Here is a 72,089-nt window from a genome sequence, read left to right as displayed (position 1 = left end):
AGTTTTATCATTGACACTTATGTAACTAAGAGTGACATTGTCCTCCAACTGATATACATAAAGAGAAAAGTTGAATATGTCCCAGCGCTATCCCCTAAACCCACAAAACATACATTTACAATCACATAAAACAATATTAGTGCCAATTTTCCTTTCTTCACGTCCCAAAATTCATCCAGCTTAAATGGAGGCTCTCCAGAAAGTTTTGACTGTTTTTTGACCCACTTGTTCAAAAGTACTTCCCCAAATACTTTAAAACATACAGGATGGTTAAATGCAAATCTTCACAAAATAGGCTCATTCCCCAGTAATATATGAGGTCAGTTGTATCCACTGATGGCTCAGAAAAAAAATGAAAAACATCTCCATAGGGGTTATTTACTAAAGGAAAATCCACTTTGCACTGCAAGTGCACTTGAAAGTGCACTGAAAGTGCACTTGGAAGTAAAGTTGCTGTAGATCCGAGGGGACATGCAAGGAAAATAAAAAACAGCATTTTAGCTTGCACATGATTAAATGATAAAATCAGCAGAGCATCCACTAATTTCAGATCTACCCCTTAGATTTAGAGCAACTGCACTTCCAAGTGCACTTTCAGTGCACTTTCAAGTGCACTTGCAGTGCAAAGTGGATTTGCCTTTCGTAAATAACCCCCATAGTGTAGTATGTTAGAAATTACTGAATAGATCTCAAAATATTATACTCACAAGGCAAGATAATAACACATTCTTGTGAAAAATGTGCAGACTCTAATAATATGTTTGATATAAAGGATTTCCAGGAAATCAATGACCCACAAATTGAGTTATCACCACACTTTCTGCCCCAAAACGAAGATACTCTAGGATTTGTCACCAAGGATCCCAGCTTCTTGTGCCTTCTTTTAATTCAGTACAGCCCAGATCTCAAGCAAATGTGCTGCAAGTTTGACAATGACTTGCTAAGCTATTGCCAGACTTGCCTGGCTTCACAAGTTTATTGCACAATTGCAGCAAGTCGGCATTGCATAACTCCATATCAACATCCTTTGCAAACATTCTGCAAGTCTGCTGCAAGTTCTGGTTCAGTTAAGTTGTGCAATAATCATCCCACCACAGGGGTCACTGTGACTTGCAGAGCTCTTGCTGTAGACACAGAACTACAGCTTTGCTCTTGCTAGAGACTTGCCACACAAATTTAGTACAAATTGGAAAAGTGTCAACTAGAACTTGTGCTTCAACTGCTCTGCAAGTATGCAACTTGCCAGTAAAAATGTGCAGATTTGTGGCAAGTTATCCTTGCTATCTGGGAATTAATTTGAATGGCCATATTACTCAGTACCGGTGCTAAAATAAAAGAAACAATACCATAGCGTAATATGTTTATATGTATTTATTTATTTATTACATGCACTTATATAGCACCATCAACTTATGCAGCACTTTACATATATATTGTACAGTAGGGACGGGAGAACGATTGGGCCCGAGCATGAGTTCGGGCCAAGCGTTGGCTGTTCGCCTGTTTGCCAAATGATCACAATGCACTGCACCGCCGCACAGAGAATTGAAAGCCCTGACTGGCTGAAGAAATTAAAGCTTGCCTAATCAATGCACAGAGCACTGTCAGAGCCATGATTTTATGTTGTGATGACTGTATCCAATCATGGCTCATTGCTCTTAATTCCGCCCCACACTATGAAAGTATTCTTTCCATAGCAGCCATTTGTAGCATGATAGCGGTGTGGAGAGAGGAGAACAGGGCTCTGTTCAGTGCTATTAGACAGTTAGTGTGCTATAGTGTGCTATTCTGATTCTATTGTCAGTGTAGAATATCAGTTTAGTGTGCATCTAGGGATAGTTCAGTGTGAGTGTCGTGCGACCATTCATCTTTACATTAGTGTGAATGTAGGGATAGTTCAGTCAGTTTGAGGGTAGCGCGACCATCATTAATCTTTACATTAGTGTGAATGTAGGAATAGTTCAGTCAGTGTGAGTGTAGTGACCGTTAAACACAGTTTATTTATTGAATTACTGCACGCTTAACACAGTATATTTCAGTTGTGTTACTGCAAGTTTAATGCTGTACAGTTCAGTGCGTTACTGCAAGTTTTACGGCATATATTTCATTACATTACGCAAGTTTAACGCCTTATAGTTCTGTTCGTTACTGCAAATTTAACTCTGTATAGTTCTGTACATTTCTTTAAGTTTAACGCCGTATATTTCATTCTGTTAATACAAGTTTAAAGTCATATAGTTCTGTGCTTTACTGCAAGTTTAACACTGTATATTTCATTGCGTTACTACAAGTTTAACGCCATATATTTCATTGCGTTATTGCAAGTTTAACGCCATATAGTTCTGTGCATTACTGCAAGTTTAACGCCATACAGTCAGGTCCATAAATATTGGGACATTGACAATTCTAATCTTTTTGACTCTATACACCACCACAATGGATTTGAAATGAAACGAACAAGATGTGCTTTAACTGTGTAGGAATTACAACAGTATGTATATGTGCCGTAACTATAGTTCTGTGCGTTACTGCAAATTTAACACCATATATTTCATTGCATTACTGCAAGTTTAAAGCCATATATTTAATTGCATTACTGCAAGTTTAACGCCATATATTTAATTGCATTACTGAAAGATTAAAGTTGTATATTTCATTGCATTACTGCAAGTTTAACGCCATATCATTCTGTGCGTTACTGCAAATTTAAAGCGATATAGTTCTGTGCATTACTGCAAGTTTAATGCCATATATTTAATTGCGTTACTGTGGGTTTAATGCCATATAGTTCTGTGCATTACTGCAAGTTTAACGCTTTATATTTCATTGCGTTACTGCAAGTTTTATGCCATATAGTTCTGCGCGTTACTGCAAATTTTAAAGCCATATAGTTTTGTGCATTACTGCAAGTTTAATGCCATACATTTCATTGCATTACTGCAAGTTTAACGCCATATATTTCATTGCGTTATTGCAAGTTTAACGCCATATAGTTCTGTGCATTACTGCAAGTTTAACGCCATACAGTCAGGTCCATAAATATTGGGACATTGACAATTCTAATCTTTTTGACTCTATACACCACCACAATGGATTTGAAATGAAACGAACAAGATGTGCTTTAACTGTGTAGGAATTACAACAGTATGTATATGTGCCGTAACTATAGTTCTGTGCGTTACTGCAAGTTTAACACCATATATTTCATTGCATTACTGCAAGTTTAAAGCCATATATTTAATTGCATTACTGCAAGTTTAACGCCATATATTTAATTGCATTACTGAAAGATTAAAGTTGTATATTTCATTGCATTACTGCAAGTTTAACGCCATATCATTCTGTGCGTTACTGCAAATTTAAAGCGATATAGTTTTGTGCATTACTGAAAGTTTAACGCTGTATATTTCATTGCATTACTGCAAGTTTAACACCATATAGTTCTGTGCGTTACTGCAAGTTTAACGCTGTACAGTTTTGTGCATTACTGCAAGTTTAACGCCATATAGTTCTGTGCATTACTGCAAGTTTAATGCCATATATTTAATTGCGTTACTGTGGGTTTAATGCCATATAGTTCTGTGCATTACTGCAAGTTTAACGCTTTATATTTCATTGCGTTACTGCAAGTTTTATGCCATATAGTTCTGCGCGTTACTGCAAATTTTAAAGCCATATAGTTTTGTGCATTACTGCAAGTTTAATGCCATACATTTCATTGCATTACTGCAAGTTTAACGCCATATATTTAATTGGGTTACTGCAAATTTAAAACCATATATTTCTTGTCAAAAGAAGTTTATTGAGTATACAATGTTATAAAGATACATAAAGTAAGTTTACAAGGATCTATAAAGTAAGCTCGTTGTTTTACAGTAGGGTTTATATAGGTAAATATCATGAAATTTCAAATATTAAACATTGGGTTCACGTAAACCTAAATTAAAGATATATATCATTTCCTTAGTTACTTTTGTAGGTATTTAAATGATTTATACCTACTATACATATTGTTTACAAGTAGAGTGTATATAGGTCAAATAAATTCTGATAATGAGCTTTAATCGTAAGGTGGAGAAAAGGAAAGAGAAAGAAGAAAAAGGGTTGAAAGGTAGAGGTATGGTCCACAAGGTTGTCCCGCTTGTCAGTTTATTATTCTTTTTAGTTCTCTTTGAAGCCTTAGAATGGGTGTCTCTTAAGTCATTTAATCTGTTACCATGGCAACAGGACAGAGTCATTGAAGTTTGACAGGAACTATTGTTTTATCCAAGGATGCCAAAGTTTTTCAAATTTTGGAATTTGGTTTTGATCGATGGCTACCATCTTAGCATGGGACATTGTATTATTCATTCTGTGAATTGTTTCTGCTAGTACCAATGTAGGAGATTTCCATGCCTTGGCCACTGTTTGTTTTGCAGCCGTTATTAGTTGGATCATAAGTTTGAATTGAGAGAGTGTTAACCATTCCGGTTTTAGATTAGGTAAAGTTAAATATGGATCTGGTTGTATTATTTTTTTAAATATTTTAGATGCAATCACGAAGACTTCCTTCCAGAAGGTTTGGATTACTGGGCACGTCCACCATATGTGTAAATATGTGCCTATTTCTGGGCATCCTCGAAAACAAAGAGCTGAGGTATTAGGTGAATATTTTGCCACTCTAGCGGGTACAAGGTACCAGCGAGTTAGGACTTTATAATTTGTCTCCAGTGCTAAGATGTTGGGGGAAGATGACTTAGATGTGAGCCATATGTTAGACCAGTCCGTGTCTTCTAAAGTTCGTCCCAGGTCCTCCTCCCACCTCTGAACGTAAGAGGGTCTATTAAGATTTGCTACTCCATATAATTGATTATAAAGTGATGAAATTGTACCTTTAGCAAATGGATCTTTTGTACAGATTGATTCAAAAATGGATAATTGGGATAATGGTGTATCCCCCTTTAGGAATGGTGTATAGAAATTTTTGATTTGGAGTAGGGATGAGCTTCGTGTTCGAGTCGAACCCATGTTCGACTCGAACATCGGCTGTTCGATCGTTCGCCGAATTGCGAACGTTATGGGCCGTTCGCGCTAAATTCGTGTGGCGCGTCACGGCCCATAATTCACTGCGGCATCGCAGTGCATTGCTGGCTGATGATTGGCCAAGCATGCACTATGACCCGCATGCTTGGCCAATCACAGCGCTGTCAGTAGAGAGAGCTGTAATTGGCCAAAGCCAGGGTGGCTTTGGCCAATTATGGCTCAGGGGATTTAGTACACACCCCACACTATATAAGGCCGCCTGCACGGCGGCCCTGTGTAGTGTGTGTTCCGGTGTGCTGAGAGATAGAGAGAGAGAGAGACAGTGTCATTTGATTTGAGTTAGATAGATTAGGCAGAACAGTCAGTCAGTTAGCTGCACTTACAGTGTATTGTGTATATATATGCATCCCAGGTGTTGCATATATATATATACACTGTATTCAGTTTAGCTAGATCCGTTCCTGTTATCTTCTATCTAGACTATTTACATTTAATGCAGTGCGTCCTGCTCACAGTGTTCAGCTAGATCCGTTCCTGCTATTTACATTTAGTGCAGTGCGTCCTGCTCACAGTGTTCAGCTAGATCCGTTCCTGTTATCTTCTAGACTATTTACATTTAGTGCAGTGCGTCCTGCTCACAGTGTTCAGCTAGATCCGTTCCTGCAATTTACATTTAGTGCAGTGCGTCCTGCTCACAGTGTTCAGCTAGATCCGTTCCTGCTATTTACATTTAGTGCAGTGCGTCCTGCTCACAGTGTTCAGCTAGATCCGTTCCTGCTATTTACATTTAGTGCAGTGCGTCCTGCTCACAGTGTTCAGCTAGATCCGTTCCTGCTATTTACATTTAGTGCAGTGCGTCCTGCTCACAGTGTTCAGCTAGATCCGTTCCTGTTATCTTCTAGACTATTTACATTTAGTGCAGTGCGTCCTGCTCACAGTGTTCAGCTAGATCCGTTCCTGCAATTTACATTTAGTGCAGTGCGTCCTGCTCACAGTGTTCAGCTAGATCCGTTCCTGCTATTTACATTTAGTGCAGTGCGTCCTGCTCACAGTGTTCAGCTAGATCCGTTCCTGCTATTTACATTTAGTGCAGTGTGTCCTGCTCACAGTGTTCAGCTAGATCCGTTCCTGCTATTTACATTTAGTGCAGTGCGTCCTGCTCACAGTGTTCAGCTAGATCCGTTCCTGCTATTTACATTTAGTGCAGTGCGTCCTGCGCACAGTGTTCAGCTAGAGCCGTTCCTGCTATTTACATTTAGTGCAGTGCGTCCTGCTCACAGTGTTCAGCTAGATCCGTTCCTGTTATCTTCTAGACTATTTACATTTAGTGCAGTGCGTCCTGCTCACAGTGTTCAGCTAGATCCGTTCCTGTTATCTTCTAGACTATTTACATTTAGTGCAGTGCGTCCTGCTCACAGTGTTCAGCTAGATCCGTTCCTGCTATTTACATTTAGTGCAGTGCGTCCTGCTCACAGTGTTCAGCTAGATCCGTTCCTGTTAAATTCCTACTGACCGGCAGGCTTGTCTGGTTACAGTATATAAAGCTACCTGAAGAAAATTACAGGTGTTCTATTTGATCCTATTAGTACCACGGTCAGGCAGCTAGACTATTTACATTTAGTACAGTGCGTCCTGCTCACAGTGTTCAGCTAGATCCGTTCCTGTTATCTTCCTACTGACAGGCAGGCTTGTCTGGTTACAGTATATAAAGCTACCTGAAGAAAATTACAGGTGTTCTATTTGATCCTATTAGTACCACGGTCAGGCAGCTAGACTATTTACATTTAGTACAGTGCGTCCTGCTCACAGCGTACAGCTAGATCCGTTCCTGTTATCTTCCTACTGACAGGCAGGCTTGTCTGGTTACAGTATATAAAGCTACCTGAAGAAAATTACAGGTGTTCTATTTGATCCTATTAGTACCACGGTCAGGCAGCTAGACTATTTACATTTAGTACAGTGCGTCCTGCTCACAGTGTACAGCTAGATCCGTTCCTGTTATCTTCCTACTGACAGGCAGGCTTGTCTGGTTACAGTATATAAAGCTACCTGAAGAAAATTACAGGTGTTCTATTTGATCCTATTAGTACCACGGTCAGGAAGCTAGACTATTTACATTTAGTACAGTGCGTCCTGCTCACAGTGTACAGCTAGATCCGTTCCTGTTATCTTCCTACTGACAGGCAGGCTTGTCTGGTTACAGTATATAAAGCTACCTGAAGAAAATTACAGGTGTTCTATTTGATCCTATTAGTACCACGGTCAGGCAGCTAGACTATTTACATTTAGTACAGTGCGTCCTGCTCACAGTGTTCAGCTAGATCCGTTCCTGTTATCTTCCTACTGACAGGCAGGCTTGTCTGGTTACAGTATATAAAGCTACTTGAAGAAAATTACAGGTGTTCTATCCCAGCTTAGTGCAGCTACAGGCCATTAGTATGTCTGGAAGGCCAAGAAGGAGAGGCAGACAGTCACAAGCCAATAAGAGAGGGCAAGCAGGCTCTGTGTCTAGTGCTGGTCGTGGAGACGGTGCATCCTCATCAGCACGTGGCCATGGGACACGCTTGGCCTTTTTTTCGGCAGCTGGCCATGTTGAGCCGCAACATGCGGAAGACTTGGTCGAGTGGATGACCAAGCCGTCCTCATCCTCCTCATCCTCTCTCACCCATGCCCAGGGTGCTTTGTCTGGCAAAGCAGCGGCCTCTTCCCTCAGCTCAATGTCATCAGTGACTCCTTCCCTAGCTCCACCATGTCCTCATGAGGATTCCCTCGAACTGTTTGACCACAGTGTTGGGTACATGCTCCAGGAGGATGCCCAGCGTTTGGAAGGCTCTGATGACGATACTGAGCTCGATGAAGGCAGTAACATGAGCGCGGACAGAGGGGGTGCCCAAGAAGGACAGCAATCTGGCAGTCATGCTCCCCCTGCTGCAGCATACTGCCAGGTTTGCTCCAGTGATGAGGAGGGAGGGGATGATGAGGTCACTGACTCAACGTGGGTGCCTGATAGGAGAGAGGAGGAGGAGGAGGAGGAGGAGGAGGAGGAGGAGGAGGAGGAGGAGGCGGCAGCACATCACCAACGAGGCAGGATGCCCTCCAGGGGCCAGCCTAAGGGCAGCACATTGACTGCATCACACCCCAAAGCTCCACATGTGCAGGGCGCTGCAGTCTCTGCGCGTTATTCAAAAAGTTCTTTGGTGTGGGCCTTTTTTGAGACGAGTGCATCAGATCGCACCGCTGCTATTTGCAACATATGTCTCAAGCGTATCTCGCGTGGCCAAAATATCTCCCGCTTGGGTACCACATGCTTGACCAGACATATGTTGACCTGCCATGCAGTTCGTTGGCAAGCGTATCTAAAAGACCCACACCAAAGAACAAAGAGGATCTCTCCTTGCTCCTCATCAGCTGAGATTTCCAACCCCACTAGACCTTCAGTCCTCTCTGAGACCTGCAGTGAGAGGAATGAAGGTGTAGAATTAGGTGTGTCACAGCCAAGTACTTGTGGGCAATCTGCTTTTGGTACACCGACGTCAGATTGTACCAGGCAAATTTCCCTGCCCCAGCTGCTGCACCGCCGAAAGAAGTTTGCTCCCAGCCATCCACATGCCCAGCGGTTGAATGCTAGCTTGGCAAAATTGCTAGCACTTCAACTGCTGCCTTTTCAGTTGGTAGACTCTGCCCCCTTCCGTGAGTTTGTGGAATGTGCGGTTCCTCAGTGGCAGGTACCCAAACGCCACTTTTTCTCACGGAAGGCGATTCCGGCTCTCTACCGGCATGTGGAAGGCAATGTCCATGCCTCGCTGGACAGGGCGGTCAGCGGTAAGGTGCATATTACCGCTGACTCATGGTCCAGCAGGCATGGACAGGGACGTTACCTAAGTTTCACGGCGCATTGGGTGACTCTGCTGGCAGCTGGGAAGGATGCAGGACAAGGTGCAGTAGTGTTGGAGGTTGTTCCGCCACCACGCCTCCAAAATGCTGATTGTGACACACCTCTCTCCTCCACCCCCTCCTCTTCTTCTTCCTCCATGGCCTCTTCCTCGGAACCAGCGGTGCTCCGTAGGCGTTCAAGGGGCTACGCAAGTACGCAGGCCAAAAGATGCCATGCGGTGCTTGAGCTGGTGTGCTTGGGGGACAGGAGCCACACTGGGGCAGAGGTTCTGTCAGCTCTGCAGGGGCAGGTTCAGAGGTGGTTGACGCCACGCCAACTTAAGGCAGGAATGGTGGTTTGCGACAATGGCACCAACCTCCTCTCTGCCCTCCGACAGGGACAAATGACCCATGTGCCCTGTTTGGCTCACGTCCTTAACTTGGTGGTGCAGCGGTTCTTGGGCAGGTACCCGGGCTTACAGGATGTCCTGAGGCAGGCCAGGAAAGTCTGTGTGCATTTCCGCCGGTCATATAATGCCAGTGCTCGGCTGACGGACCTCCAAAAGGAGTTTAACCTGCCCAAGAACCGCCTAATCTGTGACATGCCCACCAGGTGGAACTCAACGTTGGCCATGCTGCAGCGGCTGCACACGCAGCAGAGGGCCATCAATGAGTACCTGTGCGACTATGGCACCAGGACAGGGTCAGGGGAGCTTGGTTTTTTTTCCCCACGCCAGTGGGCCATGATCAGGGATGCATGCACTGTCCTGTCACCATTCGAGGAGGCCACAAGGATGGTGAGCAGTGACAGTGCATGCATCAGTGACACTGTCCCCCTTGTCCACCTGTTGGAGCACACGCTGCGTGGAATAATGGACAGGGCACTTGAGGCAGAACAGAGGCAGGAAGAGGAGGACTTCCTTAGCTCTCAAGGCCCCCTTTATCCAGACAGTGTTCCTGCGTGCCCGCCGATCACACAGGAAGAGGACGAGGAGGAAGAGGAGGAGGAGGAAGATTGTGTCAGTATGGAGGTGGAGCCTGGAACTCAGCATCAGCAGCAGTCTTTAAGGGATCAGTCCCAAGAAACACATGGACTTGTACGTGGCTGGGAGGAGGTGGCTGCGGACCATGTCGTTCTTAGTGACCCAGAGGACTCCGGACCGAATGCCTCAGCAAACCTACGCTGCATGGCCTCCCTGATCCTGCAAAGCCTGCGTAAGGATCCTCGTATTCGTGGTATCAAGGAGAAGGACCAATACTGGCTGGCAACCCTCCTTGATCCACGTTACAAGGGTAAGGTTGCGGACCTTATCTTGCCATCGCAGAGGGAGCAGAGGATGAAACATCTTCGGGAGGCCTTGCAGAAAGGTCTGTGCAACGCGTTCCCAGAGACTGGGAGGTTACAAACTCCTGTTTCTGGACAACGTGTTGCTGAGGCTTCGGTCAGTCAAAGAAGGAGCGGTGGAGAAGGTGGCCGTCTGACCGATGCGTTCAGACAATTTTTTGGTCCGCAGCCCCAAGGTATGATCGGTTCCAGCAACCATCGCCAGCGTCTGTTTTACATGGTGCAGGAATACCTAGGGGCAAGATCAGACTTGGACACCTTTCCCACCGAAAATCCTCTGGGTTACTGGGTCTTGAGGATGGATCACTGGCCAGAGCTTGCACAGTATGCAATTGAGCTACTGGCCTGTCCTGCATCCAGCGTTCTTTCGGAACGCACATTCAGTGCTGCTGGAGGCGTGGTAACCGATCACAGGGTGCGTCTGTCCACCGACTCGGTCGATCGGCTGACCTTCATAAAAATGAATGAGTCTTGGATCACCACCAGCTACCAAGCACCTGATGCTGATGTAACCGAATAATTTTTTTTGAAATCTCAGATCCCTTCAAAGACTGCCTATGCTGATGCTGAGTGACTATCCCTGAGTAATTATCCTCTTCCTCCTCAATCATCACGCTGATAGCTTGTAAGAACATTTTTGGTTCTGGGCGCCACCACCAGTGCCTAAGGCACAATTTTTCAGCCCCTGTTTAACAGGGGCGTGTAATTACAATTTTTGATGTAATACTTTGCAGCAGGGCTCGTTCCTGCATTCCAACTAGAGTGTCTGTGAGGGGTTGCAGTGTTGTGGCACCAGCACCAGTGCCTAGGGCCCAATTTTTCTGCCCCTGTCTAACAGGGGCGTGTAATTACAATTTTTGATGCAATACTTTGCAGCAGGGCTCGTTCCTGCGTTCCAACTAGAGTGTCTGTGAGGGGTTGCAGTGTTGTGGCACCAGCACCAGTGCCTAAGGCCCAATTTTTCTGCCCCTGTCTAACAGGGGCGTGTAATTACAATTTTTGAAGCAATAATTTGCAGCAGGGCTCGTTCCTGCGTTCCAACTAGAGTGTCTGTGAGGGGTTGCAGTGTTGTGGCACCAGCACCAGTGCCTAAGGCCTAATTTTTCAGCTCCTGTTCAACAGGGGCATGTAATTACAATTCTTGATCTAATATTTCACAGCAGGGCCCTGTGAGGGCTTACAGTGTTGTGGCCACAGCAACACCTAAGGCCCAAATTTCTGCTGAGTATATAGGGCAGGACCCTACTTTCAAACATCTAACTTACAAACGACTCCTACTTGTAAACGGAAGGAGACAACAGGAAGTGAGATGAAATCTACCCCTAGGAAGGGAAATTCTCTCCTGTAAGAGTTAATATGGGAAAACAAGTTCTCCTTTCCACTGATGCTTTCCAATCCTTGTTCCACAAAAAAACCCAAATTTTCAAAAAACATTTTTCATTGGGACAAAAAAGTGAGGTGAAATCTTCTGAAGAGGAGGAAAGACAGCAAAACAAATGTCACAGGGGTGATAACCCTTCCCTATGTTTTCCAAAAAGCTTAGAAAAGATTTTTTGGCTGGAGCTAAACACGTTAAAAATGTTCAAAATTACAAACAGATTCTACTTAACAACAAACCTACAGTCCCTGTCTTGTTTGCACCGCCTGTATACTGCTGTTCAGAGTATATAGGGCCTGGTGGCCCCACACCTTTCCTTATTTTAATTTGGGTGCGGGGTTCCCCTTAATATCCATACAAGACCCAAAGGGACTGGTAATGGACTGGGGGGTACCCATGCCGTTTGTCTCACTGATTTTCATCCATATTGCCATGACCCGACATGACATTAAACCCGCAAGCAGTTTTAAATGAGATTTTTTCCTTTAAAAATGACATTTGGTGCAGGGACTGTTCTAAACATGGGAAACACGCGTCACTTTACAGGCATACTATAGACACCCCCCAGGTACGATATTTAAAGGAATATTTCACTTTTTTTTTTTTACTTTAAGCATCATTAAAATCACTGCTCCCGAAAAAACGGCCGTTTTTAAAAGTTTTTTTTGCATTGATACATGTCCCCTGGGGTAGGACCCGGGTCCCCAAACCCTTTTTAGGACAATACCATGCAAATTAGCCTTTAAAATGAGCACTTTTGATTTCGAACGTTCGAGTCCCATAGACGTCAATGGGGTTCTAACGTTCGTGCGAACTTTCGGTCCGTTCGCGGGTTCTGGTGCGAACCGAACCGGGGGGTGTTCGGCTCATCCCTAATTTGGAGATATCTAAATATCTCAGAGTTTGGTAGATCATATTTTTCTCTAAGCGATGGGAATGAAAGGAATGATTTAGATACTATGAAGTCATTTAGTGTCTGAATGCCTGATGTTGTCCAAGCTTTAAAAGAATTTGGGTAGATCCATGCCGGATAAAAGGTCGGATTTCTGATAAAAGAAAGGAGAGGATTGTGTGGAGATTGTAACTGATATTTGGTTTTTAGTTTATCCCAGAGAGATAAGAAGTGTTTAGTTATGGGATTATGAATTTTAAAGCGGTCTTTAGGATCAAGCCATAATAAATTTGATATTAATAGAGGGTCATTTTCTGAAGCCTCTATAAATACCCATAATGGGATTTCCTGTTTTGCATGGTATTTGGACAGACTGGCCAAATGTGCTGCTCTGTAGTAGTTAGTAAAATTAGGGTATCCCAGGCCTCCTTTATTTTTGGGAAGATGTAGTGTGTGTATAGGTATACGTGGTTTAGAAGAGCCCCACATAAACGAAGTTGCTCTTTTTTGTACTATTCTCAAAAAATAGGAAGGAATTGGAATAGGGAGGACTCTGAATAGATAAAGCAATTTGGGTAGAATAGTCATTTTGATTGCATTAATCTGCCCTATCCAGGATAAAGGAAGTTGCGACCATTGTTTTATTAGATTTGTGATCTGTCTTAATACAGAAGGATAATTGGTTGAGAATAAGTCAGAATGAGATGCTGTTAAATGAATTCCAAGATATGGGATTGATTTTTCTGCCCATGTGAATGGGAGTGCAGCCCTAGCCGGGATTAATTCCATGTTTGTGAGTGAAATATTAAGCACTAGGCATTTCTTAGGATTAATCATAAGGCCGGATAGGGCTGCAAATCCATCAAGAGCTGGTATTAAGTTAGGACCAGAGACCTGTGGTGATGATAGAAAAAGTAATATATCGTCTGCAAATATACATAATTTGTGTGTAATACCTCCTACTTCAATGCCAGTTATAGTTTGGTTTGTTCTGATGTATTGGGCCATGGGTTCGAGTATAAGGGCAAATAATAAGGGAGATAATGGGCAACCCTGTCGGGTACCTCTTTCGATATTAAAGGCTTCAGATTTGTATCCAGCATATTTTATATAGGCTTTGGGTTTATTATATAATGCTTTGATCCATGTTAAAAAGTGGGGTCCAAAACCCCATTTTTGTAATGAATATTGCATATATTGCCAGGATACTGTGTCAAATGCCCTCTTAATATCGAGAGATAGAAAACATAAAGGGATTTTCCGTTTTTTAGCAATATGTGCCAATAACACTGCCCTGCGTATATTATCGCCTGCCTGTCTATTTGGCATGAAGCCTACTTGATCTCTATGTATTAATTTTCCTATAATGCTATTGAGGCGTTTTGCTATTATTTTTGCTAATAATTTAATATCGAGGTTTAACAGAGAGATAGGCCAATAATTCACACAGGAAGTATCATCAGAAAGGGGTTTTGGGATCATACAAACAATTGCCATTAGTGTTTCTTGCCGAAAAGAATGTCCATCTAGAAGTTTATTAAAAGTTTTAGTGAGAATGGGAGAGAGTATTTCTGAGAATGTTTTATAGTATAAAGCCGAGTAGCCGTCTGGGCCTGGTCTTTTGTTAAGTTTTAGGTCTTTTATGGCGTGAGCAACTTCATCTATAGTTATCAAACTGCTTTTTTGATTCTGAGATAACTCAGGTAAGATTATTTTTGAGAAGAAGGATTCAGCCTCTGTAGGATTAAATTCATTGTTTGTCTTGTATAAAGTTGTGAGATGTGAGTGAAATTTATGGACTATTTTAACTGGATTACAAGTGTAAACATTTTTTGATAATTTCAAACATATTGGTTTGAAAGATTTGTTAGTTGAATTTAATGCCCGAGCCAAATATGTACCTGGTTTGTTTGTATTCATGTAGAAATTGTGTTTGGAGCGTTTGAGGGATTTATCAACTGACTCAGTGAGGAATAGATCGTATTCCAATCTAGATTTTTCCAGATGAGATTTTGTACTTTGAGATGGATTATCTTGAAATGATATGTAGGCTGCATTAAAATTGAGTTCTAGTTTTTTTGCTAGATTTTTGCGTTCCCGTTTAAATAGTGCCATTTGTCTTTGTATTGTACCACGCAAGACAGGCTTATGAGCTTCCCACAGTGTTATTGGGGAGATGTCTGTTGTATTATTAATTGATATGTATTCCTTTAAAGCTTGTTCAATGGCCATCTGATGTAGTGGGTGTTTGAGCATTATGTCCGGTAAGTACCACGTTGGGTCATGCGCTTTTGGTATGGCGGAGGCTATAGTAGTGTATACTGCATTATGGTCAGACCACGGAATCGGAATTATATCTGATGCAATAATTTCTGGTATCATTCCTATTGTTAGAAAAATATGATCTATTCTGGTGAAGGTTTGATGAGGGTGCGAGAAATAAGTGAATTTCTTTTTCATTGGGTTACTTTCTCTCCATGAATCTACCAGATTGTATTTGGAAAGAAGTTGAGAAAAAGGTAATCTAGAGGTTATTTTGGATGGTGTAAAAGGTGATTTATCTAGAAATGGGAGGAGGACCTGGTTCGAATCCCCACACATTATCACTGTTCCTATTTTGTGTGTATTAATCACTTGTAATATATGTGAGAGGAATGGTGTAGGTTGTTTGTTAGGAGCGTAGTAGGAAATCACCGTGATTGCTGTATCCATTATATAACCCATGAGTATCAGGTATCTACCTTCTGGGTCTTTAATTTCTGATGATAAGGTGAATGGTGTGGATCGGTGAAATGCAATTAGAGTTCCCCTTTGCTTGGTACAGGTAGAAGCCATGTAAATTTGTTGATAAAAAGGAGAAATATATTTTGGAGTAGAATCTTTGGTGAAGTGTGTTTCTTGGAGGCATACTATGTGAGCCTTCTTGTTATGGAAAGTACGGAAGGCTTTGGTCCTTTTTTGAGGGACATTTATTCCCTGAACATTCAGGGAAAGTATATTCAGTGGTGCCATGGCAATAGATCAAATAGTTTTGACTTACTTTTTGTTATGCAGAGCTGACTGCGCAGATCAACCTGTGTGGACTGAAGAGATGAATAGATAGAAAAGAAACCAGTGAATTCTGGAGTAAAGAGTAAACAAAAAACATATGAGATTAGATGATACATTGTATAAATTATTTTTTGCAAGTAATCACAATTTACCCGTGAAAGAGAATAAATATCTCTCTCAGGGGAATAAGTGCCTTCATCACACTCCCACATAATATGGTTGGGAGAATGAGGAGGGCTAATGGGGGTACACGGATCTTCCGCTTACAGGAGAGAAGTGCTATGTCAAAAGACATCAAAATGATGTTTCATTAATTGGAGTGCAGAATATAGTTTTTGTTGAAATTATTTATTCCAGGATGGTTGTATATGGTTAGTCTTGCCCTAGGCTAAATAATTCAGTTAGAAAGGTACTGTTAATAACTTTGGTATTGATGAAGATAGTTTGAATTATTTTGGGATTTTAACCCTTTTAGAGTAAAGAATTACATATTTTATTCATATGTAACTGTTTAGATATGTTAACTCATAAAATTGATGTTGTATTGCTTCAGATTAGAATAAACAAAAACATAATTCTAGGAACTAGTTAGGTAATAATATATTTGTTTTAAGAAAAGAAAGAAAAAGCTTCCATTACTTCTGGATTATTGAACATATTTGTCCTAAAAAGTAATAAATCTATTATTATTACCTGATAATATATAACTGAACAAGAATTTCCTTATTTCACTTATATATTCTAAGGCTATATGAATCAGAAGTAATAAGAAATATAACTGGAATGTAACATGATCCCACACAGTGTGTGACTATCAGAATGCAGTTACATTCAGTTATAAATACAGGTTTTTTATAGAGAACCATCTCTTAGTATAATAAATGAAGAGATATCAGGAATTAGGATGTCAGTCCATTGAATCTTCTTGGTCCATGGATGATGTGGCATAACGGCCTCTTTTGTGAGAATGATGATTCCCATTTTGTTCTGAAATTTTCTGGGTGCTGCCTGAAGGTGAAGATGATGCCATTCTTCTGCGTGTGGAAGTGTTGCTGCTTGTGGGTTCTGTCAGATTTCATTTTAAAAGGGTTTGTTGTAGTTCATCTGCTGAACTGCTTCTGTAAATTGTACCTTGGTAGTTAAATCTGACTGAAAAGGGGAAGCCCCATTGATACATAATGTTGTGGCATTGCAGTTCCATTAGTTGGGGTTTCATGGATCGTCTTTTAGTAATAGTAAGTTGGGATAGGTCAGCAAAAATTTGATAATTGTGTCCATGAAAATTAAGTTCCTTTTTTTCTCTTGCAGCAATTAGTATTTGTTCTTTCGTTCTGTAATAATGAAATTTTGTGATTATATCACGTTGGGGTCCATCTTTCTTTTTGACTGTGAGGGCTCTGTGTACTCTGTCCAGTTCTAAACGTTCAATAGGGATATCTGGCTTTAGTTCTTGTAATAGAGCAGTAATAGTAGATTGCAGGTCTGTCACAGTTTCAGGTATTCCCCTTATGCGCAAGTTTGAACGTCTGGCTCTATTTTCGTAATCTTCGAGCTTAGTTTGAAGTATTAAATTCTCTTTTTTTAATTGTTCCAATTCTGTTATATTTTCTTGGGTTGTAATTTCAATTTCATCCATTTTTATTTCTAAGGCTGCGGTGCGGTTTCCCAGCTCTCTTATTTCTTTGGTTAGGCTTTTTGTTATTTGGTCTGAGATTTGTTTTAAAGCCTTATGAAGCATCTTTTCAAATTGTAATAATATTACTGGGGATACTGAGGAGGCTTGTGGAGAAGTTTGTGAGAGGATTTGTTCTGTATCTGACTCAAATGGAGAGTCTTGCTGTGACATTTTCTGTCTGTGAGAGCGCCCTGATGCTGTATCTTGTGAGGTGACTGGAGCTGCTTCAGCTGCAGTGAGTGCCTGTGAGCTCTTTGTGAGGTGATTTTTATTTCTGCCACGGTTTCCTCCCAGTACCATATTTCCTGCCCAAACTTTCACAGTTTGTTCCCAGGGGCAAAAAGGTTCAAATGGATACCTTTTGAGTCTGCAGGCTCCACTTTGTCCTTCTCTTCTCTCCTCAGCGGTGTGGAGCTCTAACAATGCATGTCTGCTCCGCTAGGCTCCGCCTCCTGCCAATAGTGTAGTATTTCAATCAGAGGTTGTTTTTTATTAAAACAATAGTGATGGTACTCACTTCACTTACAAGAAAAAAACACACAGAAAACTTATCTCCTGTGAGCGGCGAGCTCGTTTGCATATATCAGTCTTGGATGCCTATTCCATCACGGTCACGTGACTTCATCAGCTCCCTTTTTTCCTTGTAAGTGAAGTGAGGCCGGATCTACTGTCTCAAAGCACGACGTTACACCCGTGTCCATCTTGCCTACACCTCAGGGTTTGGTTCTTGAAAGGGGAAGGCTCGAAGCTCTAGATTGCCCTGAAGAAGGTATTCCGACCCTTCTCAGTGCCAGAAGGAAAAGTACTAATAGGGTATATGAACGCATATGGTCCAGATTCACTGATTCCAGGTCTCTCCAGCAGTCCAAGACATACTGAGTTTTCCTCAATTAGGACTTGACCTGTCTCTGGCAGTCAGCTCACTGAGAGTGCAAGTATCAGCCATCTCAGCCTTCACAGGAGTTTCATGGGCAAATCATTCTCTGGTCCATCATTTCTTTAAAGGAGCCATCAGGCTTAGGCCTCAAAGAAGACCTAAGTTCCCCAAATGGGACCTCTCTCTTGTCTTGGATTTTCTCTCCAATCTCGGATCAGATCCTGACAAACCTCTTTCAACAAAAGAGCTGTGACTTCAGCCAAAAGAGTGTCCTTAAATTAGAAATTTAGGTTCAGAGGAGCCTTTTCTGACTTTTTTCCCAGACAGAGCAGTGTTGATTCCCATGTTAGGGTCAAACCCTAAAATGACCTAAGTCTTCCATGAAAATCAAGAGATTGTGCTTCCCACTTTTAAGTCAACAGACAATCAGGATGTTCATCCTCTTGATGTAGGCCACACTCTAAAACAACACCTAGAGGTTACGGCTCCTTTCAGACAATCAGAGTTTCTCTTTGTCCTTCTCTATGGTAAAAACAAAGGAATGCAGGCTTTGGTCAGATCAATTTCTTCCTGGATTGTGCAGACCATTCAGAGGGCATACAGGGCAAAGGGCTTGGCTCCTCCTGAGGCAGTGATGGCTAATTTGACCCGGAGTATCTCGACCTCCTGAACGCTTCTTGGCATGTCGTGCCTGAAATCATTTGTAGAGTGGCCTCTTGGTCTTCTATCAACACTTTTGCAGCGCAGTGCCAAATTGTAAAAAGTCTTCCAGTCATTGAGCTGCCAAATTCTCTGGGGCTGAAGTGCTTAAAGCATGAGTCAGGCTCTCCATTAGCTTAATGTCCTCAATCCTGTGGAACCAATGGGACAGGGAAGGTGTGGTAGAAGATTTCCATAATGCAAGAATGCAGGATTGAGAGGCATTGACTAAGTGGGGTTGATCTACCAAAATTGGAGAGTGCAAAATGTGGTACAGCTTTGCATAGAAACCAATCAGCTTCCATTGTAAAAGCTTGATTGAACAATCTGAAATTACTGTAGAAGCTGATCGGCTACCATGCACGGCTGCACCAGATTTCGCACTCTCCAGTTTGAGTAAATCAACCCCAGTGTCTCACTACTAATATTTATATGCCTTCAACTGAACTGCAGCATTGTGTAGGACAGGGGTAGGCAACCTTGGAGAGGTTAAGATCTACCTGAACAACATGGAAGAAATTAAAGCTCACCGGGCACAGGGATCTGCTGTTCAGTCCTTGTGCCCAAAAGCGCACCAAACTCATAGGATATAATAGAAATCTATGGCTAAGTACAGCTAGCCCACAGGAAAGCTGTGGCTGCATCAGGGTTCATTTACATTGCAGGGCAGTAAAACCCCAAAGTTGAGCCATATTTTTAACACCACTAACCCCTCCCCCCAACTGCGACCCCTTTAGCTGCAGTGGCCAGGGGTGTACAAAATTTGCAGCCGCAGCATGGGTTTTCAACAGGAAAGCTGCAGGTACACTGTGCTGCACTTGCATCAGTGTGAAAGCAAACTAATAGGTGCTTTTGTGTCCATACACATGCCATTGTGTCCATAAACACAAACCCATAATCATGGGTATGAAACAGCATTAATCTACTATCTGAATAGACTTAATCAAAATGATCAGAGAATGTTTTTCAAATGGTACAAAGCAAATACATTTTCTGGACCTAACTATTTCTGTGACAGAAGGAAAATTCAAAAACAAAAACCTTTTTCAAGATGGTTGATAGGAATGGTTATATACCTATGAAGAGTTGCCATTATGCCCCTTGGTTGCTAAATGTACCAAAAGGACAATTTTTGAGGTTAACGAGAAACTGTACCGATGATGGAGATTATAGAGAGCAAGCAGATCTTGTTAGTCAGAGATTCCTTGAAAAAGGCTATCAGGAAAAGCATATTAGACACCAAATAGAATTAGTAAATGCAATAGACAGACCAACATTAATAAATTATAAATCGAAACAGAATACCTACCAAGATTCTATGCCCGTTATCCTTAATTATGGAGTACAACATGAGAAGATCGAAAAAGCATTTAAAAAGCATTGGCCCATATTAGTTGTTGACAAACATCTTAAACAGGTACCACTGCCTTATCCTAAATTTACTTATAGACGAACTCCGACATTAAGGGATAAAAATGCTAAAAATATAGTAGACCCTCCAAAAAGACCAGATTTTTCATTTTTTTCAGGAAAAGGTTTTTTTCCATGTAGACAGTGCTATGATTGTACTAGGACTAAAAGAAAGAACACAAAAAAGGAAAAATTCTTGGCTACCTCAACAGGAAAAGAGTATCAAATAAAAGATTGCATTACATGTAAAACAGAGGGAGTCGTATATATGCCCTTCAGTGCCCCTGTCAAATCCAGTACATTGGTCGTACTAAACAACCAATGTGGAAAAGAATTAGAGAACATGTCCAAAACATTATTAATGGTTATCCCAAACATAGCATTTCTAAACACTATGCTACTCATCATAATAAAGACACTTCCACTTTGTTGTTTTGGGGAATAGAAAAATATCATCCCCATTGGAGGGGGACTAATAAGGTTAATATTTTGAGCCCTTCTGGATACATGAAATGCAGACCCTTCATCCGTCCGGACATAATATAGCGTTTGATATGAATTGCTTTATATATGATTTTTAGGGATTCCTATATGTTGTTATACTTATTTGTTTTTTTTAGATTCCCCTAGTACTCTCCTACTATTAATATTATTATATATATTTTTTTATTACATTTTTTATAGTTGAGATGCTTGTTGATCCTCATTATTTTTGAGGTTTATTTGCATAATTTCCACTCTTGTTGTGGATGAGAAAGTTCCGTTATATATCTCAGGATCGCTTGTTATTTATAATTAATGATGTGGAGATTTGCCATTATGTTGGCTTATGTCAATTATCTAGTTAAGATGCTTTTATATTCTTATGTACGATGTTTTATTTGATAATATAACATTCCCCTTATGGCCTCACCTCTGCCTTATAATAATTGCAGTGTCCGTCGGCCATTTTCTTGGAGCTCTTATGTTTACATTGGCCGTGACTGGAAGGTATTATTACATGCAAACTTCCGGTTTAACCCAGAAGTCCGTCATCTTCATATGCTATTATACATCCTTCTGGAAGTTCATCATCTTAAGGTGATGTTACAGCACACAAGTTCCGGTTGTTGCAATAGAACATCATTGCGCATGCGCAGGTGTCCTGGGAATACCGCAGATGACTGTATTAAACTGTAATAAAATAATTGTTTTTTATCGCTCAATTTACACTATATATTGACCCCGCCACTATCGCTAGGCTCATTCCTCCAGATGAAGCCACGTGTGAGGTGGTGAAAATAGTAGAGGTGGAGCCTGGCAGTGGAACCTTATCACAAACAAGTGAGATCTTTGATGTCTCATATATGCTTTTAACCTTTTTAATAAATGTGAGTTGTATACTGGCTGGGGTGGAGAGAATCATTTGTAATCCCTATGATATTGCACTATTGGAGGCACTTTTTTCTTTTTCCATGTACTGTTGAAACCATTGACAGCCACTGTGGATTGTATTTGGATCTGAGCTGGAACTAACACAGTGGGAGGAATCTTTATTAGCCCTGTATCATTCTCTGGGTTTGTGAAGATCTAACTAGAAGTCAGCAAGGAGTTTTGGAGTTTTGGAAGGATTATTTATTTAGTGCAAGGTATGTTTGACCCCCTCAGGGTCTTGCAAGGAGGTGAGCGACTATTGCATGTGATGGCGGGAGCACTATACACTTAGAGGTTGTTTAAAGCAAAGAAATACTTTGCATCTCTTTGTGTGATTACAGAGGAGATCATCACTTCATTATTGGACTTTGTCTTTTGCATATTAAGTTCTGCATAGTATTATTATAACCATTATCATTGGACATTTATTTTCAGCTTAATACGTTTTGCACAGCATCACTATTGTTATTTCCTGTATTTGATATCTATTGATGCAGCACTATCACATTTACATTTTAATACCCATAAACATGCCATTATGCCCATAAACATGCTATTGTGCCCAAACACATGGTATTGTGTCCTTAAACACATGGTCATAAACAAGTCAATGTGCCTATACACATGCCCATAAACATGCAATTGTGCCCATACACATGCCCATAAACATTCTAATGTGGCCATGCACATTGTATTGTGTCCATAAACATGCTATTGTGCCCATACACATGGTATTGTGTCCATAAACACATGCTATTGTGCCCATATACATGGTATTGTGTCCATCAACACATGCCCATACACATGCCATTGTGCCCATGCACATGGTATTGTGTCCATAAGCATGCTATTGTGCCCATACACATGGTATTGTGTCCATAAACACATGCAATTGTGCCCATACACATGGTTTTGGGTCAATAAACACTTGCCCATAAACATGCCATTGTGGTTATACACAAGCCTCTGTGCCCATACGCATACCCATACACAAGCCACTATGCTCACACACATGCCATTGTGCCCATACACATGCCCATAAACATGCCATTGTACCCATGAACATTCCCATACACAAGCCACTGTGCTCATACAGTACACATGCCCATAAACAAGACACTGTGTCCATACACATGCCCATAAACATGCCATTGTACCCATACACAAGCCAATGTGCCCATACACATGAACATAAACATGCCACTATGCCCATACACAAGCCACTGTGCCCATACACATGCCCATAAACAAGCCACTGTGCCCATACACAGGCCCATAAATATGATATTGTGTATTATGCTCAGTGACCCTGACTTTAAGCTGCTGTGGAACCTACTAAGAGAGTTAGAGGCAGAGTGTTATCGATAAAATTCTGCCTCTCACTGCAGTCGATGCTATAGGCTAGGCATTGGCTTATGCAGCCAGCTGTTGACTCGCAGACGGCTCCTGCGCTCCTTGTGGCTGAAGCCAGCTGGGCTGCAACTCTGCAACAAGATTATCAGCTTCGCCCTGCACAGTGGTGGATGCTCTGGGTCAGCAACCCCAGGCGCGATCCCCTAGTAACCTCCCCACGATCGACCAGTAGATCGTGGTCCATGGGTTGCCGACCACCGGTGTAGGAGAAAGAATGCAGGTGCAGCCTCAGTCTCTTGATATAACATAACAGATCCCTCTCTGCTAAGAGGAATGTAGACATACTCAGGAGCTGGGGGATGATGGGTATTGCTTTTATAAAAAAAAGCATTTTTACTTCAGTGAAGCTGTACTCATTTTAATCGAAGCTTTCAAGGGCATTGATCCAAAGCTTTCAAGGGCAGGGGAGAAATTGGGGTTCTAATAAACCAGATCTCTTGTTAAAGAGGACCTGTAACTGCCTATTGCTTTCAGGAGGAATATTTACATTCCTTGTGATAACAATAAAAAAAAAAAAAAAATGGGGATAAATAAAAAAATAAAAGGACAGTGTAAAAAAAAAAAAAAAAAAAAATATATATATATATATATATATATATATATATATATATATATATATATATATATATAATAATTTATATGTTTTTTAAAGTACCCTGTCCCCCCATGCTCAGGTGCACAGGTGAACGCATACGTACGTCACGCATGCATAAGTAAGTTATTATCTTATCACACGTGTGAGCTATCGCTGTGGACAATACAGCGAGAGCAGTAATTCCAGCACCAGACCTGTGCAACTCTAAACTGGTAACTTGTAAAGGTTTTATCCGCTTCAGCCCCAGAAGATTTTACCCCCTTCCTGACCAGAGCACTTTTTGCGATTCGCCACTGCGTCGCTTTAACTGACAATTGCGCAGTTGTGCAACGTTGCATCCAAACAAAATTGATGTCCTTTTTTTTCCCTCACAAATAGACCTTTCTTTTGGTGGTACTTGATCACCTCTGCGATTTTTATTTTTTTGCGCTATAAACAAAAAAAGCAACAATTTTGAAAAAATATTTTTTACTTTTTGCTATAATAAATGTCCCCCAAATATGTATAAAAACACTATTTTTTTCCTAAGTTTAGGCCGATATGTATTCTTCTACACATTTTTGGTAAAAAAAATTGCAATAAGCATATATTGATTGGTTTGCGCAAAAGTTATAGTGTCTACAAAATAGGGGATAGTTTTATGGCATTATTATTATTTTTTTTTTTATTAGTAATGGTGGCGATCTGTGATTTTTATCCTGACTGCGATTATTCCATTATGGCGGACACATCGGACACTTTTGACACTATTTTGGGAACATTGTCATTTACTGTATACAGCGATCAGTGCTATAAAAATGCACTGATTACTGTATAAATGACACTGGCAGGGAAGGGATTAACCACTAGGGGGGCGATGAAGGGGTTAAGTGTTTCCAAGGGAGTGATTCTAACTGTGGGGGGATGGGCTACAACTGACATGACAGCGATCACTGCTCCCGATGACAGGGAGCAATGATCTCTGTCATGTCACAAGGCAGAACGGGGAAATGCCTTGTTTACATAGACACTTCCCCATTCTGCGACTCCGTGACACAATCACCAGGAGACCGGCGGACATTGAGTCCGCGAGTCCCACGAGCACGGTCATGCTGTCGCCCGCTAACCCTGCCAATTAAAGGGGACCTATAGGTATGCCCATATGCCCACCGCCATTGTGCCGATGTATATTGGCGTGCAGTGGTCGGCAAGTGGTTAAAGCATTGCCTATGGAGATTTTTAAGTACCATCGTTTGTCGACATTGCACGAATGTGCGCAATTTAAATCATGACATGTTAGCTATCTATTTACTCGGTGTAACATCATCTTTTATTTTTTACCAAGCAAGTGGCTATTATATTGTGCTTTTGGGCATTATAATTCATTAAACTGTATTTTTTCCAAAAGAAAATTGCGTTTGAAAAACAGCTGCCCGAATACCGTGTGAGATAAAAAATTGCAACACCTACCATTTTATTCTTAAGGGCCTCTGCTTAAAAATGTATAACGTTTGGGGGTTCTCAGTCATTTTCTAGCAAAAAAATACAGATTTTAAGATGTAAATTATTAGTGTCAGAATTGTCTTACTCTTAAATGTAAGTCTGCACAGACAGAATATGTGAATTCTTGCAATTGTGATTGGTCAATGTGTTAAATGTGGACATTTTTTTTTTTTAACATTTAAAAACTTTTGTTTGTGCTGTGCAAAGCCCTTCCATATGCACCTTTTTTTTAAAGCTAGTTATAAATTGGGATGGTGCCATTTTTGTACAGCTTGCTGGAATTAGGGAGGGGACACACTGGATGCCCTCAGCTGCCATTGTGCTTTGCTGGGTTCTAGTGTGTCCTTGAACCTTTAACCACTTGCCGACCGCCTCACGCCGATGTACGTCGGCAGAATGGCACGGGCAGGCAGAATCACGTACCTGTACATGATCTGCCTCCCACGGGTGGGGGGTCCGATCCAGCCCCCCCCGATGCCCGAGGTGGTCGGCTTTGGTCTGGGAGCGATGAGAGGCGAGGGGGAGACCATCCATTCGTGGCCCCCCCCTCGCGATCGCTCCCAGCCAATCAGAATCATTCCTCTGCTGCTGTATGCTAAATAGCAGCAAAGGAAATGATGTAATCTCTCCTCGGCTCGGTATTTTCCATTCCGGCGCCGAGGAGAGAAGACTGCAATGTGAGTGCACAACACTACACACACAGTAGAACATGCCAGGCACACTTTACACCCCCCGATCCCCCCCCGATCACCCCCAGATCACCCCCCAATCACCCCTCCCCCGTCACACTGACACCAAGCAGTTTTTTTTTTTCTGATTACTGCATGGTGTGGGTTTGTGACAGTAACCCCCCCCCCCTAATAAAGTTTTAACCCCTTGATCACCCCCCGTCGCCAGTGTTGCTAAGCGATCATTTTTCTAATCGCTGTATTAGTGTCGCTGGTGACGCTAGTTGGGGAGGTAAATATTTAGGTTTGCCATCAGCGAACCTAATAAAGGTTTTAACCCCTTGATTTCCTCCTAGTTAACCCTTTCACCACTGATTACCGTATAACTGTTACGGGTGACGCTGGTTAGTTCGTTTATTTTTTATAGTGTCAGGGCACCCGCCGTTTATTAATGAATAAAGGTTTAGCCCCCTGATCGCCCGGCGGTGATATGCGTCGCCCCAGGCAGTGTCAGATTAGCGCCAGTAGCGCTAACACCCACGCACACAGCATACGTCTCCCTTAGTGATATAGTATCTGAACGGATCAATATCTGATCCGATCAGATCTATACTACCGTTCCCAGCAGTTTAGGGTTCCCAAAAACACAGTGTTAGTGGGATCAGCCCAGATACCTGCTAGCACCTGCGTTTTGCCCCTCTGCCCAGCCCAGCCCAGCCCAGCCCACCCAAGTGCAGTATTGATCGATCGATCACTGTCACTTACAAAACACTAAACGCATAACTGCAGCATTTGCAGAGTCAGGCCTGATTCCTGCGATCACTAACAGTTTTTTTGGTAGCATTTTGGTGAACTGGCAAGCACCAGCGGCCTAGTACACCCCGGTCGTAGTCAAACCAGCACTGCAGTAACACTTGGTGACATGGCGAGTCCCATAAGTGCAGTTCAAGCTGGTGAGGTGGCAAGCACAAGTAGTGTCCCTCTGCCACCAAGAAGAAGACAAACAGGCCCGTCGTGCCCATAATGCCCTTCCTGCTGCATTCGCCAATCCTAATAATTGGGAACCCACCGCTTCTGCAGCGCCTGTACTTCTCCCATTCACACCCCCAACTAAATGCAGTCAGCTGCATGAGAGGCATTTTTATGTCCTCCCGAGTACCCCTACCCAACGAAACCCCCAAAAAAACATGTCGTGTCTGCAGCAAGCGCTGATATAGGCGTGACGCCCGCTATTATTGTCCCTCCTGTCCTGATAATCCTGGTCTTTGCATTGGTGAATGTTTTGAACGCTACCATACACTAGTTGAGTATTAGCGTATGGTACTGCATTGCACAAACTAGGCACACTTTCACAGGGTCTCCCAAGATGCCATCGCATTTTGAGAGACCCGAACCTGGAACCGGTTATAGTTATAAAAGTTACAGTTACAAAAAAAAGTGTAAAAAAAAAAAAAACACAAAAAAAATATAAAATTAAAAAAACTGCTTTTACAAGCAGTGGGAGGGAATGCCCCTCCACCATCTTCCGTGTTTTTCTCTGGCTCTCCTGTCTCAATAGGGAACCTGAGAATGCAGCCGGTGATTCAGCCAGCTGACCATAGAGCTGATCAGAGACCAGAGTGGCTCCAAACATCTCTATGGCCTAAGAAACCGGAAGCTACGAGCATTTCATGACTTAGATTTCGCCGGATGTAAACAGCGCCATTGGGAAATTGGGAAAGCATTTTATCACACCGATCTTGGTGTGGTCAGATGCTTTGAGGGCAGGGGAGAGATCTAGGGTCTAACAGACCCCAATTTTTTCAAAAAAGAGTACCTGTCACTACCTATTGCTATCATAGGGGATATTTAGATTCCCTGGGATAACAATAAAAATGATTTAAAAAAAAAATGAAAGGAACAGTTTAAAAATAAGATAAAAAAGCAAAAAAAAAAAAGGAAAAAAAAAAAAGCACCCCTCCCCCCCCCCCTGCTCTCGCGCTAAGACGAACGCAAGCGTCGGTCTGGCGTCAAATGTAAACAGTAATTGCACCATGCATGTGCGGTATCACCGCGAAGGTCAGATCGAGGGTAATAATTTTAGCAGTAGACCTCCTCTGTAAATCTAAAGTGGTAACCTGTAAAGGCTTTTAAAGGCTTTTAAAATGTATTTATTTTGTTGCCACTGCACATTTGTGCGCAATTTTAAAGCATGTCATGTTTGGTATCCATGTACTCGGCCTAAGATCATCTTTTTTATTTCATCAAACATTTGGGCAATACAGTGTGTTTTAGTGCATTAAAATTTAAAAAAGTGTGTTTTTTCCCCAAAAAATGCGTTTGAAAAATCGCTGCGCAAATACTGTGTGAAAAAAAAAGAAACACCCACCATTTTCATCTGTAGGGCATTTGCTTTAAAAAAAATATATAATGTTTAGGGGTTCAAAGTAATTTTCTTGCAAAAAAAAATAATTTTTTCATGTAAACAAAAAGTGTCAGTAAGGGCTTTGTCTTCAAGTGGTTAGAAGAGTGGGTGATGTGTGACATAAGCTTCTAAATGTTGTGCATAAAATGCCAGGACAGTTCAAAACCCCCCCAAATGACCCCATTTTGGAAAGTAGACACCCCAAGCTATTTGCTGAGAGGCATTTTGAGTCCATGGAATATTTTATATTGTGACACAAGTTGCGGGAAAAAGACAAATTTTTTTTTTTTGCACAAAGTTGTCACTAAATGATATATTGCTCAAACATGCCATGGGAATATGTGAAATTACACCCCAAAATACATTCTGTTGCTTCTCCTGAGTACGGGGATACCACATGTGTGAGACTTTTTGGGAGCCTAGCCACGCACGGGACCCCGAAAAACAAGCACCGCCTTCAGGCTTTCTAAGGGCGTAAATTTTTGATTTCACTCTTCACTGCCTATTACAGTTTCGGAGGCCATGGAATGCCCAGGTGGCACAAAACCCCCCAAATGACCCTTTTTCGGAAAGAAGACACCTCAAGCTATTTGCTGAGAGGTATAGTGAGTATTTTGCAGACCTCACTTTTTGTCACAAAGTTTTGAAAATTGAAAAAAGAAAAAAAAATTTTTTTCTTGTCTGTCTTCATTTTCAAAAACAAATGAGAGCTGCAAAATACTCACTATGCCTCTCAGCAAATAGCTTGGGGTGTCTACTTTCCAAAATGGGGTCATTTGGGGGGGTTTTGTGCCATGGCCTCCGAAACTGTGATAGGCAGTGAAGAGTGAAATCAAAAATTTACACCCTTAGAAATCCTGAAGGCGGTGATTGGTTTTCGGGGCCCGGTACGCAGCTAGGCTCCCAAAAAGTCCCACACATGTGGTATCCCCATACTCAGGAAAAGCAGCTAAATGTATTTTGGGGTGCAATTCCACATATTCCCATGGCCTGTGTGAGCAATATATCATTTAGTGACAACTTTGTGCAAAAAAAAAAAGTGTCACTTTACCGCAACTTGTGTCCAAATGTAAAATATTCCATGGACTCAACATGCCTCTCAGCAAATAGCTTGGGGTGTCTACTTTCCAAAATGGAGTCATTTGGGGGGGTTGTGCCATCTGGGCATTTTATGGCCTTCAAAACTGTGATAGGTAGTGAGGAGTGAAATCAAAAATGTACGCCCTTAGAAATCCTGAAGGCGGTGATTGGTTTTCGGGGCCCGGTACGCGGCTAGGCTCCCAAAAAGTCCCACACATGTGGTATCCCCGTACTCAGGAGAAGCATCTGAATGTATTTTGGGGTGCAATTCCACACATGCCCATGGCCTGTGTGAGCAATATATCATTTAGTGACAACTTTTTATAATTTTTTTTTTTTTGTCATTATTCAATCACTTGGGACAAAAAAAATAATATTCAATGGGCTCAACATGCCTCTTAGCAATTTCCTTGGGGTGTCTACTGTCCAAAATGGGGTAATTTGGGGGGGGTTTGTACTGCCCTGCCATTTTAGCACCTCAAGAAATGACATAGGCAGTCATAAACTAAAAGCTGTGTAAATTACAGAAAATGTACCCTAGTTTGTAGATGCTATAACTTTTGTGCAAACCAATAAATATACGCTTATTGACATTTTTTTTACCAAAGACATGTGGCCGAATACATTTTGGCCTAAATGTATGACTAAAATTGAGTTTATTGGATTTTTTTTATAACAAAAAATAGAAAATTTTCGGTCTTTTTCAGTTTATAGCGCAAAAAATAGAAACCGCAGAGGTGATCAAATAACATCAAAAGAAAGCTCTATTTGTGGGAAGAAAAGGACGCAAATTTCGTTTGGGTACAGCATTGCATGACCGCGCAATTAGCAGTTAAAGCGACGCAGTGGCAAATTGTGAAAAGTGCTCTGATCAGGAAGGGGGTAAATCCTTCCGGGGCTGAAGTGGTTAAGGAGTAACGGGCTGCCTCCAGGCATACCTTTTCATATATGTTAAAATCGGCATTTTTTGCTAGAAAAGTACTTAGAAAACCCAAACATTATATATTTTCTGAAAGCAAAATCCATGGAGAATAAAATGGTAATTGTTAGGTAAGTTGCACATTATTTTTGCAGCCATTTATTAGATGCAAATTTTCAGGAAAAAATACACTTAGACCCCATACACACTATACAACATTTGTTGTCTGATTTCCTTTAGATATACCAAAACCATGTAGTGCAAGGGCCTGCCTGATTGCATACAAATTGAAACTCTAATGCCGTGTACACGCACTCTGAATTTCCGACAACAAATGTTCGATGTGAGCTTGTTGTTGGAAATTCCGACCATGTGTAGGCTCCAGTTTCTGTCAGAATTTCCGACAACAAAAATTTGAGAGCTGGATCTCAAATTTTCCTACAACAAAATCCGTTGTCGTAAATTCCGAGCGTGTGTACACAATTCCCATGCACAAAGTTCCATGCATACTCTGAATCAATTACGAGACAGAAGCGCTCGGTCTGTTAAAACAAGTGTTTGTAATGGAGATAGCACATTTGTCACGCTGCAAATCTAATCTTTTAATGCAGCGCATTCTCTTCTTCTTTATAATGCTAGAATAATGAAGTTGTTTTGCTGCTGATATTCACGCAGAGTTCTGACAAAGTGATTTATTTATTATTTCTCGTGATCTCATGAATAATCTTTTTTTTTGTCGCCAGATCTCCAGAAAAATGTTTATATTTTTTTTTCTAGTGATCTACTTTTTTTTTGGTCAAGCTCTCCTGATTTTTTTTTTCTAGTGATCTCCATAATATTTTTTCTCATTTTGTGTGTCAAGTTACCACAACACCATTATTATCTTGTATTTTTTAACCTCAAGGAGATAGGTTGGTGTTGGTGTCCTTTGTTAATTTGACATTGTCTTTTTGAAATATACCTTCCTACTCACAAACAAACTGTCCTTTTTTAATTATAACACATAGCCAAGTATTTGTGATTAAAAAATAGACATTTATTAGGGATCATAACAAAATAAAGAGGAAGGCAACGCTGTAGAAACTGGTGAAATTGGCAAAGCCTTTGTACCCCAGGGCACACATCAACTATTTGACAGGCAAAATTGGTAGCCTGAGGAGTCCATTTAATAGGGAGCACAATCCGGTCCAGGACGACAAGAGATTGAGAGCAGCAGCAGATGACATGTATATCCTGAGGCTGTGGTCTTACCACAGCCTGCATCTTTGGTCAGACCAGACAGAACCCAGGCCACCACTGTCTTGTCTTCCTTTCAAGCTTGCTTCCAGGCTGTGGCTCTGGTGGTGGAGTTGTGGCAGGTGGAGGAGGAGGAGGATGGTCCAACTCACACATGTGGGTTTTGCTTGTGAGTTTGCCCCACAATCCCTTATTTAGGGCCAGATAGATCACTTTCTCACAAATGAGGCATTGGCCCACCTCCATTTCCTGCATTTTGCTGGCTACCATGCAGGCATTGGCCTCTTGAATATTGGGGGTGGTTCTGAGGGCCGCAGTAGCCTCCAGAATCAAAGAAAGTACTGACTCCTCCACGTTCCTCTCCTTCCTGGTACTTTTTGTTGGAAGGTGGAGGGGAGAAACCTGCTATTCGGTCAGGCTACTGGGTACGGCCACCTCCTGGCTGCCACTTACCCCCGCCTCCTCCTGGCTGAGACTTTCCAAGGCCTCCTCCTGGCTGAGACGTTCCACAGCCTCCTCCCGGCTGAGACTTTCCTGTGTTTGAAAAAGAGACATAGTTTTAGTTTTTTGGTCATCAATCACACACAATTTTGAGCTCATGACTGTTGCAAATTGAATGTTAACAAATAGAAAAGACTATCATTCTGACCCCAGCATTTTTCATTCTTGTCCCACTCATTTTTGGCTACTACTGTCTATTGATATGTAAACCACTTTGTTAAATCCGAAATTAGTGATCAATACTAACATCTAGTTAACATCATTACATTTTTGGACAAGAAATATGTTGAACAATGCTATACCTGGCTCAAGCTGGGCTCCTCCACTTCTTCCTGGGTGGAAGGCCCAGGTTGTACATCAGAAGCCTCATCTGATGTGGAAGGAAGAGTGGAAGGAAGGGTTGAGAGTGATGGCCTGATTTCAGTCTGGTCTGACAAAAACCATAGTCTGTCTTTAAGTACCAGAGCCTGGGGACAAAAATGTCATCTGCTGCTGCTCCTGATCTCATGGAATCCTGGACCTTCTTGTGCTCCCTATTATATGTGCTCTTCAGGCCACCAATTTTGCACTTCAAATAGGGGATGGTTGCCGTGGTAATCACCGGCTTCACCAATTCCAGCAACTGATCCAGAGTGGCCTTCCTCTTTATTTTATTATTATAAAAAGGGTGTTTCACCTGCCACAGACAGGGCAGCTCCCTGTATTTATCAATGAAGCTAGGGAGGAAGTCATAATCATTGAATCTAGACATTTTCTCTGCAAGACACAACACAAGACAAACCCTAATGTCAGGCTAAACTCTCCTAATCTTGTCCTAATATAGGCCTCAATCTATAAGCAGTATAGGCCACTGATGCCCCAAGTTAAAATGTTACCTCGTTAGCACGATTGGCTCTTTGCTACTCCGTCCTACGCTCACAGATCGTACGTACGACACACTTTATATACATTGCGCATGCGTGAAACTCCGCCCGCCCCTGACCTTCTTTCTAGTATATTCCCCACCCCTTCTCTTTTGGCGCAGTGGGAGAACACATGGTGAAGAAAAAGCAAGTGGATGCAGAGGAGAGCAGCAACGAGGAGAATGACGAAAGCCTGGAGCCACAAATGTCCCGATCCCGGAGGAGATTTAAGGCCTCAAATATGTCCTTTGTAGAGATGGTGGAGATGGTGGACATCTTGAAGAGGGCGGACTATGATGGGAAGCATGGACCTTACCAAAACTCAAATGTGAGAAAGGCCACGATCATGACTACATTTGTGAAAAGTCTGCAGAAGGATTTTGGGGTACGGAGATCCAAGGATCAACTGAGGAAACGATGGTCAGACCTCAAATTGAGGGAGCAGGATCAGTATAGAAGAAACAAGAGAGTGCTGCAAAAAAGTATTTTGTCATGTGTTCCTATTATTATTATTATTATTACTTTAGTGCTGCTCCATGTGCTTTTCTTTACTGTTGTACAGTTTAAAATGGCCAGTTTCAGGTTTGTGGGCACAGTAATCATTTGTAGTAAACATTGTTTAAAGCGACGCTTTAATACACTGTTCGCCCACTAATTCACTGTTTTTGGCAGATGCAGGTTAACTACATTTGTTCATGTCTATTTGTTTTAAAATAAGTTTGTTGTGTAGATGAGTTTGTAACTAGAATGAAATGCAAACTTGATTCAGTGTAAGGAGAGGACACTCAGCAGCTGTTTACATATCTGGACGCAGTGTGGGACACCAGAACACCCTTTTTAGGGTGTCCCACACAGGTGCTCCAGTGGATACTAGGGGTGTTTTCATGTGTGAAACTTGCGCAAAACAGGTAAGTATTCTAGCTTTAGAAAGGGAAAAAAATAATGTCTTCTGCTTGGAACTCTGACAAAACAGACAATTGTACATCACTTCCAAGCAATGTTTCATATTCCTAATTCTGTCCTCAAATATCTGTGTGCTAAGTTGGGATGAGCTGAACACCCCCTGGTTCGGTTCGCACCAGAACCTGCGAACGGACCAAAAATTTGCACAAACGTTAGAACCCCATTGACGTCTATGGGACTCGAACGTTCTAAACCAAAAGTGCTAATTTTAAAGGCTAATTTGCATGGTATTGTCCTAAAATGGGTTTGGGGACCCGGGTCCTGCCCCAGGGGACATGTATCAATGCAAAAAAAACTTTTAAAAACGGCCGTTTTTTCGGGAGCAGTGATTTTAATGATGCTTAAAGTAAAACAAAAAAAGAAATATTCCTTTAAATATTGTACCTGGGGGGTGTCTATAGTATGCCTGTAAAGTGGCACGTGTTTCCCATGCTTAGAACAGTCCCTGCACAAAATGACATTGTAATGTAATGTCGGGTCCTGGCAATGGATGAAAATCAGTGAGACTGCATATTGGGGGTCCCCCATAGGGAGGTTGGGACTTTAAAGGCAACAAAATATCATAAAGGAACCAGTAAATTAAAAATTGATATATTTTATTTATTTAGTCAATGATTAAAAAGTCAGTGCATAAAATTGTTACAGCTGACTCATTGCTGACAACAATAACATAGAAAAAAGGGGATGTCAAAATACAAAATAACAACACTTATGGTCTCCTAAAAGCATACAAATGTCAATGTACAAATACAGATTGATCTCTCCTTGGAAAAGAGAAAAGAAGAAAAGAAAGCCCGACGCGTTTCAGGAATTAATCCTTTCTTCAGGGGCTTGTAGTATGTAGAAACAGGTGCACATCTATAAGAGAAACGAATCATCAGGGTTGAACAATGTAAGGACAGGGGATAAGAGGAGCATCGGTAAAGAAGACAAGTTGGCCATAGGAAAAAAAAAAGGGGAGAAAGGGGAAAAATGAAATAAATTGAAAAAAATAATAGGAATGAAAAATGATAAAAATTAAATTCAAATTCAAATTAAAATTGGACATATGGCCAGAATGTCTTCCTCTCCTCGAGGGATTATTCAGTTATAGACAAGATGACAGGGGGCGTCGCAGCCACAGCCAAATTCTGTAGAGAAACAAAAAAAAAAAGATTGCTTATGGCAATTCCTGCAAGATAATGCTGTCCAATTGTGGTGATGAAAAATAAATGGCATTTGATGGAAAACAAATAAACATCACTTTATACAAAGCATGGATACGTCCTACAAATATTTGTAGTATTCCTATAACATGTCTTTATTCAAAATACACATTATCATCCTGGATTGTATTTAAATACTGTAACAAAACGCAAAATTGTATAGAACATTATTGTTACATGAGAAGAAAATTACGATAGCTTCAATGTCAGGGAAGACATGGCAGCCTTATTGTTACATGTCTTTCTCACAAACCCCAGAACTAAACCCTTCAAGGAATGGTCTGAAGCTCAGTACGGTGTTAAGGCCAGGTGCTTTGGTAGCATTTAATTTCATAATCCAGCGGGATTCTTTTTGGAGGAGGAGCTTGTTCCAATCTCCTCCTCTCACATTAGGGTGAATTCTGTCAAGGATTATGAAGGAAACTTGTGGAGTCTTGCCATTATGCACATCCCTGACATGTCTCCCAAGGGGTAAGTCAGGGTTAGCCGTCCTAATACTTTTTATATGTCTGCCTGCTCTGTTGCGAAACTCAAGTTTCGTCTTACCAATGTAAAAGCTATGACATTGGCATTGCAGCATATCAATCACACCCGGGGTCTTACAGTTAGCGAAATGTTGGGGTTTAAATACTTTTCCATCGGGTAAGATAACATGGGATCTTGTATCCATGTATTGGCATATGGCGCATCCACCGCAGGTGAATGTGCCCAACAGTTTACACGGATATTTTCTGAATTCTCCCACGAACTCAGAGTGTACCAGTTTGTCCTTCAGAGAAGAACTGGCTTTGCGAAATGTGATGTTAGGATGTGGTGAAATGTGTTGACATAGAGTGGAATCGGTCTGCAAGATTTTCCAATGTTTTGAAAGAATATTTCTAATCTCCTGATGTTGATTGCTATATTTGGTTATTATTCTGGTATATTGTGGTTTGGCAGTAGTATCTTTTTGTTGTAGAGCCAATAGATCTCGTCTGGATCTATTGCAAGCTTGTCTAGATGCCTTTTTGAGGCAAGTGTGCGAATATCCTCGTAGAAGCAGTCGATCTCTCAGAAGGGCTGCTTCTACTTTAACCACTTACCAACCGGCCCATAGCCGAATGACGGCTGCAGGGCGGTTGGATAACTCTGGGAGGACGTACTATGAATTCAAATGACGGCGCAATCACATGTAAACAGACCGGCGTCATCTGATGACGCCGGTTCCTCTCCTCCCCTCCTGTGTACCGATCGGTACACTGTGAGCGGAGGGGGGGATGGATGGATGTCTGCAGCGCTGTGTGCTGGATGTGTAGTGCCCACAGCGCTGCACAGAGACATCCATCCATCCATCCCTCACTACTATGCAATGCTGTGCAGTACTCTGCAATACCCCCACAATACTCTGCAATGCTGTGCAATACTCTGCAATGCTGTGCAATACTCTGCAATACCCCCACATTACTCGGCAATGCTGTGCAATACTCTGCAATGCCGTGCAATACTCTGCAATACCCCCACAATACTCTGCAATGCTGTGCAATACTCTGCAATGCCCCCACAATACCCTGCAATGCTGTGCAATACTCTGCAATGCCCCCACAATAATCTGCAATGCTGTGCAATACTCTGCAATACCCCCACAATACTCTGCAATGCTGTGCAATACTCTGCAATGCCCCCACAATACTCTGCAATGCTGTGCAATACTCTGCAATGCCCCCACAATACTCTGCAATGCTGTGCAATACTCTGCAATGCCCCCACAATACTCTGCAATGCTGTGCAATACTCTGCAATGCCCCCACAATACTCTGCAATGCCCCCACAATACTCTGCAATGCTGTGCAATACTCTGCAATGCCCCCACAATACTCTGCAATGCCCCCGCCATACTCTGCCATGCCCCCGCCATACTCTGCCATGCCCCCGCCATACTCTGCCATACTCCGCAATACCCCGCCATACTCCGCCATACCCCGCCATACTCCGCCATACCCCGCCATACTCCGCCATACCCCACCATACTCCGCCATACCCCGCCATACCCCGCCATACTCTGCAATACCCTGCCATACCCCGCCATACTCCGCAATACCCCGCCATACTCCACAATACCCCGCCATACCCTGCCATGCTGAGCCATGCTCTGCTGTACTCGCCCTCTGTATGTGGCCAGGCTGTGGAAGTCTCACACATGTGGTATCGCCGTACTCAGGAGGAGCAGGAGAATCTATTTTGGGGTGTCATTTTTGGTATGTACATGTTATGTGGTAGAAATATTGTATAAATGGACAACTTTGTGTTAAAAAAAAATAGCGTTTTAACCACTTCCCGCCCACTGGCCGTCATACAACGTCCTTGACTTTGTGCGGAGATATCTGAATGATGGTTGCAGCTACAGGCATCATTCAGATATCAGCTTTTTCAGCCGGCGATTCCCTACACCATGAGAATGATCATAGCAGCTGTTCCACTGTTTGATCGTTCTTACGGGAGGCGAGAGGGGATGTACCCCCCCTCCCGCGCTTCTACCGACTCACCGCTACGATCGAAGCCAGGATCGTTTTTTTTTTTTTTATTTCAGGCTTCCCAGCCTAGAGGTGAGATGTGGGGTCTTATTGACCCCATATCTCACTGTAAAGAGGACCTGTCATGCCATATTCCTATTACAAGGGATGTTTACATTCCTTGTAATAGGAATAAAAGTGGTCAAAAATTTTTTTTTTTGGAAAAAAGCATCAAACTAAAATAAATAAAGTAAAATGAACAATAAAAAAAAAAATTTTTTTTAAAGCGCCCCTGTCCCTGTGTGCTCGCATGCAGAAGCGAACACATACATAAGTCCCGCCCACATATGAAAACGGTGTTCAAACCACACATGTGAGGTATCGCCGCGAACGTTAGAGCGAGAGCAATAATTTTGGCCCTAGACCTCCTCTGTAACTCAAAACATGTAACCAGTAAAAATTTTTAAAGTGTCGCCTATAGGGATTTTTGAGTAGCAAAGTTTGGCGCCATTCCACAAGCGCGTGCAATTTTGAAAGGTGACATGTTGGGTATCTATTTACTCGGCATAACTTCATCTTTCACATTACAGGCAGGCAGGCAGGCCAGTAGCTCAATTGCATACTGTGCAAGCTCTGGCCAGTGATCCATCCTCCATACCCAGTAACCCAGAGGATTTTCGGTGGGAAAGGTGTCCAAGTCAGATCTTGCCCCTAGTTATTCCTGTACCATGTAAAACAGATGCTGGCGATGGTTGCTGGAACCGATCATACCATGGGGCTGCAGACTAAAAAATTGTCTGAACGAATCGGTCAAATGGCCACCTTCTCCACCGCTCCTTCTTTGACTGACCAAAGCCTCAGCAACACGTTGTCCAGAAACAGGAGTTTGTAACCTCCCAGTCTCTGGGAACGCGTTGCACAGGCCTTTCTGCAAGGCCTCCCAAAGATGTTTCATTATCCTCTGCTCCCTCTGCGATGGCAAGATAAGGTCTGCAACCTTACCCTTGTAACGTGGATCAAGGAGGGTTGCCAGCCAGTATTGGTCCTTCTCCTTGATACCATGAATACGAGGATCCTTACGCAGGCATTGCAGGATCAGGAAGGCCAGGCAGCGTAGGTTTGCTGAGGCATTCGGTCCGGAGTCCTCTGGGTCACTGAGGATGACATGGTCCGCAGCCACCTCCTCCTAGCCACGTACAAGTTCATGTGTTTCTTGGGACTGATCACTTAAAGACTGCTGCTGATGCTGAGTAGACATGTGCATTCGTTTTCGTCCAAATGCATTTTCGTCCAAATTTCAGGTATTTTCGTTATCGTTTTTAACAAACGATAACTAAAGTGCAGAATCCGAAAAACGAAAGATCCGACATAAACAAATGCTTTATTTTCGTTTTTGTTGCTACAACAGTTCGATATAGATAGGAGATTCGACATGATGATGACAATAACAATCTGTGTCCATCAAACCTGTGGTCGAATGTGCCTAACCTTAACTCTATTAGTCCAAGATTATTCTACATAGAGAGAAAATATTCGACATAGAGAGAAAAGATTCGATATAGGGGAGAAAAGATTTGACGTAGGGGAGAAAAGATAAATAAAAATAATGATGATGATGAATGTTATTGGCTGATTGTAACCAAAGATGAGGAGCAGTAAAATAGCTAGAACTAAGTACACACGTACTTTGGCTTATGGTGTCTGTTGAAAGTTCTAAGAAGATTTGACGGAGCAGGTAAACTATACGGCATCATACAGTTTAGCTGCTCCGTCGAATCTTCTTTGAACATTCGACAGACACCATAAGCCTTCAATGACAGATTTGACCTTAATTTGGATTTTCGGACGAATGCAATTTTTAACAAAAAACAAAATAAATAAAAACGAATTTCGGGAGTAACTAAATACATTTATTTTTCAGACGAAAACAAAATTCTGAAACAAAATATTTCAGTGTGCACCTGTCTAATGCTGAGTGCCAGTCTCCACCGCCATACTGACACAATCCTCCTCCTCCTCCTCTTCCTGTGTGATCGGTGGGCACGCAGGAACACTGTCTGGATAAAGGGGGCCTTGAGAGCTAAGGAAGTCCTCCTCTTTCTGCCTCTGTTCTGCCTCAATTGCCCTGTCCATTATTCCACGCAGTGTGCTCCAACAGGTGGACAAGGGGGACAGTGTCACTGATGCATGCACTGTCACTGCTCATCATCCTCATGGCCTCCTCAAATGGTGACAGGACAGTGCATGCATCCCTGATCATGGCCCACTGGCGTGGGGAAAAAAACAAGCTCCCCTGACCCTGTCCTGGTGCCATAGTCGCACAGGTACTCATTGATGGCCCTCTGCTGCATGTGCAGCTGCTGCAGCATGGCCAACGTTGAGTTCCACCTGGTGGGCATGTCACAGATTAGGCGGTTCTTGGGCAGGTTGAACTCCTTTTGGAGGTCTGCCAGCCGAGCACTGGCATTATATGACCGGCGGAAATGCACACAGACTTTCCTGGCCTGCCTCAGGACATCCTGTAAGCCCGGGTACCTGCCCAAGAACTGCTGCACCACCAAGTTAAGGACATGAGCCAAACAGGGCACATAGGTTATTTGTCCCTGTTGGAGGACAGAGAGGAGGTTGGTGCCATTGTCGCAAACCACCATTCCTGCCTTAAGTTGGCATGGCGTCAACCACCTCTGAACCTGCCCCTGCAGAGCTGACAGAACCTCTGCCCCAGTGTGGCTCCTATCCCCCAAGCACACCAGCTCAAGCACCGCATGGCATCTTTTGGCCTGCATACTTGCATAGCCCCTTGAACGGCTACGGAGCACCGCTGGTTCCGAGGACAAAGCACAGGAAGAGGCCATGGAGGAAGAAGAAGAGGAGGGGGTGGAGGAAAGAGGTGTGTCAGAATCATTAGTAGTGGCATTTTGGAGGCGTGGTGGCGGAACAACCTCCAACACTACTGCACCTTGTCCTGCATCCTTCCCAGCTGCCAGCAGAGTCACCCAATGCGCGGTGAAACTTAGGTAACGTCCCTGTCCATGCCTGCTGGACCATGAGTCAGCGGTAATATGCACCTTACCGCTGACCACCCTGTCCAGCGAGGCATGGACATTGCCTTCCACATGCCGGTACAGAGCGGAATTGATAAAAAGTGGCGTTTGGGTACCTGCCACTGAGGAACCGCACATTCCACAAACTCACGGAAGGGGGCAGAGTCTACCAACTGAAAAGGCAGCAGTTGAAGTGCTAGCAATTTTGCCAAGCTAACATTCAACCGCTGGGCATGTGGATGGCTGGGAGCGAACTTCTTTCGGCGGTGCAGCAGCTGGGGCAGGGAAATTTGCCTGGTACAATCTGACGTCGGTGTACTGAAAGCAGATTGCCCAAAAGTACTTGGCTGTGACACACCTAATTCTACACCTTCATTCCTCTCAGTGCAGGTCTCAGAGAGGACAGAAGGTATAGTGGGGTTGGAGATCTCAGCTGATGGGGAGCAAGGAGAGGTCCTCTTTGTTCTTTGGTGTGGGTCTTTTAGATACGCTTGCCAACGAACTGCATGGCAAGTCAACATATGCCTGGTCAAGCATGTGGTGCCCAAGCGGGAGATGTTTTGGCCACGCGAGATACGCTTGAGACATATGTTGCAAATAGCAGCGATGTGATCTGATGCACTCGTCTTAAAAAAGGCCCACACCAAAGAACTTTTGGAATAACACGCAGAGACAGCAGCGCCCTGTACATGCGGAGCTTTGGGGTGTGATGCAGTCAGTGTGCTGCCCTTAGGCTGGCCCCTGGAGGGCATCCTGCCTTGTTGGTGATGTGCCTCCTCCTCCTCCTCTCTCCTATCAGGCACCCAGGTTGAGTCAGTGACCTCATCATCCCCTCCCTCCTCATCACTGGAGCAAACCTGGCAGTATGCTGCAGCAGGGGGAGCATGACTGCCAGATTGCTGTCCTTCTTGGGCACCCCCGTGCTCACGTTACTGCCTTCATCTAGCTTAGTATCATCATCAGAGCCTTCTAAACGCTGGGCATCCTCCTGGAGCATGTATCCAACACTGTGGTCAAACAGTTCAAGGGACTTCTCAGGAGGACATGGTGGGGCTAGGGAAGTCACTGATGCCAATGAGCTGAGGGAAGAGGCCGCGTTGGCAGCTGCTTTGACAGACAAAGTACCCTGAGCATGGGTGAGAGAGGATGAGGAGGATGAGGAGAGCTTGGTCATCCACTCGACCAAGTCTTCCGCATGTTACGGCTCAACACGGCCAGCTGCCGAAAAAGGCCAAGCATGTCCCACGGCCACGTGCTGATGAGGATGCACTGTCTCCACGACCAGCACTGTTGCCTCTAGACACAGAGCCTGCTTGTCCTCTTTTATTGGCTTGTGACTGTCTGCCTCACCTTGTTGGCCTTCCAGACATACTAATGGATTGTAGCTGCACTAAGCTGGGATATATATATATATATATATATATATATATATACTGATACTGCAGCTAGCAAAATCAACTATCTGCCTGTAGTATGAGAACACCACCAACCTTCTACATGTAGCTTTAGCTGAACACTGTGCAGAGCTCGCAAAAAACTAACTTGTAGCTTATTTAGCTGCCTGCGGTAGTGATAGGATCAGGAAAACACCACCAACTTTCTACGGGTAGCTTTAGCTGAACACTGTGCAGAGCTCGCAAAAAAAAAAACTTGTAGCTTATTTAGCTGCCTGCGGTAGTGATAGGATCAGGAAAACACCACCAACCTTCTACAGGTAGCTTTAGCTGAACACTGTGCAGAGCTCGCACTACACTAACTTGTAGTTTTAGGTGAACACTGTGCAGAGCTCGCAAAAAACTAACTTGTAGCTTATTTAGCTGCCTGCGGTAGTGATAGGATCAGGAAAACACCACCAACCTTCTACAGGAAGCTTTAGGTGAACACTGTGCAGAGCTCGCAAAAAAATAACTTTTAGTTTATTTAGCTGCCTGCGGTAGTGATAGGATCAGGAAAACACCACCAACCTTCTACAGGTAGCTTTAGCTGAACACTGTGCAGAGCTCACAAAAAACTAACTTGTAGTTTTAGCTGAACACTGTGAGGAGGACGCACTACACTAACTTGTAGCTTTAGCTGAACACTGTTCAGAGGACACACTACACTAACTTGTAGCTTTAGCTGAACACTGTGCAGAGGTCGCACTACACTAACTTGTAGTTTTAGGTGAACACTGTGAGGAGGATGCACTACACTAACTTGTAGCTTTAGCTGAACACTGTGAGGAGGACGCACTACACTAACTTGTAGCTTTAGCTGAACACTGTGCAGAGGTCACACTACACTAATTTGTAGCTTTAGCTGAACACTGTGCAGAACTCGCAAAAAAATAACTTGTAGCTTATTTAGCTGCCTGCGGTAGTGATAGGATCAGGAAAACACCACCAACCTTCTACAGGTAGCTTTAGCTGAACACTGTGCAGAGCTCGCAAAAAACTAACTTGTAGCTTATTTAGCTGCCTGCGGTAGTGATAGGATCAGGAAAACACCACCAACCTTCTACAGGTAGCTTTAGCTGAACACTGTGCAGAGCTCACAAAAAACTAACTTGTAGTTTTAGCTGAACACTGTGAGGAGGATGCACTACACTAACTTGTAGCTTTAGCTGAACACTGTGCAGAGGTTGCACTACACTAACTTGTAGTTTTAGCTGAACACTGTGAGGAGGATGCACTACACTAACTTGCAGCTTTAGCTGAACATTGTGCAGAGGCCACACTACACTAACTTGTAGCTTTAGCTGATCACTGTGAGGAGGACGCACTACACTAACTTGTAGTTTTAGCTGAACACTGTGCAGAGGTCGCACTACACTAACTTGTAGCTTTAGCTGAACACTTTGAGGAGGACGCACTGCCCTAACTTGTAGCTTTAGCTGAACACTGTGCAGAGGTCACACTAAACTAACTTGTAGCTTTCGCTGAACACTGTGAGGAGGACGCACTACACTAACTTGTAGTTTTAGCTGAACACTGTGCAGAAGTCACACTAAACTAACTTGTAGCTTTAACTGAACACTGTGAGGAGGACGCACTACACTAACTGTAAATAGTCTAGCTGCCTGACTGTGGTACTAATAGGATCAAAAGAACACCAGCAATTTTCTTCAGGTAGCTGTAAATACCGTAACAAGACAAGCCTGCCTGTCAGTAGGAAGATAACAGGAACGGATCTAGCTAAACTGAATACAGTGTGTATATATATATATATATATATATATATATATATACAACACCTGGGATGCATATATATACACAATACACTGTAAGTGCAGCTAACTCACTGGCTGTCCTGCCTAATCTATCTAACTCAAATGAAATGACACTGTCTCTCTCTCTCTCTAAGCACGCTGGAACACACTACACAGGGCCACCGTGCAGGCGGCCTTATATAGTGTGGGGCGTGCTCTAAACCCCCTGAGCCATAATTGGCCAAAGCCACCCTGGCTTTGGTCAATTACAGCTCTCTCTACTGATGCCACTGTGATTGGCCAAGCATGCGGGTCATAGTGCATGCTTGGCCAATCATCAGCCAGCAATACACTGCGATGCCGCAGTGAATTATGGGCCGTGATGCGCCACACGAATTTGGCGTGAACGGCCCATATCGTTCGTAATTCGACGATGTTCGAGTCGAACCCTAGTGCTCATCCCTAGTGCTAAGTATACCTATTTTTTAATTCACATAGGGGAGAAAAGACTCGGGACATCAAAGGACACCAGGGACCCCCAACCTCCTAAAGAAGGGGAAGTCACCACACCACAACCTCAGGATGTGGAGGAAGGAGAGGTTTATGAAGTGGGCGAAATAGTGACCACAACAGGTCTGAGACCACAGCTACAGGTAATAGATATATGCCTGCATATTTATAATACATGGTGTTTTTTTATGTTTAGGTGATGTGGATGTTGTTGAAGAAGAATCTCATTTCACCAGTGCAAGTGCACACATCCTCATCTTGGAGATCATGGTGTGCAATCGTGATTTGAGCTGGTACAGGAAAACATCAATGATGTTAAAAAAAAACGAAGAACATCATTGATGTTTAAGGCAGAATCTAAAACAAACAAAAATTGTACCGTTTTGTTGTGTAAATTTTTCATTTAAATCAAGTTTTAAAGTATTTTACAAGCCAAATTTTGAAGATGCACACAGTGTGTCAACACATGCTATCTGCCATCACGGGATATCAATGTACGCGTTTTGTGGGTGCAACCCCTTTCTCGCAACTAAAGTAGATGAGAGGAAGGGGTTGCACCCCCGAAACACGTCCATTGATCCCCCATGATGGGAGCTAGCACATGTTGACATTAGGAATGGGATCAGGAGGGAAATCCACATTTTGATTTGCAATTTGTGCACATCTTCAAAATTTGGCTTTTACAGGGGTAACATCACCCCATCTGATGAAGGCATTATCAACACAGTTTGGACATACCAATGTCTGATATTGCCTTAACTATGTCAAAGTTGAACTTTGTAAGTTCCTGAGTTGTGTATGTTTTATGGTTTTAAACATGCCTGTTTAATCCAAAAAGGATATTTGTACTGTTAAACCTAAAAATGTTATACAACAAATATGTTGGTTTGTTCAAAAACCCTTTTCTAACGCACATGTGAATGTCTGTAAAATGTTTTATACTCAAAGTGTGTGGCTTCTTATTTCAATGCTCAATACCAGTTTTTGGAGTTAGTTGGTGTTTACAGTGAGAATGGGGGTTATTTACTAAAGGCAAATCCACTTTGCACTACAAGTGCACTTTCAGTACAATTTTGGACTGGAGTTCTCCTTAAAATATATACCAGACCCAAAGGGCCAGGTATGGATTTTGGGGGGACGCCACAGCGTTTTTTTTTTCCTTAATTCTGTCATAGGGTTCCCCTTAACCACTTCAATACACTATATTATATACTTTGCACTGCACTATATACCATGCACTGTATTATATATACTACACTGACTGTACTATATACTCTGCAATGTATTAAATATATTACACTGATGGCACTATATACTCTTCACTGTAATGTATATACCACGGCGTGGTTAGGCCTGACACAGGCTCAGCCATGCCTTAGCAATTGCCCTTTACAGGCAGGGACCGTGGGCCCCTATAGTGCAGCAAGATAGAAAGTCTCCGGTGCTAGCTGTCCTACATGTGGCTACTGAGCCCAGTTAGCCCTCTTCAGGCCCTGCCAGCTCTCCTGGCTGCAGCTGCGCTTCTCCACTGCCCATGAAACCACAGTCCATTCCTCTGGCTCTGCACCCATCCCAGACTGCATCCTCTCTGTCCTCTCAGGCGAGCCTCCCCGGTTCTCTCAGGTCTGTGCATGTCACTCACCAGCCCTCCTGGCTGCGACCAGTTGTTCCTCTCCCTGGAGACCTGTCTGGCAGTGCTCTCTTCCGCTGTCCTCTATTGCTCCTTCTGTGCCTCCTGTCCAGGATACCCCTGTTGTTTGTACGAGGGTCCCGTCCACACCTGAGCCCAGGCACAAGGTCACCAAGAACACTGTAACCTCTCACAGTTACTCTTGTTGGGCCCAGGAACGGGCCCTGCTGTTAAAAATTAGTGAAACAATTTAAATTACATGCCCCTGTCAAACAGATGTAAAAAAATTAGGCCCTGGGTGTTGGCGGTGCCTAAACACTGTAACCCCTCACAGGTACTCTTTTTGGGTACAGGAACGGGCCCTGCTATTAAAAATTTGTGAAAAATTTTAAATTAGATGCACCTGTCAAACAGGTGCAGAGAAATTGGGCCTTGGGTGTTGGCGGTGCCTGAACACTGTAACCCCTCACAGTTACACTTATTGAGCACAGGAACGGGCCCTGCTGTTAAAAATTATAAAGAAAGAATTAAATTGAATGCACCTGTTAAACAGGTGCAGAAAAATTGGGCCTTAGGTGTTGGTGGTGCCCTAAACCAAAAATATTGTTGGAAGCTAGCATAATCAAGATTCAGGAATAGGATAGGTAGCATAGGCAGTCTTCAATCAGTTACATCAGCATCAGGGGCTTGATAGCTGCTGATCCGGGACTGAATAATTTTGATAAATGTAAGCCTATCAAGGGAGTCTGTGGACAGGCGCACTCTTTGATCCGTTAAAAACCCTCCAGCAGCACTGAATGTCTGTTCAGAAAGCACGCTGGATGCAGGACAGGCCAGTAGCTCAATTGCGTATTGAGCAAGTTCTGGCCAGTGATCCATCCTCAAGACCCAGTAACCCAGTGGATGCTCAGTTGGGTAGGTCTCCAAGTCTGCTCTTGCCCCCAGATATTCCTGCACCATATAATGCTAATTCTGCCAATGGTTACTTAAGCCTAACAGCCCTGGGCACTGAGGACTAAAGAATTGTTTAAAGGCATCGGTCAGCTGGCCACCTTCTCCACCGCTCTTCCTCTGACCGAACAAAGCCTCAGAAACACGTTGTCCAGGACCAGGAAATGGTAACTTCCCAGGGTCTAGAAAAGCCTTACACAAAGTTTTCTTCAGGCATCCTGAAGATTTTTCATCCTCTGTTCCCTCTGTGAAGGCATGGATACCTTTTGAGTCTGCAGGCTCCACTTTGTCCTTCTCTTCTCTCCTCAGCGGTGTGGAGCTCTAACAATGCATGTCTGCTCCGCTAGGCTCCGCCTCCTGCCAATAGTGTAGTATTTCAATCAGAGGTTGTTTTTTATTAAAACAATAGTGATGGTACTCACTTCACTTACAAGAAAAAAACACACAGAAAACTTATCTCCTGTGAGCGGCGAGCTCGTTTGCATATATCAGTCTTGGATGCCTATTCCATCACGGTCACGTGACTTCATCAGCTCCCTTTTTTCCTTGTAAGTGAAGTGAGGCCGGATCTACTGTCTCAAAGCACGACGTTACACCCGTGTCCATCTTGCCTACACCTCAGGGTTTGGTTCTTGAAAGGGGAAGGCTCGAAGCTCTAGATTGCCCTGAAGAAGGTATTCCGACCCTTCTCAGTGCCAGAAGGAAAAGTACTAATAGGGTATATGAACGCATATGGTCCAGATTCACTGATTCCAGGTCTCTCCAGCAGTCCAAGACATACTGAGTTTTCCTCAATTAGGACTTGACCTGTCTCTGGCAGTCAGCTCACTGAGAGTGCAAGTATCAGCCATCTCAGCCTTCACAGGAGTTTCATGGGCAAATCATTCTCTGGTCCATCATTTCTTTAAAGGAGCCATCAGGCTTAGGCCTCAAAGAAGACCTAAGTTCCCCAAATGGGACCTCTCTCTTGTCTTGGATTTTCTCTCCAATCTCGGATCAGATCCTGACAAACCTCTTTCAACAAAAGAGCTGTGACTTCAGCCAAAAGAGTGTCCTTAAATTAGAAATTTAGGTTCAGAGGAGCCTTTTCTGACTTTTTTCCCAGACAGAGCAGTGTTGATTCCCATGTTAGGGTCAAACCCTAAAATGACCTAAGTCTTCCATGAAAATCAAGAGATTGTGCTTCCCACTTTTAAGTCAACAGACAATCAGGATGTTCATCCTCTTGATGTAGGCCACACTCTAAAACAACACCTAGAGGTTACGGCTCCTTTCAGACAATCAGAGTTTCTCTTTGTCCTTCTCTATGGTAAAAACAAAGGAATGCAGGCTTTGGTCAGATCAATTTCTTCCTGGATTGTGCAGACCATTCAGAGGGCATACAGGGCAAAGGGCTTGGCTCCTCCTGAGGCAGTGATGGCTCATTTGACCCGGAGTATCTCGACCTCCTGAACGCTTCTTGGCATGTCGTGCCTGAAATCATTTGTAGAGTGGCCTCTTGGTCTTCTATCAACACTTTTGCAGCGCAGTGCCAAATTGTAAAAAGTCCTCCAGTCATTGAGCTGCCAAATTCTCTGGGGCTGAAGTGCTTAAAGCATGAGTCAGGCTCTCCATTAGCTTAATGTCCTCAATCCTGTGGAACCAATGGGACAGGGAAGGTGTGGTAGAAGATTTCCATAATGCAAGAATGCAGGATTGAGAGGCATTGACTAAGTGGGGTTGATCTACCAAAATTGGAGAGTGCAAAATGTGGTACAGCTTTGCATAGAAACCAATCAGCTTCCATTGTAAAAGCTTGATTGAACAATCTGAAATTACTGTAGAAGCTGATCGGCTACCATGCACGGCTGCACCAGATTTCGCACTCTCCAGTTTGAGTAAATCAACCCCAGTGTCTCACTACTAATATTTATATGCCTTCAACTGAACTGCAGCATTGTGTAGGACAGGGGTAGGCAACCTTGGAGAGGTTAAGATCTACCTGAACAACATGGAAGAAATTAAAGCTCACCGGGCACAGGGATCTGCTGTTCAGTCCTTGTGCCCAAAAGCGCACCAAACTCATAGGATATAATAGAAATCTATGGCTAAGTACAGCTAGCCCACAGGAAAGCTGTGGCTGCATCAGGGTTCATTTACATTGCAGGGCAGTAAAACCCCAAAGTTGAGCCATATTTTTAACACCACTAACCCCTCCCCCCAACTGCGACCCCTTTAGCTGCAGTGGCCAGGGGTGTACAAAATTTGCAGCCGCAGCATGGGTTTTCAACAGGAAAGCTGCAGGTACACTGTGCTGCACTTGCATCAGTGTGAAAGCAAACTAATAGGTGCTTTTGTGTCCATACACATGCCATTGTGTCCATAAACACAAACCCATAATCATGGGTATGAAACAGCATTAATCTACTATCTGAATAGACTTAATCAAAATGATCAGAGAATATTTTTCAAATGGTACAAAGCAAATACATTTTCTGGACCTAACTATTTCTGTGACAGAAGGAAAATTCAAAAACAAAAACCTTTTTCAAGATGGTTGATAGGAATGGTTATATACCTATGAAGAGTTGCCATTATGCCCCTTGGTTGCTAAATGTACCAAAAGGACAATTTTTGAGGTTAACGAGAAACTGTACCGATGATGGAGATTATAGAGAGCAAGCAGATCTTGTTAGTCAGAGATTCCTTGAAAAAGGCTATCAGGAAAAGCATATTAGACACCAAATAGAATTAGTAAATGCAATAGACAGACCAACATTAATAAATTATAAATCGAAACAGAATACCTACCAAGATTCTATGCCCGTTATCCTTAATTATGGAGTACAACATAAGAAGATCGAAAAAGCATTTAAAAAGCATTGGCCCATATTAGTTGTTGACAAACATCTTAAACAGGTACCACTGCCTTATCCTAAATTTACTTATAGACGAACTCCGACATTAAGGGATAAAAATGCTAAAAATATAGTAGACCCTCCAAAAAGACCAGATTTTTCATTTTTTTCAGGAAAAGGTTTTTTTCCATGTAGACAGTGCTATGATTGTACTAGGACTAAAAGAAAGAACACAAAAAAGGAAAAATTCTTGGCTACCTCAACAGGAAAAGAGTATCAAATAAAAGATTGCATTACATGTAAAACAGAGGGAGTCGTATATATGCCCTTCAGTGCCCCTGTCAAATCCAGTACATTGGTCGTACTAAACAACCAATGTGGAAAAGAATTAGAGAACATGTCCAAAACATTATTAATGGTTATCCCAAACATAGCATTTCTAAACACTATGCTACTCATCATAATAAAGACACTTCCACTTTGTTGTTTTGGGGAATAGAAAAATATCATCCCCATTGGAGGGGGACTAATAAGGTTAATATTTTGAGCCCTTCTGGATACATGAAATGCAGACCCTTCATCCGTCCGGACATAATATAGCGTTTGATATGAATTGCTTTATATATGATTTTTAGGGATTCCTATATGTTGTTATACTTATTTGTTTTTTTTAGATTCCCCTAGTACTCTCCTACTATTAATATTATTATATATATTTTTTTATTACATTTTTTATAGTTGAGATGCTTGTTGATCCTCATTATTTTTGAGGTTTATTTGCATAATTTCCACTCTTGTTGTGGATGAGAAAGTTCCGTTATATATCTCAGGATCGCTTGTTATTTATAATTAATGATGTGGAGATTTGCCATTATGTTGGCTTATGTCAATTATCTAGTTAAGATGCTTTTATATTCTTATGTACGATGTTTTATTTGATAATATAACATTCCCCTTATGGCCTCACCTCTGCCTTATAATAATTGCAGTGTCCGTCGGCCATTTTCTTGGAGCTCTTATGTTTACATTGGCCGTGACTGGAAGGTATTATTACATGCAAACTTCCGGTTTAACCCAGAAGTCCGTCATCTTCATATGCTATTATACATCCTTCTGGAAGTTCATCATCTTAAGGTGATGTTACAGCACACAAGTTCCGGTTGTTGCAATAGAACATCATTGCGCATGCGCAGGTGTCCTGGGAATACCGCAGATGACTGTATTAAACTGTAATAAAATAATTGTTTTTTATCGCTCAATTTACACTATATATTGACCCCGCCACTATCGCTAGGCTCATTCCTCCAGATGAAGCCACGTGTGAGGTGGTGAAAATAGTAGAGGTGGAGCCTGGCAGTGGAACCTTATCACAAACAAGTGAGATCTTTGATGTCTCATATATGCTTTTAACCTTTTTAATAAATGTGAGTTGTATACTGGCTGGGGTGGAGAGAATCATTTGTAATCCCTATGATATTGCACTATTGGAGGCACTTTTTTCTTTTTCCATGTACTGTTGAAACCATTGACAGCCACTGTGGATTGTATTTGGATCTGAGCTGGAACTAACACAGTGGGAGGAATCTTTATTAGCCCTGTATCATTCTCTGGGTTTGTGAAGATCTAACTAGAAGTCAGCAAGGAGTTTTGGAGTTTTGGAAGGATTATTTATTTAGTGCAAGGTATGTTTGACCCCCTCAGGGTCTTGCAAGGAGGTGAGCGACTATTGCATGTGATGGCGGGAGCACTATACACTTAGAGGTTGTTTAAAGCAAAGAAATACTTTGCATCTCTTTGTGTGATTACAGAGGAGATCATCACTTCATTATTGGACTTTGTCTTTTGCATATTAAGTTCTGCACAGTATTATTATAACCATTATCATTGGACATTTATTTTCAGCTTAATACGTTTTGCACAGCATCACTATTGTTATTTCCTGTATTTGATATCTATTGATGCAGCACTATCACATTTACATTTTAATACCCATAAACATGCCATTATGCCCATAAACATGCTATTGTGCCCAAACACATGGTATTGTGTCCTTAAACACATGGTCATAAACAAGTCAATGTGCCTATACACATGCCCATAAACATGCAATTGTGCCCATACACATGCCCATAAACATTCTAATGTGGCCATGCACATTGTATTGTGTCCATAAACATGCTATTGTGCCCATACACATGGTATTGTGTCCATAAACACATGCTATTGTGCCCATATACATGGTATTGTGTCCATCAACACATGCCCATACACATGCCATTGTGCCCATGCACATGGTATTGTGTCCATAAGCATGCTATTGTGCCCATACACATGGTATTGTGTCCATAAACACATGCAATTGTGCCCATACACATGGTTTTGGGTCAATAAACACTTGCCCATAAACATGCCATTGTGGTTATACACAAGCCTCTGTGCCCATACGCATACCCATACACAAGCCACTATGCTCACACACATGCCATTGTGCCCATACACATGCCCATAAACATGCCATTGTACCCATGAACATTCCCATACACAAGCCACTGTGCTCATACAGTACACATGCCCATAAACAAGACACTGTGTCCATACACATGCCCATAAACATGCCATTGTACCCATACACAAGCCAATGTGCCCATACACATGAACATAAACATGCCACTATGCCCATACACAAGCCACTGTGCCCATACACATGCCCATAAACAAGCCACTGTGCCCATACACAGGCCCATAAATATGATATTGTGTATTATGCTCAGTGACCCTGACTTTAAGCTGCTGTGGAACCTACTAAGAGAGTTAGAGGCAGAGTGTTATCGATAAAATTCTGCCTCTCACTGCAGTCGATGCTATAGGCTAGGCATTGGCTTATGCAGCCAGCTGTTGACTCGCAGACGGCTCCTGCGCTCCTTGTGGCTGAAGCCAGCTGGGCTGCAACTCTGCAACAAGATTATCAGCTTCGCCCTGCACAGTGGTGGATGCTCTGGGTCAGCAACCCCAGGCGCGATCCCCTAGTAACCTCCCCACGATCGACCAGTAGATCGTGGTCCATGGGTTGCCGACCACCGGTGTAGGAGAAAGAATGCAGGTGCAGCCTCAGTCTCTTGATATAACATAACAGATCCCTCTCTGCTAAGAGGAATGTAGACATACTCAGGAGCTGGGGGATGATGGGTATTGCTTTTATAAAAAAAAGCATTTTTACTTCAGTGAAGCTGTACTCATTTTAATCGAAGCTTTCAAGGGCATTGATCCAAAGCTTTCAAGGGCAGGGGAGAAATTGGGGTTCTAATAAACCAGATCTCTTGTTAAAGAGGACCTGTAACTGCCTATTGCTTTCAGGAGGAATATTTACATTCCTTGTGATAACAATAAAAAAAAAAAAAAAATGGGGATAAATAAAAAAATAAAAGGACAGTGTAAAAAAAAAAAAAAAAAAAAATATATATATATATATATATATATATATATATAATAATTTATATGTTTTTTAAAGTACCCTGTCCCCCCATGCTCAGGTGCACAGGTGAACGCATACGTACGTCACGCATGCATAAGTAAGTTATTATCTTATCACACGTGTGAGCTATCGCTGTGGACAATACAGCGAGAGCAGTAATTCCAGCACCAGACCTGTGCAACTCTAAACTGGTAACTTGTAAAGGTTTTATCCGCTTCAGCCCCAGAAGATTTTACCCCCTTCCTGACCAGAGCACTTTTTGCGATTCGCCACTGCGTCGCTTTAACTGACAATTGCGCAGTTGTGCAACGTTGCATCCAAACAAAATTGATGTCCTTTTTTTTCCCTCACAAATAGACCTTTCTTTTGGTGGTACTTGATCACCTCTGCGATTTTTATTTTTTTGCGCTATAAACAAAAAAAGCAACAATTTTGAAAAAATATTTTTTACTTTTTGCTATAATAAATGTCCCCCAAATATGTATAAAAACACTATTTTTTTCCTAAGTTTAGGCCGATATGTATTCTTCTACACATTTTTGGTAAAAAAAATTGCAATAAGCATATATTGATTGGTTTGCGCAAAAGTTATAGTGTCTACAAAATAGGGGATAGTTTTATGGCATTATTATTATTTTTTTTTTTTATTAGTAATGGTGGCGATCTGTGATTTTTATCCTGACTGCGATTATTCCATTATGGCGGACACATCGGACACTTTTGACACTATTTTGGGAACATTGTCATTTACTGTATACAGCGATCAGTGCTATAAAAATGCACTGATTACTGTATAAATGACACTGGCAGGGAAGGGATTAACCACTAGGGGGGCGATGAAGGGGTTAAGTGTTTCCAAGGGAGTGATTCTAACTGTGGGGGGATGGGCTACAACTGACATGACAGCGATCACTGCTCCCGATGACAGGGAGCAATGATCTCTGTCATGTCACAAGGCAGAACGGGGAAATGCCTTGTTTACATAGACACTTCCCCATTCTGCGACTCCGTGACACAATCACCAGGAGACCGGCGGACATTGAGTCCGCGAGTCCCACGAGCACGGTCATGCTGTCGCCCGCTAACCCTGCCAATTAAAGGGGACCTATAGGTATGCCCATATGCCCACCGCCATTGTGCCGATGTATATTGGCGTGCAGTGGTCGGCAAGTGGTTAAAGCATTGCCTATGGAGATTTTTAAGTACCATCGTTTGTCGACATTGCACGAATGTGCGCAATTTAAATCATGACATGTTAGCTATCTATTTACTCGGTGTAACATCATCTTTTATTTTTTACCAAGCAAGTGGCTATTATATTGTGCTTTTGGGCATTATAATTCATTAAACTGTATTTTTTCCAAAAGAAAATTGCGTTTGAAAAACAGCTGCCCGAATACCGTGTGAGATAAAAAATTGCAACACCTACCATTTTATTCTTAAGGGCCTCTGCTTAAAAATGTATAACGTTTGGGGGTTCTCAGTCATTTTCTAGCAAAAAAATACAGATTTTAAGATGTAAATTATTAGTGTCAGAATTGTCTTACTCTTAAATGTAAGTCTGCACAGACAGAATATGTGAATTCTTGCAATTGTGATTGGTCAATGTGTTAAATGTGGACATTTTTTTTTTTTAACATTTAAAAACTTTTGTTTGTGCTGTGCAAAGCCCTTCCATATGCACCTTTTTTTTAAAGCTAGTTATAAATTGGGATGGTTGCCATTTTTGTACAGCTTGCTGGAATTAGGGAGGGGACACACTGGATGCCCTCAGCTGCCATTGTGCTTTGCTGGGTTCTAGTGTGTCCTTGAACCTTTAACCACTTGCCGACCGCCTCATGCCGATGTACGTCGGCAGAATGGCACGGGCAGGCAGAATCACGTACCTGTACATGATCTGCCTCCCACGGGTGGGGGGTCCGATCCAGCCCCCCCCGATGCCCGAGGTGGTCGGCTTTGGTCTGGGAGCGATGAGAGGCGAGGGGGAGACCATCCATTCGTGGCCCCCCCCTCGTGATCGCTCCCAGCCAATCAGAATCATTCCTCTGCTGCTGTATGCTAAATAGCAGCAAAGGAAATGATGTAATCTCTCCTCGGCTCGGTATTTTCCATTCCGGCGCCGAGGAGAGAAGACTGCAATGTGAGTGCACAACACTACACACACAGTAGAACATGCCAGGCACACTTTACACCCCCCGATCCCCCCCCGATCACCCCCAGATCACCCCCCAATCACCCCTCCCCCGTCACACTGACACCAAGCAGTTTTTTTTTTTCTGATTACTGCATGGTGTGGGTTTGTGACAGTAACCCCCCCCCCTAATAAAGTTTTAACCCCTTGATCACCCCCCGTCGCCAGTGTTGCTAAGCGATCATTTTTCTAATCGCTGTATTAGTGTCGCTGGTGACGCTAGTTGGGGAGGTAAATATTTAGGTTTGCCATCAGCGAACCTAATAAAGGTTTTAACCCCTTGATTTCCTCCTAGTTAACCCTTTCACCACTGATTACCGTATAACTGTTACGGGTGACGCTGGTTAGTTCGTTTATTTTTTATAGTGTCAGGGCACCCGCCGTTTATTAATGAATAAAGGTTTAGCCCCCTGATCGCCCGGCGGTGATATGCGTCGCCCCAGGCAGTGTCAGATTAGCGCCAGTAGCGCTAACACCCACGCACACAGCATACGTCTCCCTTAGTGATATAGTATCTGAACGGATCAATATCTGATCCGATCAGATCTATACTACCGTTCCCAGCAGTTTAGGGTTCCCAAAAACACAGTGTTAGTGGGATCAGCCCAGATACCTGCTAGCACCTGCGTTTTGCCCCTCTGCCCAGCCCAGCCCAGCCCAGCCCACCCAAGTGCAGTATTGATCGATCGATCACTGTCACTTACAAAACACTAAACGCATAACTGCAGCATTTGCAGAGTCAGGCCTGATTCCTGCGATCACTAACAGTTTTTTTGGTAGCATTTTGGTGAACTGGCAAGCACCAGCGGCCTAGTACACCCCGGTCGTAGTCAAACCAGCACTGCAGTAACACTTGGTGACATGGCGAGTCCCATAAGTGCAGTTCAAGCTGGTGAGGTGGCAAGCACAAGTAGTGTCCCTCTGCCACCAAGAAGAAGACAAACAGGCCCGTCGTGCCCATAATGCCCTTCCTGCTGCATTCGCCAATCCTAATAATTGGGAACCCACCGCTTCTGCAGCGCCTGTACTTCTCCCATTCACACCCCCAACTAAATGCAGTCAGCTGCATGAGAGGCATTTTTATGTCCTCCCGAGTACCCCTACCCAACGAAACCCCCAAAAAAACATGTCGTGTCTGCAGCAAGCGCTGATATAGGCGTGACGCCCGCTATTATTGTCCCTCCTGTCCTGATAATCCTGGTCTTTGCATTGGTGAATGTTTTGAACGCTACCATACACTAGTTGAGTATTAGCGTATGGTACTGCATTGCACAAACTAGGCACACTTTCACAGGGTCTCCCAAGATGCCATCGCATTTTGAGAGACCCGAACCTGGAACCGGTTATAGTTATAAAAGTTACAGTTACAAAAAAAAGTGTAAAAAAAAAAAAAACACAAAAAAAATATAAAATTAAAAAAACTGCTTTTACAAGCAGTGGGAGGGAATGCCCCTCCACCATCTTCCGTGTTTTTCTCTGGCTCTCCTGTCTCAATAGGGAACCTGAGAATGCAGCCGGTGATTCAGCCAGCTGACCATAGAGCTGATCAGAGACCAGAGTGGCTCCAAACATCTCTATGGCCTAAGAAACCGGAAGCTACGAGCATTTCATGACTTAGATTTCGCCGGATGTAAACAGCGCCATTGGGAAATTGGGAAAGCATTTTATCACACCGATCTTGGTGTGGTCAGATGCTTTGAGGGCAGGGGAGAGATCTAGGGTCTAACAGACCCCAATTTTTTCAAAAAAGAGTACCTGTCACTACCTATTGCTATCATAGGGGATATTTAGATTCCCTGGGATAACAATAAAAATGATTTAAAAAAAAAATGAAAGGAACAGTTTAAAAATAAGATAAAAAAGCAAAAAAAAAAAAGGAAAAAAAAAAAAGCACCCCTCCCCCCCCCCCTGCTCTCGCGCTAAGACGAACGCAAGCGTCGGTCTGGCGTCAAATGTAAACAGTAATTGCACCATGCATGTGCGGTATCACCGCGAAGGTCAGATCGAGGGTAATAATTTTAGCAGTAGACCTCCTCTGTAAATCTAAAGTGGTAACCTGTAAAGGCTTTTAAAGGCTTTTAAAATGTATTTATTTTGTTGCCACTGCACATTTGTGCGCAATTTTAAAGCATGTCATGTTTGGTATCCATGTACTCGGCCTAAGATCATCTTTTTTATTTCATCAAACATTTGGGCAATACAGTGTGTTTTAGTGCATTAAAATTTAAAAAAGTGTGTTTTTTCCCCAAAAAATGCGTTTGAAAAATCGCTGCGCAAATACTGTGTGAAAAAAAAAGAAACACCCACCATTTTCATCTGTAGGGCATTTGCTTTAAAAAAAATATATAATGTTTAGGGGTTCAAAGTAATTTTCTTGCAAAAAAAAATAATTTTTTCATGTAAACAAAAAGTGTCAGTAAGGGCTTTGTCTTCAAGTGGTTAGAAGAGTGGGTGATGTGTGACATAAGCTTCTAAATGTTGTGCATAAAATGCCAGGACAGTTCAAAACCCCCCCAAATGACCCCATTTTGGAAAGTAGACACCCCAAGCTATTTGCTGAGAGGCATTTTGAGTCCATGGAATATTTTATATTGTGACACAAGTTGCGGGAAAAAGACAAATTTTTTTTTTTTGCACAAAGTTGTCACTAAATGATATATTGCTCAAACATGCCATGGGAATATGTGAAATTACACCCCAAAATACATTCTGTTGCTTCTCCTGAGTACGGGGATACCACATGTGTGAGACTTTTTGGGAGCCTAGCCACGCACGGGACCCCGAAAAACAAGCACCGCCTTCAGGCTTTCTAAGGGCGTAAATTTTTGATTTCACTCTTCACTGCCTATTACAGTTTCGGAGGCCATGGAATGCCCAGGTGGCACAAAACCCCCCAAATGACCCTTTTTCGGAAAGAAGACACCTCAAGCTATTTGCTGAGAGGTATAGTGAGTATTTTGCAGACCTCACTTTTTGTCACAAAGTTTTGAAAATTGAAAAAAGAAAAAAAAATTTTTTTCTTGTCTGTCTTCATTTTCAAAAACAAATGAGAGCTGCAAAATACTCACTATGCCTCTCAGCAAATAGCTTGGGGTGTCTACTTTCCAAAATGGGGTCATTTGGGGGGGTTTTGTGCCATGGCCTCCGAAACTGTGATAGGCAGTGAAGAGTGAAATCAAAAATTTACACCCTTAGAAATCCTGAAGGCGGTGATTGGTTTTCGGGGCCCGGTACGCAGCTAGGCTCCCAAAAAGTCCCACACATGTGGTATCCCCATACTCAGGAAAAGCAGCTAAATGTATTTTGGGGTGCAATTCCACATATTCCCATGGCCTGTGTGAGCAATATATCATTTAGTGACAACTTTGTGCAAAAAAAAAAAAAAAAAAGTGTCACTTTACCGCAACTTGTGTCCAAACGTAAAATATTCCATGGACTCAACATGCCTCTCAGCAAATAGCTTGGGGTGTCTACTTTCCAAAATGGAGTCATTTGGGGGGGTTGTGCCATCTGGGCATTTTATGGCCTTCAAAACTGTGATAGGTAGTGAGGAGTGAAATCAAAAATGTACGCCCTTAGAAATCCTGAAGGCGGTGATTGGTTTTCGGGGCCCGGTACGCGGCTAGGCTCCCAAAAAGTCCCACACATGTGGTATCCCCGTACTCAGGAGAAGCATCTGAATGTATTTTGGGGTGCAATTCCACACATGCCCATGGCCTGTGTGAGCAATATATCATTTAGTGACAACTTTTTATAATTTTTTTTTTTTTGTCATTATTCAATCACTTGGGACAAAAAAAATAATATTCAATGGGCTCAACATGCCTCTTAGCAATTTCCTTGGGGTGTCTACTGTCCAAAATGGGGTAATTTGGGGGGGGTTTGTACTGCCCTGCCATTTTAGCACCTCAAGAAATGACATAGGCAGTCATAAACTAAAAGCTGTGTAAATTACAGAAAATGTACCCTAGTTTGTAGATGCTATAACTTTTGTGCAAACCAATAAATATACGCTTATTGACATTTTTTTTACCAAAGACATGTGGCCGAATACATTTTGGTCTAAATGTATGACTAAAATTGAGTTTATTGGATTTTTTTTATAACAAAAAATAGAAAATTTTCGGTCTTTTTCAGTTTATAGCGCAAAAAATAGAAACCGCAGAGGTGATCAAATAACATCAAAAGAAAGCTCTATTTGTGGGAAGAAAAGGACGCAAATTTCGTTTGGGTACAGCATTGCATGACCGCGCAATTAGCAGTTAAAGCGACGCAGTGGCAAATTGTGAAAAGTGCTCTGATCAGGAAGGGGGTAAATCCTTCCGGGGCTGAAGTGGTTAAGGAGTAACGGGCTGCCTCCAGGCATACCTTTTCATATATGTTAAAATCGGCATTTTTTGCTAGAAAAGTACTTAGAAAACCCAAACATTATATATTTTCTGAAAGCAAAATCCATGGAGAATAAAATGGTAATTGTTAGGTAAGTTGCACATTATTTTTGCAGCCATTTATTAGATGCAAATTTTCAGGAAAAAATACACTTAGACCCCATACACACTATACAACATTTGTTGTCTGATTTCCTTTAGATATACCAAAACCATGTAGTGCAAGGGCCTGCCTGATTGCATACAAATTGAAACTCTAATGCCGTGTACACGCACTCTGAATTTCCGACAACAAATGTTCGATGTGAGCTTGTTGTTGGAAATTCCGACCATGTGTAGGCTCCAGTTTCTGTCAGAATTTCCGACAACAAAAATTTGAGAGCTGGATCTCAAATTTTCCTACAACAAAATCCGTTGTCGTAAATTCCGAGCGTGTGTACACAATTCCCATGCACAAAGTTCCATGCATACTCTGAATCAATTACGAGACAGAAGCGCTCGGTCTGTTAAAACAAGTGTTTGTAATGGAGATAGCACATTTGTCACGCTGCAAATCTAATCTTTTAATGCAGCGCATTCTCTTCTTCTTTATAATGCTAGAATAATGAAGTTGTTTTGCTGCTGATATTCACGCAGAGTTCTGACAAAGTGATTTATTTATTATTTCTCGTGATCTCATGAATAATCTTTTTTTTTGTCGCCAGATCTCCAGAAAAATGTTTATATTTTTTTTTCTAGTGATCTACTTTTTTTTTGGTCAAGCTCTCCTGATTTTTTTTTTCTAGTGATCTCCATAATATTTTTTCTCATTTTGTGTGTCAAGTTACCACAACACCATTATTATCTTGTATTTTTTAACCTCAAGGAGATAGGTTGGTGTTGGTGTCCTTTGTTAATTTGACATTGTCTTTTTGAAATATACCTTCCTACTCACAAACAAACTGTCCTTTTTTAATTATAACACATAGCTAAGTATTTGTGATTAAAAAATAGACATTTATTAGGGATCATAACAAAATAAAGAGGAAGGCAACGCTGTAGAAACTGGTGAAATTGGCAAAGCCTTTGTACCCCAGGGCACACATCAACTATTTGACAGGCAAAATTGGTAGCCTGAGGAGTCCATTTAATAGGGAGCACAATCCGGTCCAGGACGACAAGAGATTGAGAGCAGCAGCAGATGACATGTATATCCTGAGGCTGTGGTCTTACCACAGCCTGCATCTTTGGTCAGACCAGACAGAACCCAGGCCACCACTGTCTTGTCTTCCTTTCAAGCTTGCTTCCAGGCTGTGGCTCTGGTGGTGGAGTTGTGGCAGGTGGAGGAGGAGGAGGATGGTCCAACTCACACATGTGGGTTTTGCTTGTGAGTTTGCCCCACAATCCCTTATTTAGGGCCAGATAGATCACTTTCTCACAAATGAGGCATTGGCCCACCTCCATTTCCTGCATTTTGCTGGCTACCATGCAGGCATTGGCCTCTTGAATATTGGGGGTGGTTCTGAGGGCCGCAGTAGCCTCCAGAATCAAAGAAAGTACTGACTCCTCCACGTTCCTCTCCTTCCTGGTACTTTTTGTTGGAAGGTGGAGGGGAGAAACCTGCTATTCGGTCAGGCTACTGGGTACGGCCACCTCCTGGCTGCCACTTACCCCCGCCTCCTCCTGGCTGAGACTTTCCAAGGCCTCCTCCTGGCTGAGACGTTCCACAGCCTCCTCCCGGCTGAGACTTTCCTGTGTTTGAAAAAGAGACATAGTTTTAGTTTTTTGGTCATCAATCACACACAATTTTGAGCTCATGACTGTTGCAAATTGAATGTTAACAAATAGAAAAGACTATCATTCTGACCCCAGCATTTTTCATTCTTGTCCCACTCATTTTTGGCTACTACTGTCTATTGATATGTAAACCACTTTGTTAAATCCGAAATTAGTGATCAATACTAACATCTAGTTAACATCATTACATTTTTGGACAAGAAATATGTTGAACAATGCTATACCTGGCTCAAGCTGGGCTCCTCCACTTCTTCCTGGGTGGAAGGCCCAGGTTGTACATCAGAAGCCTCATCTGATGTGGAAGGAAGAGTGGAAGGAAGGGTTGAGAGTGATGGCCTGATTTCAGTCTGGTCTGACAAAAACCATAGTCTGTCTTTAAGTACCAGAGCCTGGGGACAAAAATGTCATCTGCTGCTGCTCCTGATCTCATGGAATCCTGGACCTTCTTGTGCTCCCTATTATATGTGCTCTTCAGGCCACCAATTTTGCACTTCAAATAGGGGATGGTTGCCGTGGTAATCACCGGCTTCACCAATTCCAGCAACTGATCCAGAGTGGCCTTCCTCTTTATTTTATTATTATAAAAAGGGTGTTTCACCTGCCACAGACAGGGCAGCTCCCTGTATTTATCAATGAAGCTAGGGAGGAAGTCATAATCATTGAATCTAGACATTTTCTCTGCAAGACACAACACAAGACAAACCCTAATGTCAGGCTAAACTCTCCTAATCTTGTCCTAATATAGGCCTCAATCTATAAGCAGTATAGGCCACTGATGCCCCAAGTTAAAATGTTACCTCGTTAGCACGATTGGCTCTTTGCTACTCCGTCCTACGCTCACAGATCGTACGTACGACACACTTTATATACATTGCGCATGCGTGAAACTCCGCCCGCCCCTGACCTTCTTTCTAGTATATTCCCCACCCCTTCTCTTTTGGCGCAGTGGGAGAACACATGGTGAAGAAAAAGCAAGTGGATGCAGAGGAGAGCAGCAACGAGGAGAATGACGAAAGCCTGGAGCCACAAATGTCCCGATCCCGGAGGAGATTTAAGGCCTCAAATATGTCCTTTGTAGAGATGGTGGAGATGGTGGACATCTTGAAGAGGGCGGACTATGATGGGAAGCATGGACCTTACCAAAACTCAAATGTGAGAAAGGCCACGATCATGACTACATTTGTGAAAAGTCTGCAGAAGGATTTTGGGGTACGGAGATCCAAGGATCAACTGAGGAAACGATGGTCAGACCTCAAATTGAGGGAGCAGGATCAGTATAGAAGAAACAAGAGAGTGCTGCAAAAAAGTATTTTGTCATGTGTTCCTATTATTATTATTATTATTACTTTAGTGCTGCTCCATGTGCTTTTCTTTACTGTTGTACAGTTTAAAATGGCCAGTTTCAGGTTTGTGGGCACAGTAATCATTTGTAGTAAACATTGTTTAAAGCGACGCTTTAATACACTGTTCGCCCACTAATTCACTGTTTTTGGCAGATGCAGGTTAACTACATTTGTTCATGTCTATTTGTTTTAAAATAAGTTTGTTGTGTAGATGAGTTTGTAACTAGAATGAAATGCAAACTTGATTCAGTGTAAGGAGAGGACACTCAGCAGCTGTTTACATATCTGGACGCAGTGTGGGACACCAGAACACCCTTTTTAGGGTGTCCCACACAGGTGCTCCAGTGGATACTAGGGGTGTTTTCATGTGTGAAACTTGCGCAAAACAGGTAAGTATTCTAGCTTTAGAAAGGGAAAAAAATAATGTCTTCTGCTTGGAACTCTGACAAAACAGACAATTGTACATCACTTCCAAGCAATGTTTCATATTCCTAATTCTGTCCTCAAATATCTGTGTGCTAAGTTGGGATGAGCTGAACACCCCCTGGTTCGGTTCGCACCAGAACCTGCGAACGGACCAAAAATTTGCACAAACGTTAGAACCCCATTGACGTCTATGGGACTCGAACGTTCTAAACCAAAAGTGCTAATTTTAAAGGCTAATTTGCATGGTATTGTCCTAAAATGGGTTTGGGGACCCGGGTCCTGCCCCAGGGGACATGTATCAATGCAAAAAAAAACTTTTAAAAACGGCCGTTTTTTCGGGAGCAGTGATTTTAATGATGCTTAAAGTAAAACAAAAAAAGAAATATTCCTTTAAATATTGTACCTGGGGGGTGTCTATAGTATGCCTGTAAAGTGGCACGTGTTTCCCATGCTTAGAACAGTCCCTGCACAAAATGACATTGTAATGTAATGTCGGGTCCTGGCAATGGATGAAAATCAGTGAGACTGCATATTGGGGGTCCCCCATAGGGAGGTTGGGACTTTAAAGGCAACAAAATATCATAAAGGAACCAGTAAATTAAAAATTGATATATTTTATTTATTTAGTCAATGATTAAAAAGTCAGTGCATAAAATTGTTACAGCTGACTCATTGCTGACAACAATAACATAGAAAAAAGGGGATGTCAAAATACAAAATAACAACACTTATGGTCTCCTAAAAGCATACAAATGTCAATGTACAAATACAGATTGATCTCTCCTTGGAAAAGAGAAAAGAAGAAAAGAAAGCCCGACGCGTTTCAGGAATTAATCCTTTCTTCAGGGGCTTGTAGTATGTAGAAACAGGTGCACATCTATAAGAGAAACGAATCATCAGGGTTGAACAATGTAAGGACAGGGGATAAGAGGAGCATCGGTAAAGAAGACAAGTTGGCCATAGGAAAAAAAAAAGGGGAGAAAGGGGAAAAATGAAATAAATTGAAAAAAATAATAGGAATGAAAAATGATAAAAATTAAATTCAAATTCAAATTAAAATTGGACATATGGCCAGAATGTCTTCCTCTCCTCGAGGGATTATTCAGTTATAGACAAGATGACAGGGGGCGTCGCAGCCACAGCCAAATTCTGTAGAGAAACAAAAAAAAAAAGATTGCTTATGGCAATTCCTGCAAGATAATGCTGTCCAATTGTGGTGATGAAAAATAAATGGCATTTGATGGAAAACAAATAAACATCACTTTATACAAAGCATGGATACGTCCTACAAATATTTGTAGTATTCCTATAACATGTCTTTATTCAAAATACACATTATCATCCTGGATTGTATTTAAATACTGTAACAAAACGCAAAATTGTATAGAACATTATTGTTACATGAGAAGAAAATTACGATAGCTTCAATGTCAGGGAAGACATGGCAGCCTTATTGTTACATGTCTTTCTCACAAACCCCAGAACTAAACCCTTCAAGGAATGGTCTGAAGCTCAGTACGGTGTTAAGGCCAGGTGCTTTGGTAGCATTTAATTTCATAATCCAGCGGGATTCTTTTTGGAGGAGGAGCTTGTTCCAATCTCCTCCTCTCACATTAGGGTGAATTCTGTCAAGGATTATGAAGGAAACTTGTGGAGTCTTGCCATTATGCACATCCCTGACATGTCTCCCAAGGGGTAAGTCAGGGTTAGCCGTCCTAATACTTTTTATATGTCTGCCTGCTCTGTTGCGAAACTCAAGTTTCGTCTTACCAATGTAAAAGCTATGACATTGGCATTGCAGCATATCAATCACACCCGGGGTCTTACAGTTAGCGAAATGTTGGGGTTTAAATACTTTTCCATCGGGTAAGATAACATGGGATCTTGTATCCATGTATTGGCATATGGCGCATCCACCGCAGGTGAATGTGCCCAACAGTTTACACGGATCTTTTCTGAATTCTCCCACGAACTCAGAGTGTACCAGTTTGTCCTTCAGAGAAGAACTGGCTTTGCGAAATGTGATGTTAGGATGTGGTGAAATGTGTTGACATAGAGTGGGATCGGTCTGCAAGATTTTCCAATGTTTTGAAAGAATATTTCTAATCTCCTGATGTTGATTGCTATATTTGGTTATTATTCTGGTATATTGTGGTTTGGCAGTAGTATCTTTTTGTTGTAGAGCCAATAGATCTCGTCTGGATCTATTGCAAGCTTGTCTATATGCCTTTTTGAGGCAAGTGTGCGAATATCCTCGTAGAAGCAGTCGATCTCTCAGAAGGGCTGCTTCTACTTTAACCACTTACCAACCGGCCCATAGCCGAATGACGGCTGCAGGGCGGTTGGATAACTCTGGGAGGACGTACTATGAATTCAAATGACGGCGCAATCACATGTAAACAGACCGGCGTCATCTGATGACGCCGGTTCCTCTCCTCCCCTCCTGTGTACCGATCGGTACACTGTGAGCGGAGGGGGGGATGGATGGATGTCTGCAGCGCTGTGTGCTGGATGTGTAGTGCCCACAGCGCTGCACAGAGACATCCATCCATCCATCCATCCCTCACTACTATGCAATGCTGTGCAGTACTCTGCAATACCCCCACAATACTCTGCAATGCTGTGCAATACTCTGCAATGCTGTGCAATACTCTGCAATGCTGTGCAATACTCTGCAATACCCCCACATTACTCGGCAATGCTGTGCAATACTCTGCAATGCCGTGCAATACTCTGCAATACCCCCACAATACTCTGCAATGCTGTGCAATACTCTGCAATGCCCCCACAATACCCTGCAATGCTGTGCAATACTCTGCAATGCCCCCACAATAATCTGCAATGCTGTGCAATACTCTGCAATACCCCCACAATACTCTGCAATGCTGTGCAATACTCTGCAATGCCCCCACAATACTCTGCAATGCTGTGCAATACTCTGCAATGCCCCCACAATACTCTGCAATGCTGTGCAATACTCTGCAATGCCCCCACAATACTCTGCAATGCTGTGCAATACTCTGCAATGCCCCCACAATACTCTGCAATGCCCCCACAATACTCTGCAATGCTGTGCAATACTCTGCAATGCCCCCACAATACTCTGCAATGCCCCCGCCATACTCTGCCATGCCCCCGCCATACTCTGCCATGCCCCCGCCATACTCTGCCATACTCCGCAATACCCCGCCATACTCCGCCATACCCCGCCATACTCCGCCATACCCCGCCATACTCCGCCATACCCCACCATACTCCGCCATACCCCGCCATACCCCGCCATACTCTGCAATACCCTGCCATACCCCGCCATACTCCGCAATACCCCGCCATACTCCACAATACCCCGCCATACCCTGCCATGCTGAGCCATGCTCCGCTGTACTCGCCCTCTGTATGTGGCCAGGCTGTGGAAGTCTCACACATGTGGTATCGCCGTACTCAGGAGGAGCAGGAGAATCTATTTTGGGGTGTCATTTTTGGTATGTACATGTTATGTGGTAGAAATATTGTATAAATGGACAACTTTGTGTTAAAAAAAAATAGCGTTTTAACCACTTCCCGCCCACTGGCCGTCATACAACGTCCTTGACTTTGTGCGGAGATATCTGAATGATGGTTGCAGCTACAGGCATCATTCAGATATCAGCTTTTTCAGCCGGCGATTCCCTACACCATGAGAATGATCATAGCAGCTGTTCCACTGTTTGATCGTTCTTACGGGAGGCGAGAGGGGATGTACCCCCCCTCCCGCGCTTCTACCGACTCACCGCTACGATCGAAGCCAGGATCGTTTTTTTTTTTTTTTTATTTCAGGCTTCCCAGCCTAGAGGTGAGATGTGGGGTCTTATTGACCCCATATCTCACTGTAAAGAGGACCTGTCATGCCATATTCCTATTACAAGGGATGTTTACATTCCTTGTAATAGGAATAAAAGTGGTCAAAAATTTTTTTTTTTGGAAAAAAGCATCAAACTAAAATAAATAAAGTAAAATGAACAATAAAAAAAAAAATTTTTTTTAAAGCGCCCCTGTCCCTGTGTGCTCGCATGCAGAAGCGAACGCATACATAAGTCCCGCCCACATATGAAAACGGTGTTCAAACCACACATGTGAGGTATCGCCGCGAACGTTAGAGCGAGAGCAATAATTTTGGCCCTAGACCTCCTCTGTAACTCAAAACATGTAACCAGTAAAAAATTTTAAAGTGTCGCCTATAGGGATTTTTGAGTAGCAAAGTTTGGCGCCATTCCACAAGCGCGTGCAATTTTGAAAGGTGACATGTTGGGTATCTATTTACTCGGCATAACTTCATCTTTCACATTATTCAAAAACATTAGGCTAACTTTACTGTTTTGGTTTTTGTAAAGCACAAAACAGTTTTTTTTCCAAAAAAAAGCGTTAAAAAATTGCTGCACAAATACCGTGCGAGATAAAAAGTTGCAACGACCGCCATTGTATTCTCTAGGGTCTTTGCTAAAAAAACATATATAATGTTTTGGTGTTCTATGTAATTTTCTAGCTAATAAATGATGATTTTTACATGTAGGAGAGAAATGTCAGAATTGGCCTGGGTGCTCCAGAACGCCTGAAGGTGCTCCCCTGCATGTTGGGCCTCTGTATGTGGCCACGCTGTGTAAAAGTCTCACACATGTGGTATCGCCGTACTCGGGAGTAATAGCAGAATGTGTTTTGGGGTGTAATTTGTGGTATGCATATGCGGTGTGTGAGAAATAACCTGCTAATATGACAATTTTGTGGGAAAAAAAAAAAGTAAAAAAAAACCTTGATTTTGAAAAGAATTGTGGGAAAAAATGACAACTTCAAAAAACTCACCATGCATCTTTCTAAATACCTTGGAATGTCTTCTTTCCAAAAAGGGGTCATTTGGGGGGTATTTGTACTTTTCTGGAATGTTAGGGTCTCAAGAAATTAGATAGGCCGTCAGTACTTCAGGTGTGATCAATTTTCAGATATTCGCACCATAGCTTTTGGACTCTATAACTTTCACAAAGACCAAATAATATCCACCGATTTGGGTTAATTTTACCAAAGATATGTAGCGGTATAAATTTTGGCCAAAATATATGAAGAAAAATTACTAATTTGCAAAATATTATAACAGAAATGAAGAAAAATGTATTTTTTTACAGATTTTTCGGTCTTTTTTCTTTTACGGCGCAAAAAATAAAGAACCCAGCGGTGATTAAATACCACCAAAAGAAAGCTCCATTTGTGTGAAAAAAAGGACAAAAATTTCATATAGATACAGTGTTGCATGACTGAGTAATTGTCATTCAAAATGTGAGAGCACCAAAAGCTGAAAATTGGTCTGGTTAGGAAGGGGGTTTAAGTGCCCAGTTGTCAAGTGGTTAAAGGATTCTGTTGTGGAACAATTCCCTTTAAGTCTAAGATATTGATTATAAGGGATGGACTTAATCAGAGATTGTGGGTGGGTGCTTGATGCATGGAGGATTGTGTTTCCAGCGGTGGGCTTTCTAAAAAGTCCACTGGTGAGGCCGCCCATCTCATTCTTGTAAACAGTGACATCTAAGAAAGTAATCGAGGTGTCGCTGTACGCCATAGTAAACTGGAGATTAAAGATATTCTTGTTTAAAGTTGAAAGGAAAGCATGCAATGCATCTGTGGGACCATCCCAAATCATAAAAACATCATCTATATAACGCTGCCATAGTGTGATGTTATTGATGAAAGGCATTAAATCTTCATCATCAAAAAGGGCATGCTCCCACTCCACCAGGCACAGGTTCGCATAAGAGGGGGCACAAGAGGTACCCATAGCGATGCCCTGTACCTGGATGTAGTGGGAGCCATCGAAGGTGAAAACATTGTGGGTTAGGATATATTCTAGGGCTGATAGAATGACCTGATGAAATTTGTTATCAAAGCCATGCGAATGAGACAATATATGCTGTATAGCTGCCAATCTGAGATGATGTGGGATGGAGCTATATAGAGTTTCAACATCGATAGCTACTAGCAAGCTATTGGGGTTAAGATTGACCATTTCAATAATTTGTAGAAAATGTATGCTGTCTTTGATGTATGATGGAAGTTTCATCACGTAGGGTCTGAGAAATGCATCTATATATTTGCTTAGATTGTCACTGATACTGCCTCTTCCGGAAATTATGGGTCTTCCGGGAGGAAATGAAGATTGTTTGTGAATTTTGGGCAGGCAATATAGTGTTGGAGTTATCGGATGCTTGGTATGAACAAACTCCCAAATACCCTTGTCGATGGCCCCTAGTGAAAAGGCATCATCAACAAGGGCATAGAAGGCCTCATAGTATTTAGAGACTGTGGTTGCAGTAATTTTTTTGTACCAGGTTTCGTTATGTAAGATTTTGAGACACATTGCCTTGTATTGAGTGTTGGACATGACAACTATATTGCCTCCCTTGTCTGCCTGTTTGATTGTAAGGGAATGTTGTGCACATAGTGACCGTAAAGCGGTGATTTCTTTTGAAGAAAGGTTACCACATTTTTCTGTTTTTCAGGCAGACATATAAAAAGTATTAAGATGGCTAACCCCTGACTTACCCCTTGGGAGACATGTCAGGGATGTGAATAATGGCAAGACTCCACAAGTTTCCTTCATAATCCTTAAAAGAATTCACCCTAATGCGAGAGGAGGAGCTTGGAACAAGCTCCTCCTCCAAATAGAATCTCGCTGGATTATGAAATGAAATGCTACCAAAGCACCTGGCCTTAACACCGTACTGAGCTTCAGACCATTCCTTGAAGGGTTTAATTCTGGGGTTTGTGAGAAAAACATGTAACAATAAGGCTGCCATGTCTTCCCTGACATTGAAGCTGTCGTAATTTTCTTCTCATGTAACAATAATGTTCTATACAATTTTGCGTTTTGTTACAGTATATAAATACAATCCAGGATGATAATGTGTATTTTGAATAAAGACATGTTATAGGAATACTACAAATATTTGTAGGTGGTATCCATGCGTTGTATAAAGTGGTTTATTTGTTTTCCATCAAATGCCATTTATTTTTCGTCACCACAATTGGACAGCATTATCTTGCAGGAATGGCCATAAGCAATCTTTTTTTTTGTTTCTCTACAGAATTTGGCCGTGGCTGCGACGCCCCCTGTCATCTTGTCTATAACTGAATAATCCCTCAAAGAGAGGAAGACAATCTGGCCATATGTCCAATTTTAATTTTAATTTCAATTTAATTTTATCATTTTTCATTCCTATTATTTTTTTCAATATATTTCATTTCATTTTTTCCCCTTTCTCCCCTTTTTTTTTTTTTCCTATGGCCAACTTGTCTTCTTTACCTCACCGATGCTCCTCTTATCCCCTGCCCTTACATTGTTCAACCCTGATGATTCGTTTCCCTTATAGATGTGCACCTGTTTCTACATACAAAAAGCCCCTGAAGAAAGGATTAATTCCTGAAATGCGTCGGGCTTTCTTCTCTTCTTTTATCTTTTCCAAGGAGAGATCAAACTGTATTTGTACATTGACATTTGTATGCTTTTAGGAGACCATAAGTGTTGTTATTTTGTATTTTTGACATCCCCTTTTTTCTATGTTATTGTTGTCAGCAATGAGTCAGCTTTAACAATTTTATGCACTGACTTTTTAATTATTGACTAAATAAATAAAATATATCAATTTTTAAATTACTGGTTCCTTTATGATATTTTGTTGCCCCAACTTCCCTATGGGGGACCCCCAATATGCAATTTTGTATTAGGGATGCTGGCAACAACTCTGTCCACTTTTTGGTGAAATATCCAATTTAGAAAATCAGTGAGACAAACGGCATGGGTACCCTCCAGTCCATTACCAGGCCCTTTGGGTCCTGTATGGATATTAAGGGGAACCCTGCACCCAAATTAAAAAAAGGAAAGGCCCTTTATACTCTGAACAGCAGTATACAGGCGGTGCAAACAAGACAGGGACTGTAGGTTTGTTGTTAAGTAGAATCTGTTTGTAATTTTGAACTGGTCCATTTTTAACGTGTTTAGCTCCAGACAAAAAATCTATTTTAAGCTTTTTGGAAAACATAGGGAAGGGTTATCACCCCTGTGACATTTGTTTTGCTGCCTGTGCTCCTCTTCAGAAGATTTCACTTCACTTTTTGTCCCAATGACAAATGTTTTTTGAAAATTTGAGGATTTTGTGAAACAAGGATTGGTGATAAAGCATCAGTGGAAAGGAGAAATGTTTTTCGCATATTAACTCTTACAGGAGAGAATTTCCCTTCCTAGGGGTAGATTTCATCTAACTTCCTGTTGTCTCCTTCTGTTTGCAAGTAGGAGTTGTTTGTAAGTTGGATGTTTGAAAGTAGGGGCCTGCCCTATATACAAAGCAGAAATTTGGGCCTTAGGTGTTGTTGTGGCCACAACACTGTAAGCCCTCACAGGGCCCTGCTGTGAAATATCAGATCAAGAATTGTAATTACATGCTCCTGTTGAACAGGGGCAGAAAAATTGGGCCTTTGGTGGTGGTGGTGGTGCTGGTGCTACAACACTGTAAGTCCTCACTCGCTCTTGGTGGGTGCAGAAACGGGCCCTGCTGTGAAATATTAGATCAAGAATTGTAATTACATGCCACTGTTAGACAGGGGCTGAAAAATTGGGCCTTAGGCACTGGTGCTGGTGCCACAACACTGCAACCCCTCACAGATACTCTAGTTGGAATGCAGAAACAAGCCCTGCTGCAAACTATTGCATCAAAAATTGTAATTACATGCCCCTGTTAAACAGAAAAATTGGGCCTTAGGCACTGGCGGCGGCGCCCAGAACCAAAAATGTTCTTACAAGCTATCAATGTGATCATTGAGGAGG

The sequence above is a fragment of the Aquarana catesbeiana genome, linkage group LG02 (genome assembly GCF_042186555.1).
Source record: "Aquarana catesbeiana isolate 2022-GZ linkage group LG02, ASM4218655v1, whole genome shotgun sequence".
NCBI classification, from domain to species: domain Eukaryota; kingdom Metazoa; phylum Chordata; class Amphibia; order Anura; family Ranidae; genus Aquarana; species Aquarana catesbeiana.
Note: the sequence above shows the minus strand (reverse complement) of the source record.